This window comes from Stylophora pistillata, chromosome 13 (genome assembly GCF_964205215.1).
Source record: "Stylophora pistillata chromosome 13, jaStyPist1.2, whole genome shotgun sequence".
In the NCBI taxonomy this organism is placed as follows: domain Eukaryota; kingdom Metazoa; phylum Cnidaria; class Anthozoa; order Scleractinia; family Pocilloporidae; genus Stylophora; species Stylophora pistillata.
In genome coordinates this window covers 14,023,604-14,095,692 of record NC_142531.1, presented here as the reverse complement: position 1 = coordinate 14,095,692, position 72,089 = coordinate 14,023,604, and the positions used below count along the sequence as shown (strand labels likewise).

Here is a 72,089-nt window from a genome sequence, read left to right as displayed (position 1 = left end):
GTTTATACCCCCCTATAAACAAGAACCTATTTAGACTAAAAAAATTAAAATAGGTTCTTATTTTCTAAAATCATATAGTACATTACAGGTACACTGAAATTATTTACTGTAATCATAATCGAAGAAAAACCAGATTGCCATAGCTGTAAAACATGATTTTCTTAAGAAAATGAGTGCAAAATATGTAGTTACAAAATATAGGGCAATTACCAACTTATTATGTAGGTGTGTTTTTCTCCAAGAATAAGAACCTGTTTTAAGAACCTAAATAGCCTAAAATTTTGTTAAGTACCATTTATATAAGAACCTGTTTAGGCTAACTCCTAAAAATGTAGGTTCTTACTTGCGGGTTTTTACTGTAACCCAATCAAAAAAGTTGAGGGATGTGTAGTGTATGCGGTTGTTTCTCGTAAGCATGCGCACGTGTGCGCACTATTTATTCCATGTGCTTTTAAAATAAAAACCGAATACATGACAGTGGAGACGAGGATAAAGTCGTATGAGACCGTCGAAAATATGACTGCTATCGGGAAGATAGAAAGTTTTGATGAAACACAGAGAAATGGGAAACCTATGTAGAACGGGTGGAACAGTTTTTCTTACCAAACAACATCGATGAAGACCACCAAGCGCAAACCTTGTTAAGCTTGATGGGCAGTAAAACGTACACATTGTTGAGAGATCTTCTTACACCAGATAAACCAGCTACGAAGAGCTTCCAGGAGATCGTCACGACTCTTCAGCAACACTTAAGTCCTAAACCATTAGAAATAGCGGAGCGTTTTCGTTGCTACAAACGGATTCAGCGTGAAGGAGAAACTGTCCTGACCTATGTAGCAGACCGGAAGAAATTAGCAACCCACTGCAACTTTGGGGCCAACCTTAACGAAGCTTTACGAGATAAACTGGTTTGTGGCCTTAGAAATGTGCAGATACAAAAACGGTTGCTTTCAGAAGCCAAACTCAAATATTCCAAGGCTTTGGAAATAGCGATAGCAATGGAAACGGCTATTCGCGATGCCGCGGAATTACAAAGTGAGCTTCAATCAGAACCTCGCGTTGACAAGATCTCAGATAACCACACACAAGCGCCATCGCCGAACCCCACCACTAACGTTTGCTATCGATGTGGGGAGACTCGCACGCAACGCACAATTGCAGATTCAAGGACCAAACATGTTATCATTGTGGGAAGGTGGGACATATTTCAAGAGCTTGTCACTCGAAACAACAAGGTAAGCCAAAACAACCACCGAAACCACCGCTTAACACTCAAGTCCATTCTTTTGAGTACAGTGAGAGCGATGAATTTGAAGATGTATTAGGAAGCATACAGATACACAATGTAAGCAAACCGAGCAGTACTGTAATCTGGATCGATCTGAAAGTGGAAGGTAAACCACTGAAAATGGAACTGGACACAGGCTCAGCTGTGTCGATTATTCCACATAATTTGTACAGGGAGAAATTTCACGACAAGCCCTTGCAAGAAACTAAATTAATGTTGAAACCTATACTGGAGAGAACATTTTCCCAGCTGGAGTGCTTAAGGTAAATGTTGAGTACAAAGACCAGCAACCATTACTGTTGGATCTGTATTTGGTTAAGAACAAGGGCCCTGTGTTGATGGGAAGGGATTGGCTTCACAAGGTACGCCTAAATTGGTATGCTATTAAGTCATCGAAAGCTTCACAAACCCTATCAACTACTAAGGAGCAGCTGCAAACCATGCTAGACAAATACTCTGATGTTTTTGAAGACAAACTTGGAACGTTCAAATCAGCTAAAGCAAAGCTAACCCTTAAAGAAGATAACCAAGCCCATTTCTGCAAAGCTCGTGCTGTGCCCTACGCCTTAAGGCCTAAAGTTGAAGAAGAGCTAAGAAGACTTCAGAATGAAGGAATTCTCACGAAAGTTGAGTGGAGCGAGTGGGCAACACCCATTGTACCCGTCCCAAAGAAAGATGGATCAGTCAGGCTTTGTGGTGATTACAAGGGCACGGTAAACCCAAAGCTACAGGCTGAACAATATCCCTTAACCCGCATCGAAGATATTTTAGCAAAGCTTGTTGGTGGACAGAAATTCTCAAAGATTGATCTTCGCCAGGCATACCACCAACTAGAGATGGAAGAACATTCCAGAAAATACCTCACCATCAACACACACATGGGGTTGTTCCAGTACAATAGACTAGTGTTCGGCATCACTTCAGCACCTGCTATCTGGCAACGCACCATTGATCAAGTGCTGGAAGGGACATCTGGCACAAGCTGTATACTTGATGACATGATTATCACTGGAAAGAGTGATGAAGAACACCTGGCTAACTTAGAAGAAGTCCTACGACGGCTACAGTTTCATGGTTTGAGAGCTAACAAAGCCAAATGTGAGTTTTTCAAGGAGAAGATAACTTATTGTGGACATGATATTGATAAGGATGGCCTTCACAAGTCTACAGCAAAAGTGGAAGCGGTTTTGGAAGCACCACGCCCAAACGACGTAGCTGAAGTAAAATTATTTTCGGGCTAATCAACTACTACCATAGCTTCTTACCTAACCTGTCGACAACCGTCCACCCCTTGACTCAACTCTTGGGAAAGGACCATCAATGGAAGTGGACAGAGCAATGCGAGGCAGCATTCCACAAGGTGAAAGAAATGATCACTTCATAGCAAGTTCTAACACATTATGATCCCAGTCTGCCACTTAGACTTGCTTGTGATGCATCCCCCGTAGGCATTGGAGCAGTGCTTTCTCACGTAATTAACGATGGTACCGAGCGACCTATAGCTTTTGCTTCAAGGACACTGACAGAAACTGAGCAAAAGTATGCGCAGATTGACAAGGAAGCTTTGTCAATAATCTGGGGTGTCAAGAAGTTTCACATGTATCTGTTTGGCCGTCCTTTCACTCTATACACAGATCATCAGCCATTAACTTCAATCTTTCATCCGCGGAAGAGCATCCCCGTGGTCACCGCAGCACGTCTTCAACGTTATGCCTTGTTCCTGGCAGGCTATGACTACTCCATTCAATACAAGAACACTAAGGTTCACAGCAATGCAAATGGTCTTTCCCGCCTACCACTGGTAACGGAAGCCAAAGATGAAGAAGTGGTTGACCCAGTGGGTGTATTTAATTTGATGCAGTTTTAGCCTTTGCCAGTCACAGTGGACAACGTTAGACGAGAGACACAAAGAGATCCTGTCTTGGCCCAAGTGCATGCAATGACCAGGAAGGGATGGCCAAACAACCATGACCCTGTACTCAACCCCTATTTTGTTCACAAAGATGAGATCACGTTACAATCAGGCTGTTTGATGTGGGGAATAAGAGTAATAATACCCCCAAAACTACGCCCTCAAGTTCTCAAGGAACTTCATCAGGGACATATGGGAGTCGTGAAGATGAAGGCCCTGGCCCGAAGCTACACCTGATGGCCTGGAATCGATAAAGAAATTGAACTGTCTGCTAAGTCCTGCCCAGGTTGCCAACTAGTACAGAGGGAGCCCAGTACAGTGCCAGTGCACCCATGGGAATGGCCTTCGTTGCCCTGGAAACGAATTCATATCGATTTTGCAGGTCCCTTCCTTAACAGCATGTTTTTAGTAGTAGTGGATGCACATTCACGTTGGCTAGAGATAGAGAAAATGAACACTACAACTTCAGCGAAAACCATTGAAACCCTTCAGAAGTTGTTTGCAAGATATGGCGTACCAGCCCAGTTAGTGAGTGATAATGGGCCTCAGTTCACATCAGAAGAGTTCCAGCAATTCCTTAAGAGAAACGGCATCAAACACATCACCTCAGCATCTTATCAACCTGCCACCAACGGCCTAGCAGAATGTGCTGTCCAGAGTTTCAAGAATGCCATGAAGAAGTGAAACTGAAGTGACATCTTTGAACATTAAGTTGGCGAGATTTTTGCTAACTTATAGAATCACCCCCCACTCAACCACCGGAGAGTCACCGTCCCAGTTGTTTTTGGGAAGAAGATTACGCACTCGACTGGACTTGTTAAAACCAGATCTCTTCATCCAGGTAAACAACCGTCAGATAGACCAGTCTGTTGCCAAGAGTGGTTCTGTAACAAGGCATTTTGCCATTGGTCAGAGGGTGTTAGGACGAAATTACGCTGGAAAGTCAAAGTGGGTACCCGGGTTGTCCGTGCACGATTGGGACCCCTGTCTTATGAAGTGGAGATTGGGCCTAACCTAGTTTGGCGTCGACACACGGATCAACTCCGAGACTCCAATGTTCCTGTTACAGACAGACACCCGCCAGTTTCATACCCCTTGCCTTTTCCACTCCCAGCCACGACCACTGATCACCCAGTGGCTGAACTACCTGAACAGACAGAAGTTGTCTCGAGGGAGACAGACTGCCTGTCACCCAAATGCATTCCAGTGGCTGAATCGTTCGCTAGCCGCTCACCGAGCCAGATTTAACATGTTCCTGTGAAACGATACCCTTCGAGAGTGCGGCAATCCCCAGTTCGGATAGATCTGTGAACATTGAACTGCCCTTTTTTGGGGGGGGGAGTTTTAGACTGGATTTTTACTGATAGCATGTTGCGTTGAACTTTTGGAAACTTTTAAATTCTTAAGGACCTTAGGGGACAAGAGACTGGCTTACAGGGGAGGTGTTGTAGTGTATGCGGTTGGTTCTCGTAAGCATGCGCACGTGTGCGCATTATCTATTCCATGTGCTTTTAAAATAAAAACCGAATACATGAAAGGATGTCAACATGAAGATTTTTTTTCACAAGTAGTCAAACTGCAGACAGTGAGAAAAATGTTGTAAATTAGCCAAATTTTCACTTCATTGACCAATTTGAAAAATAATTACCATTTTATTTTTAATAATAATAGTAAGTAATAATAATGATAATGATGATGACGCTGATAACAATAATGATAATGATGATAACATATTATTTCTATGGATTGGTGGCACGTTACAACCTATTGACAAGAGCCTGGTTCAAAAAATCCACGCCCTTGCTGGTGAAGGGTCAAAACATTTGAAGAAATGAAAAGGCACTTGCGACACTATGTCAGGAATGATCTTTTTGCTGGTCAGAATCCCCCACCAGTCACAAACAGACGCTATCATCCCAAGGATGTGGATATCAGGAACCACATGTATAAGGAAACTGTATATGAACTTCATATATTCATTGTATCTGTTAAACAGATGCTATCCAAGGCTGACCAGGAAAATCTTGAGAAAATTAAGGGGTGGAAACAAGAGAATCCTGAGTATCTCTTTTTCTTTAGACCTTACTCCCTATCCCCTCTGGAAGCTTTGCCTGGCAAAGATAGCAGTGTTAAAGCTCATATCACTCAAAACCTCCTATTTTTGCATCAAACCGGTTGGCAGAGGCATTTGATGAGCAGATATGGAAATGAAATCATGCTTCTGGATGCTACATACAAGACCATGAGATATGAGCTTCCGTTGTTCTTCCTTGTTGTTAAAACCATTGTTAACTATACAGTGGTTGGGGCTTTTATAGCCCAAAAGAAACAACAGCTGCAATAGAGGGAGCACTGAAAATATTCTGTGCCTGGACTTCCAAGCGGAAACCCAAGTGCTTTATGACAGACACTGAGTCTACGTTTGAAGGTTTGTACAATGTTTATGCAATAAATTTTTAAAACATAGAATTATGCACATGCACAATGCAAGAATGATTTTGACCCCCTTCCCTCTGTACTTCAAAAAAGCTGTGGTGTCGGTCTGCCATCAAAGCTGTAATAAGAAAATCTCGAACAACAAAGCTCAATTTTTTATTTTATCTCTAGATACAACAACTTAGATCTGTGATTTCCATCGTGAGCAATGTTGAGAAAGATGGCTCCGTAAAGCAGATAATGGCTTAAACCATCAAAGGGAGGTTCTCTCCTTGCTTCGTAATGTGGCGAGGTCTCGAACAGAAGACATCCATCACACAAATCTCAAGTCCTCCAAATCTAGTGAGTTGTGGATGTCAAATCCTCAACTGGTTTGAGAAAACATGGTTGCCAGAAGCCAGGGTACAGTTAAAACTATTGAAAAAAAGTAAAATAATTATAACAAAGGAAAACTGACAATGTAATCAACACTTATTATTTATTACTTTTGGTGATGCAAAAAGTGTTATCAAAAATGATGTAAAAAAACCTTATTTTCTTTGAGAATCTGAGATGTTTATTGCAAACTACACAATTGCGGTTCTTGGTTGTTATATGCATACACTCAGAAATACTTTATTGAGCCCCAATGGGCTTTAAATTACAAAAAAGATTAAGCGAAGGTGTAGTCTGATCATCAGATTAAGAACTGATGTTTTAAAAAAGTAAACCGATGGGGAAACATGTGTGACATTTTAACAAACTACCTTTTTTAAGGAATGAGTAAAAATTAGTACACTTAGCTTCTTTGTTATAAGATGTCAGAATTTAGGTGTTGTTGAAGCACGCATAAAATTGTCAGAAAATGAAGGTGAAGGCAATTTTTTAGGTTTAGTTTCATATGATGAGACTTCTGATCAATTCTAATACTAATTCTGTTTGTGTGATTCCATGCCTTTCGTGTACATTGTTGACACTGTACCTGAAACAAGATCTTCTATGGTGTTTTAATATGAATTATATTCTTAGTTGATTGTTAGTTGGAAAAATACTTAACAATTTAATTTTTCTCCAAAAACACAAACTATTCATTGACTTTTATGCCAATGCAACATGGCAATTCAAAACTAAATTTTGGATAGCTGTGTTCAGTTCATTTTAAAATTTGAATCAGTCTGGTACCTTAATTTGTTGTTAAATACACAGAACGACGTTTAGACGACTGCATTTCTCTCACTTAAAAACGTGAGTCACCGAATTCCGTAGAAAGGAAAGATGTAGAAAATAAATCACTTACCGTCATTAAAATAATTACCGACGCAATACTAGTAATAGCTACTAGTTATAAAGCGATCTCTCTGATTTTCCACAACCGTCTAGCCTGCAGTGCCGGCGTATTTGGGTGATGCTATATCGAAGGCGCTCGTCGAGGGTAAGAGTAAACGGTAGGTTTGGTCAGCGGGGAAATTATGAAACCCGCGAATATTTGCGAAAGCCCGCGAAAGGATGACATTTAAAACTGAAAACAGTCTTTCAGTGAGACACTAAAATGCGTAATCATGGCGGCGACTATTCAATCGTCTTTAAACAAATCGGAGATTGAGTTCCTTGAGGAAAACCTTGAAAATTGTTCTGTTAAAAACCAGTACTTTTTAGGTTATTTCTATGGGAAAAGAGACGAGTTGGAGGATATGCTCGAGAGGTTTCTCCTTTTAAGTTCCACATGCTTTGTAAAGAAGGCATTGCACTCAAAGGAGTTAAATCACAAGAGGTTTTCGAGTAATTTTATTTAGCAATAATTTCAATAAAATCCTCTACAATACAAAATATTAACAGCGTAAAGAACGATCCAAAATAACTCCCTTTCGGCTCACACCTACTCCTTTTTTTTTTTTGTCAAAGCGTCTGGAAAACTATAAATAACGGAGTCAAATCTGAACAGATTCAAAGTCTAATAATCTGATAAGTAACAGCATATCTAAAACTATACAGAAAAGAGAAAGGTGAATGGCAAATCTAGAACCCTAATTCTAGATTTTAGTTAATTTTACAAAATCGTTGCAGATTAGTGACGTAATTGATATTGTAGAAGATTCTTCCTAGTGTGGGACTGACTAAAGACTAGGCTAGGCTGTGTACAACTCCTGAAAATCTTGTTCGTTATTTTACGAATCATTTGATGTTTCAGTGTTGACAAGTTTTTCGTATTACATTACTAAAAAAATTGACTTAACGCTCCAAGGAGAATCTCTCTCAAACTTTACTTTTTAAGAGATGAAGCTACCGTCTAAAATTCAAACGTTACTGTTAGGTTTATTAGCGCATTGACAACCTTGTAAATTAGCTCAAACACACTGAAAACATTTGTATCAGTTTTTTATATCTTTACACTTTGTTCAGTGCGATCTTACACATTTCGGGTTTGAACTTTTCGTTGGGAATAAGTGGTACAGCTTACATGACATATTTTATATTTAACCGCTGTACTATAAATTTGTGTGTTCGACCCTCGACGAGCGCCTTCGATATGGTTGGGTTTCAGGTGACGTCACAAGCTTTGCTGAAGTTAGTGTCCGCCATGTTGGTGTCCCTCGGGTGTCAAATTTATGAATAATTAGTCGATTTCTATAGTGAAGCCCTCTCTCTTATCGCCGTATTATTTCACCAACTACATGAATATCCAGGAAGAAAAAAGCGATAAAAGTATCTGGCATTCATCTTAAGGTATCCCAGTGCTCTCTGAGTATGCCCAAAGCTTAGAGAGTTGGAAGGAAAGATGTTTGCAAAAGATCTCGGTCATTGGGGTTGACCCTGCAAGCATACCAGCCGAGAAGTTCAGTCCAAAATGCTTGCCTCCTGTGGAAGCGTCGGACTTGCTGAGTTACCTCGTTCTTGAGACCAGCTTCTACACCAAGAAGCAGGTTCAAGAGTCTAGAGGCGTTTAATCAAATGGTGTTGGTATTTGTAACCTCAGTTGTAGGCAAAGTAATCGCCGGCAAGTATGCCGTGAGAGCACGAGTTTGGCATTCACAGCATATGAATGATCCTTTAGTGAACATTTGGGTCATTTCCGAAAACGATGGGACTACTTTGTCAGTCCATTGCTTGGGATGCAAAGCTGGACTGGCTGAGTCATGTTCACATATCGCGAGTGTTTTATTTATGTTAGAGGCAACTACTAGAATTCATGGCAAGGTCGCTGGGTGTCACGAAAACTCAGACACCGAAAACTCAGGTCCCTCGAGGTGTTCTCCAAGCTTCCGAAGTGCTCCATAATTCGATAGTGCATAATTCGATAGTGCATAAAGCATGAACCAATTTTTTTATAATATAACCGGTGGAATAATGCAACAAATCCGACGCGAAAGACAAACAACAATATCAAGAGTGATTCTTCAGTGAGGCGAATCGTGACGGCGCTGATGCCGAGTCTTCTTTCGCGTTGTTTTTCTCTTTCTGCCTCATTTAAGAACTCTAGCCCAAGGGTCGCAAAATTGTCTTCGTTTTGGGACTGGTGGGCCGAGTCTCTGTTTGTATCCATTATTATCGCGAAATATTTAAGAATTTTAACAGAGCGACAACAAGGATCTGTGCGACGAAGTACAAAAAGGTAAACAAACGTCCCTTTCGGCTCGTCAAAATCACGCCACATTTTAATACTTTGGTGTTGGAGCGAGCGCATTTGATCCCGTTAACTGTGAATGAAAAGTTCAAAATTAACGGGAAAAATGGAGCAAATCTAAGCTAAATGAAGTCTTGTGTCACTCTAAAATGTTTTAATACTCAACCATTGGACGATTTTGCGAAACGTGCAACTTGCGGCCTTGCTTTTGCTGCTTCAGTTGGATGAAGACCCAAAAGGTCAAAATACACGAGGGATTACCAGGAGTGATCATAAGTCGAGTTTATCTCTTGAATTTTCGAGGAGTCTGAGTTTTCGGGGTGTGAGTTTTCGTGACACCCCAAGCTTACTTGCACTCAGGTAAAATGCTCATGGATTTTGCCGACATAGGTCAATGAAGTGCCGTATGCGAGGGCTAAAGACATCGATTTCTCATCGGCTAAGAAGCTCAAAGAAAAGCTCGACCAAAAAATCGAGGATCTACAACAGCCGCAAGCCTCGAACAATACAACAACTTCTAGTTCCTCCTGTTCTTCCCCTTGATTTATGATGACCTTAGGTATAGCGCATTAGATCATATATATAATGAATTTTGCGCTATAGAAATAATAAAATTATTAAATTATTATACGAAAAAATCCTTAGTCTTTATGCTTTCCACTTTTGCTCGAACAGCCAACAATAACGCATAAAACCATCCCTTCTTTCTCACATGAACTCTTCATTAGATACGGTTTGTTTACGCTCGAGGGACACCAAGATGGCGGATAGTAACCGTTGCTAAGGTATTGGTCACGTGGGTGAAACCCAAGGATAGCATCACCCCGGCGTATTTTGGGCGCACGAGTGCACATTTTCGTATTAGGCCGCCATCTTAGATTTGGTAACTGTGTAGGATTGAGGCGAGGAAATATTTGCCGAGGGAGTAGGTGTTAAGTGGAAAAATGGGCAACGGGGGAGAGGGAGGGGAAGGAAAATACCCTTCCCCTCCCTCTCCCCCGTTGCCCATTTTTCCACTTAACACGTACTCCCTCGGCAAATATTTCCTCGCCTCAATCCTACACAGTTACCAAATCTAAGATGGCGGCCTAATACGAAAATGTGCACTCGTGCGCCCAAAATACGCCGGCACTGCAGGCTAACAACCGTCCGCCATTTTTACTTTACTTTTTCCGAAGTTCGAAGGAAGTCGCATCGGAACGGGGTGTATGACGTCACGTCATTCTGAAATATGGAGATGAGTGCTAACCGCATTGCTATTTCACTGTTCCGCTTGGAGACACACGGTTAAACAATACTCACGTGCAAGGAGTTAAGATGTAACTTATTAACTTTTACTATTTTCATTATCCAATTATGGGTCGTAGCCGTTCCTGTATTTAGTCGCTTGTGCTCACCACTAAGATATTAGGAGGTAAAAGAAGGTATTAAAAATAACATTTTTCTCGGATATTTCAAAGTAAAACAACTCCATACGATAATTAACACACCTACGTTGATACTGGCCATAATAATAAGAATATTAAAACAATATCCAGGCAAAAACAGGCAGTACAGACAATAATGGAGCTTAAATCGCGCAAAGCGTAAATCGCACGATTTACTAGTATGCCGAACCCAGTCTTCCTCCTAACATGTTTCTTGCCGGAATATTCATGATATCAGCGAATTCATGGTCAGATAACATTTCAGTATTATAGTGAATTTAGGCCTGAGAACGTGTTGGTGCAACGGTACAAATACTCGCTAAATACGGGTAAAGACTTGTTTTATCTAAAAGTGCCCTTGGACGTGAGGTGCCTGGGAATGAAATCAAATCACTGGACTATAATTAGAGCCGAACTACCGACGATTTACGACTCCGAACGTTCCCTGTTCTTGCTGCATGCTGTGGACAAATTTTAAGTCTACTTCCTGTGTCTTTTGAGTCAAGAGATAACATCTGGCTTAGTAAACATCACATCCAGCATAGTTCTGTCGCTTAAGGTTTATTTTCGCCGGTAATAAAAAAAAAGAAATCAAAGTCACTAAAAACCTCAAGGGCGGTTTCAGCTATGGAAACGAGTGGCTGCACGACGGATTTGCTTTGTTTCCATAGCTCAAACCGCCCTTGTGCCCTTCCAAAATCGGTTTCCGGTTCCGGTATTGAAAAAATGTTTCGCGTTCTTTTTCAAATTCACCAGAAAAGAATAATCTGATATCTTAGTTTCTTTAGTGGAGTATATTTGGGCAGTGGCAAGCGATGCAGATGTTGCATCTTATTTATCGGAAATTTTCGATTTACGTTTATCCAGCAAGTCCGGCTACGTTTACCAATCTTGCAAGATCGACGAAATTGTCAAAGAATGTGAGTTGTGTACCAACTCATCGTTCACTCCTTGGGTGGTGGATGACAACTTTGGGAGTATCGGTAAGTCTGACGGTGCAAATAAGCCAAACTCTGTGTTATTCTCTCATCTATTTACCATAAAAGGGGATCAACTAAATCCTCAGTTGGTCTAGTTCTATAAAGGCACTGGGGGAAGGAACAGCACAATACATCTGTTACCAACTGCCCGTTAGCCAGCGGATTCTATCAAAATAGAACTTAGTCCCCCACAGTCTAGAGACAAAAACATGTGCTCGTCTGACCCGCCATCTTGTTGTGTTATTGCGTAGTTTTCGGATCGCTAATTAAAACCTTTGCTGTTCTCGCTCTTTGTCCAAGATTTATTTTGTTCGGATAACCTTCGCCACATTATTTTGGTCCTTCGAGCCGGATATTTCACCGGAAATACTGTCCTAAACGAGCGAGATGGCCGAATCAAATTGTTCGCTGTGGGATAAACAACCAGGCCCCGACTGGTTTCCTGAGGATTACTTGCTTGAAGTTGGAAGAACAAAAACCCCGAGATTATTTGCCAAGCCTGAGTCGCTCCCTCTCTGAGGACTTTCGGGATAACATGGCTGGAACAAGGGATAATACGGCTCACGAAGAAACCCGGAAAATCCGAGGAACTCGACGTGGAAAGAAAGCACACGTAACGAGGTTAGTCAATCAGATTAACCTTCACATTAGCAAACACCTAAGCAAAGAAACACTCACTTCATTGAAGTTAAACCTTGAGAAAGCTGTTTCCCAATTAGAGAATATTAATCAAGCCTTGTTTGAGCTTAATCCCGATGACGATGAACCAGAGTATTGGATGGAGGCTGCCCTTGCCTCTGTTTATGATTGCTTTGACAATATTGAGATGTATTATGCCGAAAGAGCTATGTTGGAGGTCAAACTCGTGAAAGAAGTGGAAGAAATGTCAGTACCAGAACCCTTGAAATCTTCAAAAGAGAATGTTGACAAATTACTTAGCCATGAGAACTCCAAGAGCGATGGCCCAGTAGTTCAAACCTCAGTTGTTCAGATCTTGCCACCGCCTGCGCATCAGCTAATTGAAATTGGAACAAGTCCTGTAAAGCAGCTACCCATAACCACTGTTGAAAATAAAGCACATTATACAACCAGTATAAGCAATCCAACCACTGTGCCAGTTACAAGTTGTACCACACCCAAAGTTCCTCTTACTCATCCTGGTACAGTTACAACTGTTACCGACTCAATTTCCAGTCCTGTAACATGTTACAAGCTCCCATTTAACCCAAATCAAATTAGCACACCAGCTACCCCAAGCCCCCCTTGGAGAGGCTGGACTGTACCCAACAAAGTTGTGTCACCAAGACCCAGTTTACCAGGAACATCATTACAGCCACACCCAAGATGGGGTCTGATACCTGACTTCCCAGGACCCCCTCCAGATACTTGGATAGATCAACTTGACGAGTATGGCGTCATCTCTCAGCCTCAGCTAGCAGCACATCACCACTGTAGCTTTTCTGCCATGGAACGTTCACTCCCCAAATTTGACCTGGGAAAATTTGATGGCTCACCGCTTGCCTGGCCTTCGTGGATTGGAAGATTCAAAAGCATTGTGCATGATCAGCCCTTTCTCAATGACAGCCAGCGTTTAGCGTATATTCAGAACACTCTAACTGGTGCTGCAGAGTCAGAAATCCAGTTCCTTGGAGAAGATGGCGTAGACTACATATTGGCTCTTAGAATGCTTAAAGCAAGATTCGCTGACTCTGGAAAGATTGTGCGTACAGCCATCACTGCTCTTATGCACACGCCATCGCCACGCCCTCAAGATCATACTGGTCTTACGAAGCTGTAACAAGCACTGAGGTCAACTGTCGTCACCCTTCACAGACAGAGATTCATTGCCGATCTCTTGAGTGAGACAAATTTGAACATTGCTGTTCAAAAGCTCCCTGAGCTTTTGGAATCAAAGTGGGCGATGGAAGTTTAGAAACATGAAAGTCAGGGAAGGCCTAACTTGTTTCACCTTGTCCGATGGCTCTCAGAACATGTTAGAGCAAAACAACACCTGGTGTACGAGAAACCAGCAAAATGTCTGTCACCTAACAGGCGTAAATTCTCAAAACAGTATCCACCCATGAATTCTTCTACACTGTACATCAAGAGCGACTCACAGCCAAAGGGAGAAGAACCCACGTATAAAGAACTGAAGTCACCAGCCTGCCTATGCTGTAATCAAGCTAACCCACTTTACGGATGTAACGAATTTAAAAGAAAGCCTGTACCTGAGCGCTATGAGCAGGCCAAGACTTTCAAAGTGTGCTTCAATTGTCTCAAGCAGGGACATCAACTTGATAAATGCTCGAACAAAACTCATTGCCAAGTTTCCAACTGTAAGAGACATCATCACAGTCTGCTACACTATGAACGTGCAACACCCCAGCCACCGCTTATTCAAGACCCACAAGCTCAGCCCCCGCTGTCCCCCGGCAACGTCCTGCCGTATGTGGCAACCACCAATTCCCTCGCAGCTAGCGAGAGTGGTTTACTTCCAAGTTGTCCCGGTCCAAATACAAGGTGAAAACGGGGTGGCCATGATCGAAACGTTTGCCATTCTGGATGACGGCAGCTCAGACACCTTGATAAGAAAAGACATTGCCGACGAGCTGAATCTCGAGGGACCAGAGCGACTACTTTGCCAGGGAAACATTGAAAACAATGGAACTCCGCAGTGCTCTTGAGTAGTGAATCTTCTTGTGACGCCGACGGGGAAACAAGCTGTAAACATGCCTGTTCACATCCATCCTGTGTGGACAGTCCCCAGATTAAATGTCCCACCACAGAAACTTGTAAAGGAAAACGTTAGAGGAACCTGGAAACACCTTGAAGATCTAGACATCCCTGCTGTGTCTTCTGATCAGATAGGCCTACTTATTGGAGTACAAGTTACAGAAGCCATGATTCAACATGAACACAGACGTGGTCCAAAGGGCCAACCATACGCTGTGCGAACTGACTTTGGATGAACGATTGCTGGTTTAGCGGGAGGTGTTCCTTCCCCCAGAATAAGCTTAGGCTTTGTTGGACACTGTGTTACCTCAGATACCACCTTGAATGAAGAAGTTGAAAACTGGTGGAAGATAGAGTCATTTGGCACCAAGTTCAATTGTGACATTTCAAGATCTACAGAGGACGAAAGAGCCCTCAAGCATTTAGAAGAAGCTACCAACTTTCGATCTGACCTTGGCCACTATGAAACTGGTCTCCTGTGGAAGGATAAAGAAGTCATGCTCCCGAACAATCGTCCCCTAGCAGAAAAAAGACATCAATCTGGAGCGAAGCTTGGATAAAGACAGTGAAAGAGCCAAAGCTTACTACCACACAGTTGAGACCTACATTGCCAAGGGCTATGCCAAAAAGTTATCTCCCACCGTGATTGCTGCCAAGGAACCCAAGAATACTTGGTACCTGCCGCATCATGCTGTGACAAATCCCAATAAGCCGGGAAAGGTTCGCGTAGTGTTTGACGCTGCAGCCTCATACAAGGGAACCTCGTTGAATGATCAATTGGTGACAGGTCCCGACCTGCTGAACCCTCTCGTAGGTGTTATCATGAGGTTCCGACTACATGCTGTTGCCATGATCGCGGACATTGAAGCAATTTTCTTTCAGGTACGAGTTATCAAGAAAGACCAGCCATCACTAAGATTCCTTTGGAGAGGTCCGAATAGAGATCATCCCCCAGACGTCTACCAAATGCAAGCCATGATCTTTGGTGCAAAGTCAAGTCCAACCTCTGCATATTATTGTTTGAAGAGAACCGCCATTGATAACCAGAACACTAGCAGTGAAGAAGCTACCAGTACAGTCCTAAGAAATTTCTACATGGATGACCTCTTGAAGTCCTTGCCCTCTGAGGCCGAGACAGCTCAGCTTGCCCTCCAGCTTATTGAGCTTTTGTCAAGGGGTGGCTTTCGATTGACCAAGTTCATGAGCAATAGCCGATATGTATTAGCTCAGCTAACTCCCAAAGACATCCTCAGCAGCCCTGGGAGCTCACAGCCATTTGGTTTGGATCTGGACAGCCTTACAGTTGAGAGAGCCTTGGGAATGCTGTGGAATGTGGAACGGGACAGTCTCGAAATTAAAGCAGTCCCTAAACAGTTAGCCCCAATCAAGCGAGGCATTCTAAAGCAGATATCAACCATCTTCGATCCCCTTGGATTGGTTGCACCATTTGTACTCCGGGTTAAGTTGATTCTGCAAGAGCTGTGGAGACTCAGGTTTGATTGGGACAAACCCATATCAGGCCCACGTCTAGATGCCTGGGAAGCCTGGAAGGCAGAACTACCTCTCCTCGCGACCTTGTCAGTTCCTAGATGTTACCTTATCGACCAACCAAGTACCCAGTATGTCGGTGCACAAATCCACGTCTTTGCTGATGCCTCAGAAGTTGCCTTTGGTGCCGCTACCTATTGGAGACTTAAAACATCGAATCATTCCTATCATTGCTCCTTCATCTTCGGAAAGACAAGGCTCTCTCCGATTAAACCCCTGACGACCCCTCGATTGGAACTTCAAGCTGCTGTAATGGCGGTGAGAATGAGTCAGACCATCCAGAAAGAGCTAGATGTGATACCCAGCCAAATTACTTACTGGACAGATTCCACCACAGTCCTGTCCTACATCAAGAGTCAAGGAACCAGATTCCATACCTTCGTCTCCAACCGAGTTGCTGAAATAAAGGAAGTGTCTGACCCTGAAACCTGGCGACATGTCCCTGGACGCCTCAATGTCGCAGATGATTGTTCAAGAGGTCTTTCAGCTCAAGACCTTATCCAAGGCAGCTAGTGGATTGACGGTCCAAACCTCCTCTCACAAGGTGAGGACTGCTGGCGAAACCAGTCATTTTGTCAACCGCCAACTGACGAGGATCCTGAAGTTAAAAGTGAAGCCTGGCTTGGTCTTACTTCTGAAGTCCACCACGAGTTTCTGGATCCAAAGAAGACCTCTTCGTGGACCCATTTATTGCGAGTTACCTCCTGGGTATTTCGGTTTGTGTCACGCTGTCGTCACAAGAATGAATACATGAAAGTAGCTAAGGGCCCCTTGTCTGTAGAAGAGCTCATGAGTTCTGAAGAATTCTGGATTAAGAAGGCCCAAGCTCAAGCTTATTTAGATGACCTGACTCGGTTAGCCGCAGGAAAGGAGGTACATTGCAGCAGTGACCTTAGATCCCTGTACCCTTACACAGATGAGAAGGGTATCTTACGCGTCGGAGGCCGACTGAAACACGCTGCAATTCCGTATCAAGCCAAACATCCTGCTATCCTTCCCAAGAAGCATGACAAAGGTGGACTGCACTTAAATTTTAAAGGTAATGAGCAGTTTTATAATAATTTTAAATCGCACCTAGAATGAGATAATGTGCTGTCCGTCAATGCCGTGCGGGATCAATTAAACAACCAAACGGCCGAAAAATCTGTCTCAATATTGCCTCCTTTGCGGGGTTTTAAATGGCATCACTCAATATTAATCAATTAATTACTCATATAGACGAATTAAGAATCATATTAGCAAACAATGATATCGATATTGTTTCCATAAATGAAACGAAACTGAACGAGAGTATTCCAGATCAAGAAGTTCATATTCCAGGATACGAAATAGTTCGCCGCGATAGACTAACAAAATGCGGCGGAGGGGTATGCTTCTATGTAAAAACTTCAATCAACTTTACAGTACGAAATGACCTACACATGGATACACTAGAAAATCTTTGCTTGGAAATCCATAAGCCAAATTCAAAATCTTTTGTGATTGTTGGTCCAAAACGTGCCAGTGAGATAAGTTGTGATAGTGGTAGCTATCAAAGATATCTTACCGCAACAGATAAACGGTTTAAGCTCCAACCCACCAATCCAACTAAAGTATTTTCACTTTTAAATAAACTAGACAAGTCAAAGGCAACAGGCCTTGACAAAATATTTGCTAGGCTTATCAGGGAATGTGCTGATCTCATTTGTGTGCCGATATGTGATATTTTCAATCAATCTATTAGCCAAGGGACGTTCCCAGACGACTGGAAATATGCAAGGATTACCCCTCTTTATAAACAAGGTGACCGCGGTGATGCTAACAATTACCGCCCAATATCAGTGATTCCAATAATGGCGAAGGTGTTTGAAAGGATAGTTTATGAACAGTCATATGCCTATTTGGAAGAGCACGATATTTTATGTCAAAACCAATCAGGGTTTCGTGCTAATCATTCAACTGTAACAGCTTTGTTGGAAGCGACAGATTCTTGGGCATATAATATTGATAACGAGAAAATCAATGGAGTCATTTTTCTAGATTTGAAAAAAGCTTTTGACACTGTTGATCATCAGATCCTTCTATCGAAACTAAACTATTATGGTATACATGGAAAATCTTTCAGATGGTTTCAGTCATATTTGGAAAACCGAACATAAAAATGCTCTGTCAACGGGTCGCTATCCAGTAGCTACTCGTTGACTTGCGGCTTCCCTCAAGGGACCATTCTCGGTCCATTATTGTTCTTATTATATATCAACGATCTTCCAAATTGCTTATCAAATTGTAAACCGAGAATGTATGCCGATGACACGCACCTCACATATGCGGGAAGCAATCTTGAGAACGTTCAGTTTTGTCTAAATGAAGACCTAGAAAACGTCTTCAACTGGCTACAAGCGAACAAACTCACGTTGAACATGACTAAAACCGAATTCATGCTAATAGGGTCGAGGCAGAGACTGAATACTCTCACAGCTTCACCAACAATTAGAATGAACAATACTCAAGTGAGCCAGGTTTCAGCTACAAAATTGCTTGGTGTAATAACCTTACATCTCATCTACCAAGCTTTAGTAAAACCTCACTTTGATTACTGTGACATTGTTTGGGGTAGCTGTGGGAAAACGCTACGAGACAAACTGCAGAAATTGCAGAATAGAGCAGCCCGTGTGTTGACATTCTCAGATGTCTGCACGGGCTAGCTCCAAGGTATCTATATTCAAAGTTTACGGGGCGTGACTCTGCTTATGACCTCAGGGACTCTGAAAATAAGCTTAATGTTCCACTAGTTTACCACGCGATATAAGGAACACAGAGTCTCTGGGGTTATTTAAACGTAAGATCAATGACATTTTTAAAGTCTAACGCACGGCATTCACGGAAAACAGCTTTAGTGTTATAGTATGTAGTTTTAATTTTAAATATCTTAGCGTATGTGATATGTATTTTTATAGGCTGATGAATTGATCGTGTCTAAATAAAGATTACAACGACATTGTTCCCTTGATCTTGTTACACCTGCATCAAAGAATGAGTCACTCTGGTGTAAAGCACATCCTTGCTGAGTTGCAGCAACAGTATTGGATCCCCAAGGTGAGATCTGCTCTCAGAAAAATAGCCAAGTCGTGCCATGTTTGCAGAAAACACAACGCCAAACCAGATCCACCGCTCATGGCAAGCCTGCCCCAAAGCAGACTTCAAGCTTTCACCCCACCCTTTTACAACACTGGTGGGGATTATTTTGGCCCGTTGTTAATCAAAGAGAGAAGATCAACAGTGAATCGCTATGGTTGCCTGTTCACCTGCCTGGTGACAAGGGCAGTACACTTAGAAATTGCACACTCACTCGAGACAGACAGCTTTATCATGGCGCTGAGAAGAATGATGGCTAGAAGAGGAAAACCGAGAAACATCTACAGTGACAACGGGATCAATTTTGTTGGAGCTGAACGAGAACTTAAGGAGTGCCTTGATGGAATGGACCAGGCCAAGATCTCAGATACTCTGTCACGCGACAGAATCCAGTGGTTCCTCAACCCTCCTTCAGCTCCTCATTTCGGGGGAGTCTGGGAGAGACTCGTTAAATCAGCAAAGAAAGCTCTAAAGATCACCCTCAATGGGCAACTGGTGAATGATGAAACCTTGCTCACATTAACGGCAGAAGTTGAGAGTCTGCTCAACAGCCGACCGCTAACTCACGTCAGCGTTGATCCTCAGGACCTTGAAGCAATCACTCCTAACCATTTCCTTATCGGAAGGAACAGTCCAAACGTACCTCCCGATGTCTTTGATGAGAGAGATTTGAATTCCAAAAAGCGGTGGAGACAAGCACAGACGGTAACCGACCATTTCTGGAGAAGATGGCTACGCGAGTACGTGCCCGCACTTACTGAGCGGAGGAAGTGGAGAACCAGACCTCAAAATCATGCCCAAATGGGAGACTTGGTACTAGTGGTTGAGGACAATTTACCCCGTGGTCGATGGAATCTTGGCCGAATCGTCAAAACATTCCCAGGAGATGATGGCCTCATTCGCACTGTCGAAGTTCAGACGAAACAAGGGACATTCAAACGGCTAGTCGCCAAGCTTTGCCTCCTTGAGGAGGCCGAACGTAATGTATAGACTCGAGTCAGGGGTGGCTATGTTGCCAACTGCCCGTTAGCCAGCGGATTCTATCAAAATAGAACTTAGTCCCCCACAGTCTAGAGACCAAAACATGTGCTCGTCTGACCCGCCATCTTGTTGAGTTATTGCGTAGTTTTCGGATCGCTAATTAAAACCTTTGCTGTTCTCGCTCGTTGTCCAAGTTTTATTTTGTTCGGATAACCTTCGCCACAACATCACCAATCAATCTGTTATGTTTAAATTTTCTATTAGCAAAAGAAGATATATTTTAAGATGACGTATATAAGAACGATCCTTCGCAGTAAAGCACTATTTGAGCAATAGTGGAAATCAGACCTGAAAAAAATTTCAGGCCTGTACGGGATTCGAACCACTGACCTCTGCGATACTAGTGCAGCGCTCTACCAATTGAGCTAACAAGCCAACTGGGAGCAGGCCATCAAATTAATTCGATATAAACCCGTAGATGATAAATCGAACAACAACAAACATATGAAACATATGAGTGAACTGCGGTTATGAGACGTATATAAGAACGATCCTTCGCAGTAAAGCACTATTTGAGCAATAGTGGAAATCAGACCTGAAAAAAAAAAAAAAAAAAATTTCAGGCCTGTACGGGATTCGAACCGTACAGGCCTGAAATTTTTTTCAGGTCTGATTTCCACTATTGCTCAAATAGTGCTTTACTTCGAAGGATCGTTCTTATATACGTCTCATAACCGCAGTTCACTCATATGTTTCATATGTTTGTTGTTGTTCGATTTATCATCTACGGGTTTATATCGAATTAATTTGATGGCCTGCTCCCAGTTGGCTTGTTAGCTCAATTGGTAGAGCGCTGCACTAGTATCGCAGAGGTCAGTGGTTCGAATCCCGTACAGGCCTGAAATTTTTTTCAGGTCTGATTTCCACTATTGCTCAAATAGTGCTTTACTGCGAAGGATCGTTCTTATATACGTCTCATAACCGCAGTTCACTCATATGTTTCATATGTTTGTTGTTGTTCGATTTTAAGATGAATTGCTAGTTTTTAGATTACAATTTAAGCGCCCACCCTTCCCCTCCTCCATGCTTCTCCCCTCTGTATTACTCCCCTTCATATAAACCCCCCATCAATGAGGCCTGAAATTCCATAAGCCCCAGTGGGCTTAACAGACCTTGTATAGTATATGTTTCAACAAACTCTCTAATATGAACTTTACAAGACTGGGGTAGAATTCACATTATGAGTGATAAGAATACCCAGTGACAAAATCACCTCTTTGCAGACACAAAATTGTAGTTCTGTGTTAGACCCATCAGCTACAACACACAAAGTCATGTGGCAAGACCAAAAATTGAAATTTGATGGCATACCGTATTTTGTTTTGGGGCAAAAAAGTTTTGACTGTCCAAATGGAAAAGACAGGAAAAAAGCTTGGAAACAAAAGATAAAAGAAATGAAACTGCAGGCATGGGTTACTCTGTAATCATTAATCATGATAAAATTTCCCACAAATTTTTCCATTTTTGGGGGGGGGAGGAGGGGGTGATAAACAACACCCATCTTCCTTTTAGCAGAAATAAAACAATAAGTAATAATTGACAAGTAAATAGTATGTGAATACTTTATTCAAGTGTCATTTGTTCTTGTTCTAATTCATACGTCATTGGTTGTAAGTTGTACTTGTGCAAAGAACACTAAAATCCAAAAAGGAATACTTAAAAATAATTTAAAACACTTACTATGTGATACTAGGAGTAAACAAGTTGAAAAAGACAAGAACTGGTGTTAATATATCAATACATCTCCTTAAGTAGAAAATTCAGAGCAGAGTGGAACTCCTCAAAGTGCTACTGGAAATTTATTCTATAGAGGGTTTGGTATGTCAAAGTTCTGTTCTTTACCTCTTCTATGGTCTCGTTGGAGGATATTTAAACAATGGAGTGTTTCTGTCGAGGAACTATCAGCTGATAGTTGCCCCGCAAAAATTTGATCTTCTTAAAACAAATATGGCAGATTTAAGAACATCAAATTTCCAAGGGGCAACTATCAGACTGTTAGTTCCGAGACATAACACTCTATTGTGTTGTTTACCACTGAATTTTCTGCCGTGCGCCAGAGCAATCATATCCCCTCCCCTACTCCTCCTACTGGTGACGCCCACGTGCAATGTCACCACTGCAATGACTGGTGGCACCATAAGTGTGTTAACATACCACCCTGGGCTGTAGAATCTAACAAGTCTTGGAAATGCGAGACCTGCAATAAAATAAAGCTTTGAAAATGGAAGCTGAACATTCCACTTCTATTTAAGTCAAGTCTCCCGGTCACTATAGAACTACTCTAATTTGACTTTCAAAAACTTTTAAATAGGCTTCCTGAGAGAGTGTTCAGTCAGTAAAGAAATGATAGGCAAAAGTGATGCAGTTAGTGACAAAGTATATTTTTGCAGCTTGGACTTCAAGATTTCCGATGAGAAACAGACTCGCGCAAAATCTTTTAGAATCCAGAATAAACTAGCGGTAGCCACAACTTTTTGAGAGATAACTGTTATGTAATACAAGATATTTTAATATTGGTAGACGTAGCCTAGCCAGACTTGCTGAATAAACGTACATCAAAAATTTCCGATAAATAATATGCAACATCTGCATCACTTGCCATGGCCCAAATATACTCCACTAAAGAAACTAAGATATCAGATTATTCTTTTCTATCAAAGTTAGTCCCCTCTACTAACTATGATGGAAACAAGTCTAAATACGACAGGGATGAAAAACGTCTGCGCATGTGTGGCGTTAGCATGTTGACGTTGTCGTTGGCGAGCTGTTCGATCGTCTGATCAGCGAAATGTTGGCGCACTTTAGACTTTGTATTCGTGGATATATTTTGCCTTTTAAACTGGAATGTAAGGACGCCATTTGAAAATGACTTCTGTAAACTGAACTCGTCGACATGTTGAACGTATTATTTTTGGGAAATGTTTATTTGTTTGCTCAAGAGCCAACAACTTTCAGTACTTGGTAAGGAAACACTTTGCAAGCTTAATTTCTTTGAGTATAATTTACCTCCATTTTAGATGATAAGCTAAGATTCAAATTGATAGAAGGTAAATGATACCATGCTTTGGTAATAAATGTAAATCTCGAAGAAAAAGTGGAACTTATATTTTCATCAAGGCGAAGCGAAAGCACACCCATCCTACTCGGTGTTACATGAACAAATCAAAAACGCTGCAAAATATCGTGTTACCCCATGCATAACGCTCTCACAGGACTTAACATTCGTTAGTCCTAAGAGTGTATTGGAAATTAGTTATTTCTATATGGTATGAGAGGAGCTCCTATGAATGCTGCCACTCAGCAAAAGCCACATGAAACCCATCATTCTCATGGATGTGCTATCAAAAAGAAAAACTCCTGGGAAAGTTGGAATAAGTACAATGGTGTTGGAACTCAAATGAAAACAGAAGCCGGAATTGCTTCAGGATTAAGGCTGACAGGGGGTTTAGCACCAATAGTGGTATGGTTGGTGATATTGTTCAGTGCTTTAGGGCCTTGCAGAGGTTGTAGCACACCAAAGGTTTGAGAAGGTTTGTGTGATTGAATCATAGATCCTGTTGCCTAGTAAGATTCCTTGAACAATTATCTGGTACATCCACGCCTAACTCAGTGGAGAAATATCCACATTGGATGAATAAAACAATTTGCTAAACAAAAGGGCAATAAGTGTACATGAGTTGCTTCTCGTTCTGCCAAGAACTGTTAGCTGTAAAATAGTGCTCAGAAAGAACCAGAAAGTGACATTACCATGTTGATGTGGTTGGATATTGAATTTTTTTTTCTTTTTTTAAGAAAGAAAGACTTTTTGTAAAAAAAAAAATGAAATAGATTTATCTAGCAACCTTTGTGGCATTACATGGTTAGAGCACTGGATTGTGTTATGCGGGAGGTCAAGGGTTCGAGCCCTAGCCAGACCAATACTCATGGTTTTGCTGGACTCCTCTGGCCGCTGGAGACAGTATCCAAGAGAAGTCACAAATTTGATGTTAACGTGTTTAATAATCGCAAGATTCACAAGGTCTTCGCACAATCACGGTCAATCTAACTCTCTGTTCAATAGATTCGAATTAACAACTTAAAAGGGGTGGGCAGGCTCCCAATAATAAGCACGTGCTTCCGTTGTCACGGGTTACATAATTACGTAATATGTGCCCCAGTTCCCGACATGGTCTTAAAAATAACTGAGGAGAATTTGCTTCCTTTCCATAATATCAAGAAATGGATAGACATTCTAGTCTTCTCAGATAACGACGAATAAACTGTAGGCCCCGTCTCCTGCAGGGTTCGGGGTAGGAGACATTAATTTCCCATGCACGAGATTACTTTGTGGTGGATGTCCTCCCCCTGGGGTGGGATGGGTGGGTTGCTGTCTTACGTTTCATACATGAGTCTCTGGCTTGGGCAATCTGGGTAACCATGCCTTACATATAGACAATCTACTTGATTGATTGATTGGTTGTGTAAAAGTTAATGAAATCCCAAAGGAAAGGGTTCCTAAATCTCCACAAAAATAGTGGGCTAACAAGGGGTAAAGAAGCGTGAGGGTGGCAAGTGTTGAAAGTGTGAAACGATGAAAATAAAATGTTAGTTGTTCAATAGAGAATTTGCACCGAGGGACCTACAAACTGCAACGCAGTTATGTCAGTCATACGGCAGCATTAAAATAAAAACTATCAGTAGATCATTGGGTACTAGCATTGAAGGTCCACACTTTCACACTTTTACTTTATTTTCTTATATATCTACAAGGTATTCCTTTGACCTGTGGATAGTGGGTCAAATTTTTCTTAACTTAATACAATTACACTGGAAATAAAATGAAAATGAAGAAATACATCATAAAAAGACAAAAAGGTTCACAAGAAAAGAAAAAAACGAAAATGAAAGATTTTCATTGTAAAGGAATCTTTAGTCTATAGAAAATTAGAAAGCCCTTTTTGCTTGTTTGTTTTTTTTTTTTTTAAGATTTCTTTGACAAATTTGTTTATTCATTATTTTCATATTCAATTTGCAAGGCAGCCACTTCAAGGCAGTACAAAAATTTATAATATTAATAATATGGAAGGTTAGAATGAAATAAGATGAGATAGTCATAATCAGAGGAAAAGGAATGAGGGAGATGAGTAACATGTTGGTTAGTATTAAAGCTAGGTGGTAAAAGGAATAGAAGAGGTTAGGTATAGGGAGCCAAAAAAAGTTTTTTTGAGTTAAAAAATATTTTTATTGATAAGACGGGAGGTGGGAGTTAAGGATGGGTTGGTCTGATTTGGTTTTGATTGACAATTGTTTTACTGGTATCTGTCTTGAATTTGAATAGTGATAATAACAGACACAAAAGTTAAATTCCAAAATAATTTAATGTTATGAAAACTTAACTAAGCTATTTTGACAATACAGTAAATAATGGAACTATTGCAAGATATTAATGAGAGAAAAATTCCCTCTCTCCAATATAATGGTGGAAGTTTACCTATGTAAAATTAATAGTAATTCGTTTTGTAATAATAGATATTTAACTTTGGTTAAAAAATAAATGGCTTCTTTTTTCGTAATTTTTCCAATCCTAAAGAGCCACTTTCCTTGATTTAAATCAAAACAAAACCAAATGTATGATTTTGAGTCAACATAGTTCACAACGAAATCCGCCTGTTATCGCCATACCTCAGTCTCCTTCGGTACTTTGTTAAAATTTTATTTCACCGGGGTCACACCACGAGCTCCCTGAATGATATCTCGCTTTCTTTCTTCCCTTTATGTCCAAAATTTCGAAAAGGCTTACAGGAATTCAGTTTAATTAATTAGAATGTCGGTCGGAAAACGGCGATGAGCAGCGAGTATCTTGCTTTTCGATCGTTCTACGATGATGTAAAGTAAACAAACTGGAGTTTCTTCAGTCAAGTTCACAGCTCTTTCCAAACCAAGTGGCAGGGGCTTAGAAGTGCCGTAAAAAGCTTCTTTACCGACGAACCAACATTTTGCATGAACGGACGAAAAAGTGATCAGAAAAAGCCAACACGACACTGTAAACGTTGCCGCAAATTGAGCCAGTTCGCAACCGTATTTAAACTTTGCACAAAAGACCGTTTTTCGGCGCGAGAACAATTTTTGTACAATTTGTACACCCTCTCAATTTTTTTAAATTCTTTTCTTCTTTTGAAAAAGGAGAATTAAAACCTTATCTTTTTCACGGCTTCCTTATTTTTTCAACTTTTGTAACACCTGTTCATTTCCCACAAAATTTATTGATACATATGATGCACGATCCTCGCAGTAGAGAGCCCTATTTATGCAATAGCGAAAATCAGACCTAAAAAAAAAGACCAGGCCTGTACGGGACTCGAACCACTGACCTCTGCGATACTAGTGCAGCGCTCTACCAATTGAGCTAACAAGCCAACTGGGAGCAGGCCGTTAAGTTGATTCGTAATAAACCCGTGAAAGTGATAAATGAGATACCATGAATATATGAAGTTCATCTATTTTGAACTGCGGTATTAGATACGTATGATGCACGATCCTCGCAGTAGATAGCGCTATTTATGCAATAGCGAAAATCAGACCTGAAAAAAAAAAAAATCAGGCCTATACGGGACTCGAACCACTGACCTCTGTGATACTAGTGCAGCGCTCTACAAGCCAACTGGGAGCAGGCCGTTAAGTTGATTCGTAATAAACCCGTGAAATTGATTAATGAGACACAATGAATATAAAAAGCTTTATGTATGAATATATGAAGCTTGTTAGCTCAATTGGTAGAGCGCTGCTCTAGTATCGCAGAGGTCAGTGGTTCGAGTCCCGTATAGGCCTGATTTTTTTTTTTTTTTTTCAGGTCTGATTTTCGCTATTGCATAAATAGCGCTATCTACTGCGAGGATCGTGCATCATACGTATCTAATACCGCAATTCAAAATAGATGAACTTCATATATTCATTGTATCTCATTTATCACTTTCACGGGTTTATTAAGAATCAACTTAACGGCCTGCTCCTAGTTGGCTTGTTAGCTCAATTGGTAGAGCGCTGCACTAGTATTGCAGAGGTCAGTGGTTCGAGTCCCGTACAGGCCTGATTTTTTTTCAGGTCTGATTTTCGCTATTGCATAAATAGCGCTATCTACTGCGGGGATCGTGCATCATACGTATCTAATACCGCAGTTCAAAATATATGAACTTCATATATTCATTGTATCTCATTTATCAGTTTCACGGGTTTATTAAGAATCAACTTAACGGCCTGCACCCAGTTGGCTTGTTAGCTCAATGTGTAGAGCGCTGTAGGTCAGTGGTTCGAGTTCCGTACAGGCCTGATTTTTTTTTTTTTTTTTTTTTTCAGGTCTGATTTTCGCTATTGCATAAATAGCGCTATCTACTGCGAGGATCGTGCATCATACGTATCTAATACCGCAGTTCAAAATATATGAACTTCATATATTCATTGTATCTCAAAATTTATTGAGTTTACATAAGCGTGCGTTTGAGCCCGCGTTATGTACCGCGGGTTTCTGGCGCACGCGCAAAGGTTTTTAGCCCTCGCACCGACCTGTGATTGGAAGTTAAAAATAGCATTAGTCACGCTGTTGAGCTCGAGACTTGTAGATCACGTAGGCAGCATTAAAAATCTTTCCGTTTTTCAAATCATATAAACACAAACTTATATTATCGCTGGAAGAGAAATTTTCCGGTCAAATCTACTTCGATAAAGGGGTAAATTTATGGCGTGGATTTGCCACGTACCGTTTGTTATTCATGGTCGAAAGTTCACTAAAACAGCAATAATATTTGTTTTCGCTTCAGTATCGAGCAGTTTTCGTTCGCTGATTGACTCGCCGTGTAAATTGTTCTATTTGCAAACGTTTCGCTCTTGGTGCAATTCCTTTCTTTAACGCAAGTCTTAAATACAGGAATTGCACTGGCCTGATTGATCAACTTTAAGTGGTGAAAACGCCGAACGCGATAATCTTTCTTCCTTCAGTCCAAAGCCTTTGATCTTCACTAGCGAACTTATTTTTCTCACAGCTCCCGTTCTGAACGCGCTTTCGACCCGGTGCTTTTCCTGCCTTTAACTAATAAATTCAGGAAAGAATTCTTAATTTTGGTGCCGATTACATGATTTAATTAATGAGATACCGCTGTTTAGAAGAAACCTTGCACATTCACTCAAAATAACAAAAGCAGGTAAGACTAAAACTGGAATGTCTTTAATTTAATTTTGTTATTAATTTAACATGTGGATGATATTCTCTCATTGTAATTTATTACAAGACTTGAAAGTTATCTAAATTGTGGTCTCAAGATGAAATAGATAACTTTGAAGTCTTGTAATAAATTACAATGAGAGAATATCATCCACGTGTTAAATTAATAACAAAATTAAATTAAAGACATTCCAGTCTTAGTCTTACCTACTTTTGTTATTTTGAGTGAAATTTCCTAAATGCTTCATGTTATACCTTCAATCTTACAGGGTTAGTGGAGATTCTAGGTGTTGTACGTTTTAAATTTAAGCAAAATTGTTTTCCAAGGAAAGTTTGAACCTATAAACTGGATTCTGGAGGGAGTGGGGAGTGGTGGGCAAAGGGTACACACAGAAGAAAGGGTATTGGCACGATGCAAATGCTACACTGATTTATTACCTGTAACATTGTCATGCCATGCAGGCTCCAAAGTAGAACTTATTCGATAACATGCCAACATTAAAAAATATTTCACTGTGAGTGTGTGATTATCTGGAACTAATGTGTGGGGCATGTGTGTGTGTGTGTGTATGTTACGGCGATAGATTTTCAGACTGAATCGGAGTCATCAATAAACTACGTCCAGTACATAAATATGGTAACTTTAATGATCCAATACACAAAAACTGAAACGAAGGATACAATGACCGACTAACCTTAACTGCCTTATTATGAAAATAAATAGGAGTCATTGACCGATTATAAACAACATGAAACTACAAACTATTTTGAGGCGACAAACAATCAACGAGCCTAATAACAACGAAAACGATAACAACAACTACTACGTACCTCTATCCCGAATCTGGGTGAACAAAGTTAAAGGTAGCAGAAATCTTACAAAATAACTTAGTGCTAACATAATGCTCGAGCACCGCTCGCACCGACCATGCTTTTTTCTACACTTGACTGCGCACGCACAGTGACGTCACACGTAACGCAATAGTAACGCTCACAGTGTGTGTGTATTTGTGTTTGTGTGTGTGACTCACTCACCGACCCACTATCACTACCGAAACAAACGACACCGCAACCCCTACGACTACAGCAACCATACCGTACATAAAAGGCATGTCTGAAAACATCTCGCGCATCTTACTACCCTTCAATATCCGCGTCGCCCACAAACCAATCACAACACTACGTCAGTTACTAACCAACGTTAAAGACAAAGACGAACCGAGGAACAGACAGGGAACGATTTATAAGATCAATTGTTCCGACTGCCAAGCCTCCTACATCGGTGAGACTGGCAGAAACCTCACAACAAGACTGACTGAACACAGACGGGCGACGAGGAAAGGTGATGTCAGACATTGCTGAACACCATCGACTTACCAACCACAACATTGACTGGGACTCTGCGCAATGCCTAACCTATAGCACTGACTATTTTCAACGACTGACTCTGGAAAGCTGGTTTACTAACTTAGAACAGACTCCCCTAAACAGATGTCAACAACTACCCGCTCCATACAAACGATTCATTCACGACATAAACATCACAAACGACCAAAAAAGAACGACCTAACTTTACCGACAGATCGAAACAGACCAATCACGACCGACTTACGTCACTTGAGTCTTACAGCCAATAACATCACGGCAAAACCAACCGATCATTTCACACGAACTGGAATAAGAACATTCTACTGACAACAATCATTCACTTGACTCTGATGAAGACTTCCGCACAGGTTGTCGAAACGTTAGTCACTACCACCGACAACAGTCCTTCTCAGGACTACACTCACTCGGACGATCAGACTACACCTTCACTTGTGTGTGAGTGTTAAAGGGAGGGGGGGGGGTTGGAAATAATTCCCTCTCTTTCTTCCTGTGGTGCATGCATACAGGCCAGGGACCTATTTCAGGATGTTGAATTGTATTTGCCTTTGTTTATGGAATGTGGAATTTTCTAGTGAATGTCATTTGCCCACGTGCACAAAATCTTTTTCTTACAGTGTCATGAATATTCATTCTGTAAATTTTAACCCTCATTAAAATTCACAATTGTTCACAAATGATTCTTACCTCAATTTGACTGTTTGCCATTATGTGAGCGAGCGGGAACACTGGAGAAGCAAGACTTAGCTTTAAAACTTTGGGCTCGAAAGCACTAATAGTTGGACGATTTTCCCGCGAAAATTTCGAAAAAAGGGAATGTGCAAGGTTTCTAAACAGCGGTATCTCATTAATTAAATCATGTAATCGACACCAAAGTTAAGTAGTCTTTCCAGTGCAATTCCTGAATTTAATAGTTGAAAGCGTTAAAGGTAGGAAAAGCACCGGGTCAAAAGCGCGTTCAGAACGGGACCTCTGGGAAAAATAACTTCGCTAGAGAAGATCAAAGGCTTTGGACTGAAGGAAGAAAGATTATCGCGTTCGGCGTTTCCATTTTTCACCGCTTAAAGTTGACCAAATCGGGCCAGTATAATTCCTGTATTTAAGACTTGCGTTAAAGAAAGGAATTGCACCAAGAGCGAAACTTTTGCAAAGAGAACATATTACACAGCGAGTCAATGAACGAGCGAAAACTGCTCGATACTGAAGCGAAAACAAATATTATTGCCGTTTCAGTGGTGAACTTTCGACCATGAATAACGAACGGTAGGTGGCAATTCCACGCCATAAATTTACCCCTTTACCGAAGTAGATTTGACCCGAAAATTTCTCTTCCAGCGATAATATAAAAGTTTGTGTTTATTTGATTTGAAAAACGGAAAGATTTTTAATGCTATCATAACTTTCGACCACAAATGCCTACGTGATCTACAAGTCTCTTGAGCTCAACTGCGTGACTAATGCTATTTTTAACTTCCAATCACAGGTCAGTGCAATTCCTGTATTTAGCTGCAAGTCGAGTACTTTCGCTCGTCGAGGACTTAGAAAGTGCCACTAACCCAATGTAGCGTTGCAGTTGTGTCTTCCGTTGCAGTTATGTCCTCACAACTAATAAGCAATAGAATGCGGTTTTATTTCTTCTTATCAAAAGGCGTTGTGAACATGTCTCTTGCTTGTCACTTCCCAGGGATGCAACGCAAAATTGTGAGAAGATCGTTAAGATTTCTACGCTCGAAGGTTAAGAATTTCACGGGATATCCTTGTTTCATGAGCTATCCTTGGTGTCGTTTGGGACACTTCGGATTGGTGAAAGATTAAGATTCTGGTTGCGTTTTTAAGTGCGAATTATTGGCGAAATTTTCTTCAATATGTTGGAAAGCTTAGGAAGACCACAGGGAGCCCAGACAAGCGACGTGCCTGGTTGTTTATTCGAAATATTAAGGAATGTATGGGAGAATATTGAAGAGTCTTATTATCGTAAACTTGTATCATGAAATGTCTGAGTTAAAGCTCAAAATAAATGTAAACCTACCTCACTAGCTGTGTATTGTCGTTTCCGTGGCTCTAAATGGCGAATTTGAGTGATTTGCGTCGTCTTCTCAGTCGACGCAAAACCCACCGTTTACAGACTTTTTCAACTATGTGTTTGAAATATTGAAATGAAATAAATGCTAATTCATGCACAATTGAATACCTAATTCAGTACAGACTATTGCCTATTATTAGCAATTATTGCTCCTATGTGTTAGCAAGAACTTGGTCTTGTTGGCCTTCATTGTGATCCTTTGGTGATCCATTTATTAGTGGAGACACTCTCTGCTCACAAAGCCGTCGTGTCAGGTTTCCGTTACGCGACATAAACCTCACACCAGGCTAGTCAGTAGATGAATCGCCGGCGTGAATATGCCCCTGACTCCCCTCCCACATGAGGCATAAAGAAAATACCAATCTTTTCACCCTTACTTAATTTCATACGTACATACCGGCATGGATGAGAACCAGCAGCAAAGCAAAGTAAACAAAAGTGCCAATGAGGTGGTAAGCTCCATTGTAAACATTTTCTTGGCAAATTATGCACTAGTTATAAAAAGGTATATGTTGTGATTAATTTTTGTCCTTGGTGTAAGCATAATTTTCCTTTGGTTTTGTTAATGATATGAATGAAATGCATTTTGTGTAAAGAAAGATAAAATTTAGCTCCTAGAGTGGAAGTTATGATGAGACGATGTGTCACCATCAATTTGGCCTCTATTAAAAGTAAAAGAATTAAAAGGATGAAACTGAACCACAGCATACCTATACTAAACCCTCATTTTAATTGTATCAATATATTATTTTTCTAGTGTTCACCCAATAGATTCAATCCACCGACAGACAAAGATGGCACCTATATTTAACCATTACTTTTAGGCTAAGGCACACGTAGAAAGCAATATTTCACAGACAACAACATATGCAAGGTTTAAGTCTTTCAGACCTTTACTGCTTGTTTTTATGAGTGGTTCCAGGATTTTCTTGCACAAAGAATTCTGGTTGAGTGTAGCAGTCACCATATTTTTCGGGATGATGGTTTCACAGTAACTGTTGTATGAAGTAATGTATCCTTCTCCAATATTAATTTTGCGAACTTGTCACTGACAAAGAGCTAGTTCATGATTAGACACTGATCATTTCATTGATTGCCATGCTCTACATTATCACTGAAGTATTACCGTATTTATCTGTGTATAACTCGACCCTTTATGACGGAAAAATTAGCCCAAAAAATCACCCTCGTCTTATACACGGATCATAGATAAAGACCTGACCCAAGCAATCCAAGAAATTAGCATAACAATTGCCTGAATTATTAGGAAATTAGGAAAACCAGGTTCACAAAACCAGTTCTAATTGTGTTCAAGTTTTGTCAGTTTTCAGTGCGTTCTTCATCGACGAAAAAGTTTGAAATAATAAATTTTATGTGGCTTAAATAAACAGAAACGTAGTGGGGTTGATTTCTATTGTTTTCTTCTGATCTGTAGAGCAGAAAATTTCCCTTACAGCTTCGCTGCTGTTTTCGGGGCTGAATTCTCATTTTCATCAAATGATTACAGTAACTTAGTGACCTGGCAAATGCTGATTTCTCGCACGGTCTTGTTTGCTACGTGCGTGGACCAACTATGTTATTCTGTAGTTTCCACGATGGTGGTGTTTTCATCAAGCGATCCCTCGAAGCTCTTCAGTGTTCCTTGAGTCTACTAAATCTCCTTTCAAAAGGTTATTTAAATGCATGAATATTTCATTTTCAAAACGATCTACAAAAGATGGTAAATGACTTCTCCAGTAAATCGAAGTGCTTCGTGGGGATGTAAACAAGTGCTACTAAACTTCACAGCACATGCAGGTTACATTTTGCTCTGCAGTTTTTTTTTAATTCACCGTGTTTTCAATACATTCTCGGAAATAAGAGATCAGCCATATGGGAAATTTCTGTCGGTCTGAATTTTTCTTTACTAGAAATTATGAGATCTGATTTTCAACCTTGAAAATGGGGGCTAACTGACACATGGATAAATACGGTAATTAACTCCTTCGCCATCAGTTATCGCATTAAAGATTCTTTGTTAGAAATCACAGCACCATACCCCAAAATCTAATGTTGTCCTCGGCACAATTTCATTTTTTGAGCAAGCCAAAGCTAAAAATCAATCAAGGGCCACACAGACATCATCACAGAGACAACATTGCTGTGTATAATGTTCATGTAGTCAGATATGTAAAAGCTACTCTATTCGTTAATTCAATGTCAATACTCTCCCTCATAATAGCTATAATTTTAGCCAACCTGGGAAATATGAGGTGCCATTACCGCCAAAATTATATTCTTAAAATTATTCAGCCTCTTTTTCATTAACCACTTACTTTTACGAATTAAGCATACTTGTCACAATATTATTTAGCCCATTTCAAAAATTATTCAGCCTTATTTTCATTAACCACCTACTTTTACGAATTAACCATACTTGACACAATATTATTCAGCCCATTTTGAAAATTATTCAGCCTTTTTTTCATGGGGCTTGTTTGAAATTATATCCCAACATAACTTGCGGGATTATAAATATATCCCAGAGTTCTTTTCACGCCCTTTTCGTTGCAATATGGCCGACAGTAGAGGTATCGCGGATGTTGCACGTTTGCTCTCCCAAGCTGCTACCAATTTGATAAGTCTAGCACCACAATCATCACAAGAGCTTTGAGCAACTAATACTACTTCTGATCTACCTCAGGCTGAGTTGAAACAAGCGTTTTCTCCGTTCTAAAAAGTTCAAAACGCGCCATCGGTACCAGTTGCCTTACGTGATACTGAAAATATAAAATGGCGGATGTACATGGTGGTGATGCCCCGACTTTCAGAGAAGTTTTACAAAATAAGTTAATAACTACAAGTGATTTGATTCAGAATCAACCAAATGGTTTGGACAATAAGTATGTGATCGAGATGGTGGAAGACTTGTTAAAGAATGTGGTGACACTGGATTCAGTTGAAAGAGTCTCAGAGACTGTTTATCGTTGTCTCTTTGAAGCACACGATATCTTATTGCAAAACACCAACAGTGTTCATTAAGTGGCAAGCACTTCAGTTGCATACAATGGCGGTATTGGTCGGTCCTGTTATGACATTCCCAAATACCAACTTGAGTTTCTGTTGGAATGTAATTTTAAGGTTGAAGACATCAGTAACATGTTTGGGGTGTCAAAGAGAACTATCGAGCGACGTATGACAGGGTTCCACATCTGTAAAAAGGATAAATTTTCTTCTTTAACAGATGAAGAACTTGATAGAGTAGTAGAAGAAATTAAGAGGCCGTGACTGTAAATATCGAGAATTGCTGGCCAGGCTAAAAAAATCGAAAATTCTGATAATTTGCCTGGAAAACTCCTTTAGGGAGATACATTCAAAAAAAATATTTCAAAGTCTGAAAAGTAAAATGTGTCCGAGGAAATGGGGAAAAACGAAAATTCGGGTTTTTACCTAATTAATTATGCAAAAAATACAGTAAAATTGAGCAACTTTAGCGTGCTAGTACTAAAGGAGGTTGTTTCGTAAGAAATCGGGAGTGTTTTTCACTTCAAAGTATAATTAATGTGACTTTTATGTGTGGCATTTTAAGGAGCTTTGGTTGATTTTAAAATTTACATGATTTTTTAACTGTGCCGTCAAATGCTTGTTGCAAAAAGCGAAAAATCGACCAGCTTTAAACCTTCAAAACGTGTCTTGGTATGTGTGGCATCATGTCAAACTACATGCTGGCACAAAGTTTGGTCCTTATACTAAAATAATATGTAATAAAAAATTTGGGTAATTCAGAAACGTACCGGCAAAACATAAAGCTTTGCGACACACTGTGGCCAGAGGTCACGAATTTGCATGATGCAAATCAGTTGTAGAAATCGTACCGCCTAACGGTTCTGGTGTAGGAAGGGCTCTTTTGACGGCTTCAGCATAAAATGTACACGAATAATGACCAGTATTTAATAGCGTTTAATTCTTTTTCAAGCCAATGAGGTTTTTGTTTTTTATCTCGTTACTGTCTTGAGGAAAAGCAAAATGTTTCAATTACGTGACAATTGTGACGTTGGATCAAAGGTGAAGTTGCCGAGTAAAGCGGACACGATCCTTTATTTCGTCAAAACTCCATTCTAAAGCATCCAGTCCTATATATCTCGTTTTAAATTATTTGTATAAACTCTTTAATGAGTCTTTATCGAACAACATCTCGCCGGCCTGATCCTGTTTGACCTCAGGCTGACTGCCAAGTGCAGTTCGAAGGGGACTTTTTCATTTCCGGTTTGCGCCTTTAAGACGGGGACCACGGAGCTATGGGGTTGAGTGGGCCCCACCAAGAACAATTTATTATTATCATTATTATTTATTTTAATCTTTGTAATTAAAAAAAAGCTGACAAATTTTTCCTAGGACTGAAACGCGGTTCCGGTGATTTCAGAAGCTCTAGATTTCAAAAATTGCGGGGGAGCATATCCCAGGACACCCTCCCTATCTAGCAGTCTTTCTGAACCAAGAAAGGCGTACTAAGAAACAGACAAGAGGAGGCTCTCCTCGGAGGGGAGGCCCCAGGACCCTCATTGATAAGTTGGTGTCAATGAGCTCACACTACGCGTGAACTAAAATAGCTCCTCCGATCTAAAATATGCTCCATGGCCCCCATTTTATATCAACGTTCATATAAAACTCAATTTTTTTGATGCAGCCTTTTGCCATTTGCCTGTTAAACTGCACTGCATGAGCAGCATTTAACAAGGTCTTCGAGCAGAGCGATTTAAGATGTCTTTTTTCTCTGATCAACCCCAGGTTACATTTTAATTTAACTGCTCAAAAATAGACTCCTTAGCATATTTGACAAATTCCATAGCAACCAGATCTTCCTCAGTTACAGCTTGTGCGCAGAGGGCTGTCTGCTGTTTCAATTTTGGTGCCATTCTGGAAAAAATGAAGCTAATTGTTGAGTCGCCAAAAACTCGGAAACACTGAACAAGCGCTTCCCTTTCGATCCCTTTGCTCTTCTCATTTCTGTTGCAACCATTTCCCCGTCGACCTTTTTGCCACTTTCTTGTTTGATGGTAAATCTAACAGTCAGATATTCTCGTTGCTTTTCGTTAAACTGGTAAGCTTTCTTAACTTGTTTGAAAGCGAAGCCTTCAGTGGTACGAGGACAGGTTTCAGGAGGTAGAGGAATAGTTGGTACGGAACTTGAACCTTCCTTGAGCCTTGCGGCATATTTAACCTTCACTTTATCAAGAAATGTCTCCCTTTCAACCGTCTTTGTGCAAGTTCCGAACGCGAGATGCTTTTCCAGAGAAGAATGCCTTTGGAAACTACGCGTGCCGCCCTCTTTTGGACGTGGAAACACTTGAACATCGCCTTTCGCTTCACGGCCAGTAGGCTTCACTTAGTAGGCTCTTTAAGTTTTCTCCTTGGGGCGATCTCTTTAAATTCGCCGAGGGAATATTTTGGTAATGGCGTTCTGTGAAAAATAATAACATGAAAGATGATTAACGACATGATCAAACACACCTAAAAATTGTCCAGAGAGAGATTTGATGCGTTTCCCACGGCGAAAATAGCGTTAGGTGCAGCTTGTGCACTGCTACCTAAATGAAGTAAAAGTTTCTTTTTCCAGTATAGCGTTCGAAATAAGAAAAACTTGAAATAATTTTATAACAAAAACTGGCGCCAGGTTTGATGTTTTCAAGTGACCTTGATATCAAGCTTTCCCTCGCTGAATTTTTCAGTCTCAAAACTAAAGAGAGATCATGCTACATTATAGCTAGAAAATGGAAAGAGAATTTAACGTAAAGTTTACCATTTGTTCCTTCCAAAGAGATGCATTTGCCGGGGCCTTTATCAAATGTCTGCCACACCCTCATTCCACCAGGATAAAATCTGAAGTTGTTCAGTAAACTGATGTCATTAATCTTCTTTTGCTTGGGGGAACAGTTTCGCGTTCCCCGAGACTGTCTAACACTACACGAATCCCAGAACCTGCCCCACAAGCCACCCCCCCCCCCCGAATAAGAGAAGCAGAGCTACAGAATGAGATCGTTTTCTTTTTATGCTCTGTGAAAAACCTCGCGCGTGTTTACCTTTAAGAAAAAGACCGTGATTGCATCATAGAGAATTATCGCCCAGACTGCAACACGGTCTAATTGTTACCGTGACATAAGTCCTTTTTATCAAGTTTTGTGACAGAAATGTGGCTCCTTTTCCTAAAAAGATAAGAATAAATAGCATAAAAATAGTTGGGCTGTTATCTTAGGTGAAAAACTACACAGCAGAAGCTTGCGGTGTTGCGTGACTTTGTTTACTCGCACAACATTTTTCAAGATATGCAAGATATTTCAAAAGAAATATCAAATGTCTGCCACACCCTCATTCCACCAGGATAAAATCTGAAGTTGTTCAGTAAACTGATGTCATTAATCTTCTTTTGCTTGGGGGAACAGTTTCGCGTTCCCCGAGACTGTCTAACACTAGTCACTACACGAATCCCAGAACCTGCCCCACAAGCCACCCCCCCCGAATAAGAGAAGCAGAGCTACAGAATGAGATCGTTTTCTTTTTATGCTCTGTGAAAAACCTCGCGCGTGTTTACCTTTAAGAAAAAGACCGTGATTACATCATAGAGAATTATCGCCCAGACTGCAACACGGTCTAATTGTTACCGTGACATAAGTCCTTTTTATCAATTTTTGTGACAGAAATGTGGCTCCTTTTCCTAAAAAGATAAGAATAAATAGCATAAAAATAGTTGGGCTGTTATCTTAGGTGAAAAACTACACAGCAGAAGCTTGCGGTGTTGCGTGACTTTGTTTACTCGCACAACATTTTTCAAGATATGCAAGATATTTCAAAAGAAGTATTATCGCAGTTGCAGAAAACGTAGCTATTCAACTAAGAATAATGTCGATAATAAACACCTAGTCAACAAAAATGGTGAAATATACAGCGGCCCTTATCTATAGTTAGGTGTAGGTAGTGCTGTTGAAATAGCGAGTCAACAATAACAAAGTCTTGTGCAATTTAAATTGACAGAAAATTTTGTATCTACACATCAATTTACAGCCCTCTTCTGCAATGTCTATGGATTTTTTATTGTATAATTTCATGTCATTTCCATATCAAATAGTTGTTTTAACCATCTTTGACTATCTTGTTTACTTCGTAGCTCTCAATTACGATTTCTAGAACTGATTTGTATCATGCAAATTCATGACCTTGGCCACATTGCGTCGTAACTCTTGTATTTTTCCGGCACTTTTCTGAATTACCCAAATCTTTTATTGCGTTCGACGTCAGGAGAACGCTTCGTAATCTTTGGGGATCCTGTGGTCGATGGGATACCTGTGCATGCCAGGCGTGAAGATTCGAGATTTTTGGTTACTTGGACGGGCGATGTTCAAAATCTGCGCCATTTTGAATAATTATTAAGCGCGCGCACGAATTTTAAGCCCAATAGCCGGCCAAAGAAATTGCGGGCTCACCTGGTGGACATGCGCACACAACTATTTTTATGCGCAAGCAACTATACCTCGTGCGAGTGCGCACGCAACTATACCTCGTGCGAGTGCAAGCTGCTCGTGCGTCCGTGTCGCCTCCGTGGATATCTTTGGATTGTTCGGTAAGTTCATTTATTTTTCTCAAACTTCATGCGATGTTTCTTAAAAAGTTCATCGCTTCAACTTGTCAAAGCCTTACCAGGAAACTTTTTAGTACTCCTCCAAGAGCATGTAGAAAGCCCGATGTCGGCGTTGTCCGAACTACAACAAACCGAAGACCTTCGCTGCTCTCCTGCTTTGAATTGATGTCCTCGAATTTGCCGAACAACAAAGCAAATCAACCGATAACTCTGACACAAAGTTGTCTCAAAGCAAATCTACCAAGCCATTGTGCTTTGACACAAAGTTGTCTCAAAGCAAATCTACCAAGCCATTGTGCTTTGACCCATAGCGGTCACAAATACAAACCAAACAAACCGAGTCATTGTACTCGGTGGCCATTGCGCCAAATGACCCGTTGTGGTCACAAAGCAAATAAACCGAGTCATTCTGCTCGATGGCCATTGCGCCAAATGAAAAGTGACAAAAGTCAAATGGTTACCGGGCTGATAAGTGGTGATTGTAGTTCACAAGATCATGATAAGGCTTTGACAAGTTATTCTTCTGAGAAAATTGAAAATCATAGTGTAACTATTTCTGAAAATGTTGAAGTTCGTAAGAAAAGAGTGAATTGTCAGAGGAAAAGGGACAGGGAACCATCTCACGTTCCTGTTAAAATAATTCTAAAGGCACTAAGTAATACGAAGTCTAGGAATAGAATCAAGTCTTTTGTAAGACAACATCTTCCAGACAGTTCTTTTATCACTAATTTATGTAGAAATTACAACACCTGGAAATTCTGGTATACCAATGATCATTATTATAGTAAATTTGTTTTTTACATGAACATACAGAAAAGAAAATTTACAACAACAGATAACTATTCTACATGTAACTGTAGACAAACACATATCCGTGTGGCAGATTTAATGAATTCTGGTGGAAAAAGCTTTCCTCAAACTCATAATGATAATTCAAAATTAAATGGAGGTATGTCTCCTGAGAATGCTGTTAGTCATGATTTACCATGGGATTGTTTAACTGAAAGGCTTCGTCTCATAGGACTTATACCACATGATGTAGGTGGATTTGGAGATTGTTTCTTTAAATCAGTTTCACACCAACTGTATAGGACTGCTGACTTGCATCGTGAAATTCGTATGGCTGGAATTGGCCATTTACAGAGTTACCCAGAATTGTATATTGAAAGCATTTCTAATGATCACTGGAATAACTATATTCAACAAATGTCAAAACAAGGCACATGGTGTGATAACATCATAATGCAAGCTGTGGCCAATGCATACAACTGTGTCATTCATATCACACAGTCTAATATAAATTCACCTGAAAGTACAATCTTAACTCCTGTTGCTGATCAGGATGGACGAAAGACAATATTTATTGGATATATTAACGAGTTGCATTATGTTTCAACATTGACTGACAAAAACAGTAGATATAAAAACAAACTCACATGCATAAAGAGAAAATTATCAGAAACCAATGAAAACAGACATGGTAGACTTCTTAAGCACAGAAATTACATGAAAAGAGTCAAATATACAGAAACAGCTAATGAAAGGGCAAGCAGACTTGAAGATAAGAGAGGCACTTATAGAAAAACAATGTCTGAAGAAACTGCTGAAAAGCGAAAAGAGAGACTTAAAACTAAGAGAGACACTTATAGAAAAAGAGTGTCTGAAGAAACTGTTGAAAAGCAAAAAGAGAGACTAAAAAGTTACAAAGACTCTTATAGAAAAAGAACGTCTGAAGAAAATGTTGAAAAGCGAAAAGAGAGACTTGCAAATAGGAGAGCCAGTTATAAAAGGTCTCAAACAATTTCTGCAGGACAAAAAGAGAGCTGTGCTGGTCCAGTTCACGAACAAAAACATGCACAAAATAACATGAACGATTTTCATAAGTCCAATCAGTATTCAGTTTGCCAATGCACTGTCTGTTTTGAAGCATGGCCATTGAAATCCAGTCCAAGGAAGGTTGATCACTACCAGTGTCAGAGGTGCATACGAGATAAACAACAACCAAAAAAGTTTTCTAAGGAAAATGACATGGTGCCATCATTAGTACCTTTACAACTGCAGGGGCTAACCCAAGTAGAAGAAATGCTTATTGCACGTGCACTTCCTGTTATGCGAGTTTACATAAAACCTGGTGGACAAAGGGGCTATTCAGGCCACTGTATCAATTTGCCTCAGGATATAGCTGAACTAGCACATTCTCTGCCTAGATACCCAAAAGATCTATCTGTTATTGTTGTTAAGATGAAAGGTAAAGAGAACAGTTTTAAAGATGTGACAGTGCGAAGGCAAAATGTAGCTGATGCACTACAATGGCTTGTTAATAATAACTCACACTACAAGGACATAACCATCAATCAAAATTCTTTAAATTCTTTACCAGAACATGGTGTTCCACATGGTCTTCTCTCGGTTGAAACAGAGAATATAGATTTGGATGCCACATGTGAACCTGACTTAGGTCCTCAAAATGAAGATGACATTGTTTATAATGAGGGTACTGAAATGAGTAGTTTTCTGCCTATTCCAGAGTGTCAGCAGCAAGAAATAGAAGCTGTGCGCCAACAATTGTCTAATGATTCTAATCACTTGCCCTGGCCAACAGTTGGCAGTGAACCATTAAACGAGTATGTAACTCCCTATTTAGCAACAATGGCTTTCCCAACATTATTTCCAGATGGTAAGGGTGATCCTACTAACCCATCATTACGCCGAGATATACCACTCGGAGAAAGAGTAAAGCACCTTTTAAAGTTTGGAGAAAACAAGAATGACAAATGGGTATATCGCTTTGCTACTCACCCCAGATTTGGTTACTGGGCATTGAATATGATACAAAGAAAACGTATTCTGCAACAGACAGGCATGTTCCTAAAACAAAACCCAGGAGAAGCTCATTTGACTGCTGAGGAGCTGCGGCAAATGGCAACTAGCAATAACACAAGTATGTTTATATCTAAGATATCACGCTATCTTAGTAACATTACTGGTTCTAATGCTTATTGGCACAAAGCTAAAGAAGATTTAAAAGCAATAATAGCCCATGCTGGAGCTCCAACATTCTTTTTCACATTCTCCTCTGCTGATATGCATTGGCCTGAACTTCATGCAATTTTTGGCAACTCAGTCAGTATTAATTCAACTGAGAACAAACGGCAGAATGTCATTAACAATCCTCATATTACAGACTGGTTCTTTACACAGCGTTTAGAAAGTTTTATTAAATACTGGTTATACAATTCACTAGATGCTGAGTGGCACTGGTACAGATTTGAATATCAAGCTAGAGGTAGTATACATTGTCATGGTGTAGCAAAGCTGAAAAATGATCCAGGTTTATGTAAACTCTCAGAAACAGCTCTAAAAGGCTATTTGGCTGAAATGTCCACTAATACAGCTGAGCAAGTCAATATACTAGAACTCAATCAACAGATAGTGGATGGGAAAAAGGCTTCTCAGGTAGTTTGTCAGTATGTAGATTGGTTATTGTCTACATATAATCCAGATCCACCAGATAATGGCACATGGGTGAAGCCCTCTATTCATCCTTGTCAAAAGCGTCACAAGGACCTTGTAAGTTTACAAGACTCTGAACAAGATTATGTTGATTTGTTGAATACTGTACAAAGGCACACTCGCTGTAGTACAAACTATTGTCTTAGAAAGAAACAAAACGAAACAGAACTGAAATGTAGATTTAAGTTTCCATTTCAACCTTGTGTTAATACAAAACTAGAGTTTGAGCCCATTCATACAAAAGATCGAAGCACTCAATACAAAGCAAAGATCATAACAAAGAGGAATGATAGCAGACTCAATAATCACCAACGACTTCAGCTTCAAGGCTGGAGGGCAAACTGTGATATTCAAGTAATCATTGATTATCATGCATGTGTTGAATACCTTGCAAAATATGCTTCAAAAGGTGAACCAAAGTCACCTGTAATGAAACTTGCATTTAATTCTATTGTCCGTAATTGCAACAACAATAGCAACCCTACAAAATTGATAAAAAAAGTGATAATGAAATCACTTGGCCAACGTGACTTCTCTGCACAAGAGACTATGCATCATCTCATGTCACTGAAACTTGTCAGCTCATCATTTAATGTGGTACCTATTAGTCTAAATGGTTCACGTAGAATCAAAACTATAACAAATGATGGAGATACTGTAACCAATGACTCATTGCTTGATACTTACGCTAAAAGGGAAAAATATATTCAAACCATCCCAGATATAATGGCTCTTAATTTCATTCATTTTGCAACAAAATACAAACTTGTCAACAACAAACTAACAGTTCAGCCTCATAACATGATTCCCAGAGTTTTTCCAGTATTTTCTTCCAATTCAAAAGGTCCAAATTTTGGACTTTATTGCAAATATCAGTTACTTAAGCACAAACCTTGGCATACTACACAAGACAATGCCTGGGATTGTCAGGAAGGCACTGATGAAATATACATCACAAAATGGAAGGAATTTCTACAAACACCATATGCTGAAGAGCATGTTCCTGACTGGTATGAAAAACTACAAAGTGTACAGAATAACACAGAAGAGGAACCAAATATAGAGCACTCTTCAGAAGAGCTTCCACAGCGTGAAGAGTGGATGGATTTAGCAGATCTCATACCTGGGTATTTTGTTAACCAAGATAATATAACACAACAAACCTCTCAGCCTGATTATGACTGGCAAAATGACAAGATTAAGTATGCAAATCACTTAATACAGGAAATGCCATCCTGGGTAAAAACTAAGAAAGATACTTTGGATTCTACCTTTGGTTTGCAACAACAAAATATTGATGTTAATACATTCAGTGACATGCAAAGACATGCCTACAATATGGTGAAAGCACATTCTGAACAAGCCTGCCCTAAAGATCCATTGCTTCTTATTATACTTGGAGTTGCCGGTACAGGGAAAAGTTACCTCATTAATGCCATCCGAAACCTGCTCCAACACTCTTGTGCAGTGACTGCCACAACTGGCAAAGCTTCATTTAACATAAACGGATGTACAATCCATTCACTATTAAAATTGCCTGTTGGCCCAAGACATAACAAAGAATTAACAGGACAAGGGCTTGTCACATTACAAACCAAGCTGAAAGATATCAGTTATATCCTAATTGATGAATACTCTATGCTAGGACAAACATTGTTTGGCTGGATTGATAGACGCTGCCGACAAGCAACAGGCAAAAATGACAAAGTATTTGGTGGTAAATCCATGATATTAGTTGGTGACCCAGCTCAATTGCCTCCAGTGGCAGATAAGCCATTATATCATTCGAGACCCTCCAGTTCTACAGGTGAACAAGGCTATTTAGCTTATCACATGTTTGGCAATGTTGTAAAACTGTCAGTAAACCAGAGGGTTCAAGGCTTAAATCAACAGCAAGCTCAGTTTAGAGATTTACTCATACGCCTTCGCACAGGAGATTCTAATGAGCAAGATTGGAAACTTCTTTTGGCAAGACAGCCTTCCATAGCATTGAACGTGAATGAGTTTCAAGATGCCACTAGGCTCTATTTCAGCAATGAAGAAGTTGCTAATTATAACTTTGAAAAGTTATCAGAACTTCATCAGCCAATAGCCTGCATCACTGCACGTCACTCTAGTGATATAGCTAAGAAAGCAAGTTCAGATGACATGTCAGGTTTACAACCGACCATTTTCCTTGCAAAAGGTGCACATGTAATGCTTACCATGAACCTATGGATAGATGTTGGACTTTGTAACGGTGCAACTGGAACGGTTGAAGATTTCATTTATGCAAACAACCAGCAACCACCAGACTTGCCTGTCGCTGTCATAGTAAAATTTAATGAGTATAGAGGTCCATCTATCAGTGATAGCATTCCACGATGTGTGCCTATATGCCCAATAACAATAACCTCACAGACACTAGATGGTTTACATGAGAGACAACAGTTGCCTCTCAAACTTGCTTGGGCAATCACAATACACAAGAGCCAAGGGTTAACACTGCCAAAAGCATGGATTGACATTGGTCAGACTGAAACTACTGCAGGCATTTCATATGTAGCTATAAGCAGAGTGAAAACACTTTCATCTTGTATTATTGAACCAATGACTTTTGAAAGACTTAAGAGTCTTAAGAAATCCACTAATTTAAAATATAGACTTGAAGAAGAAAGCAGGCTATATAATCTAGCAAATATAAATTGATCCCAAGTTGAGTGATGCGAACAAAGTCACTCACAACAGTACAGCACCCAAAATTGATTAATTAGAATAAATTGATTATACGGCCTTCAACACATGCATACATAAATGATTTTTTTTATGGTTATAAATAGTTCACTTTCCAACTACATTTAAAGCAAAGTTCCATGTAATGTTTCAGAGTGTTGTATTAACTAGGGTTTAAACGTATTTTAAACACCCTCCTAAAACATCTGTATACATCCTTATTTTTTTTTTTTTTTTCAACAGACAAGACAGAGATCTAATATGGCTTCAGGTATGTATCTCCCGGTCATACTTAAATATTATGGTTATACGTTCCTTTCTTCTATTAAACTAATGCTTCTTGTTTTAAAATCATTTTATAACCTTACCTGCTCTATATGCTCTCATTAATAAAACATGTTATTTTGAACATCTAGGTATTAGATGTACACTGTTTCCTATCACTTTTGTCACCCTTTAATGTTCTCATGTAGTTATATGATACAATTTATTTTTCCCACACCTCTTGCATGTTGATGGCAAACTTTGGCCAAAATATCCCTGTTTTGTACTAAAAATAATCTTAATTACAGTAATTAATGAGTGGTGAACTGCTCCTGTTTTGCTAAATTTTAACACTTCCCCTTCTATTAAGCCCTTCCTTTCTATTTAGCCCCCCCCCCCCCCCCCCCAATGCGCCTTAAAACAATAAGCCCCCTGTGGGCTTAATAGAGGATTTACAGTACATGAAACAAGGAGACTAATATTTACACATATGTTTTTTTCAAATAACACAAGCTACCTTATGCAGTAATCCCATCCATGCCAAATTTATTACATTAATCTAAATATCTTTTTACCTCCTCCTACAGAAAAACAAGACATAACTTGCTTTGTGCATAATGTCTCACCAGTAAAAAAATCTGGACCAACAAACTACTTTAACTGCCACCTTCAGACAGAGAAAGATCTCATTGGCAGTGTATGCTTTGCAACTGAAAAGAAGGAAACTCTTGATGCAATGGCCACACAAAGATCACCGGTTAAAATTTCAAATTTTAACATCAGCAATAAGTATGGACGAAGTGATGTAGTAATAAACAGGAACACAACCATCACTTCAACAACAGCTGATTTTCCTTACAAAGCACAAGATGATGTCACATCAATTGCATCCTTGTCAAAAGTAGCACCACAACAGCTAGTGTCAATAAAAGGAAAGATATCACATCTAAGTGCGACCAAAACTATAGTCATCCAAGATTCTCCTGTCAAAAAACAGGAAGGCTATATAGTTGATCCATCTGGTTACATAAAAGTTATTTTCTGGGGTGAGCATGTTGACAGCGTCACACCACAGTCCACCTATTTCTTCAACAACTTGAGAATGAAAGTATCTCAGAATCAAAGATACTTGAACACACCAAAACAAGATAATTTATACACCATCAAGGACGCTGAACCCTTCAAACAAACATTACCTGAAGTCAATGACATCTCAACAACAACAGAAACCATTGGAGAAATACTAGGAATAAGCAGTGTCACCAAATACAACTGTTGTTGTTCATGTTCAAAAAAAGTTACAATCAAGGGAAAAATTGCAGTCTGCGATAACTGCAAAGTAACACAAAAGGCAACCAGCTGCAGTGTAAAGTGGACACTCAAGATCCATATCCAAAACTCCAAACAACCACTGCAGAAGCTTCAGCTACAGGTTTATCAAGAAGCAGTGTCAAAGTTGTTTTCAATTTGTCACTTAATTGCAAATGAAACAACAGAGGAGGAAATCACAGAGGCTGTCTTAAACCTAGACACAGTTAAAGTATGCTTTGACACGCAAACGCGAAAACTTGTGGACATTGAAAAAATTGCCATTTAACATGTTTTGTTGCATTTTCCTTTGTAACAAACCAATCTCTAGTAACTATTTAAGTTACTAATAATTCATGCTATGAGATACAAACACTAAAACTTTTAGATATCACAAAAACTTTTATAGCACTTCATTTTTGAATTTCATATTAAACTTTCTTGAAACTATTCCATTTACTATTATTCATGTTACTGTTAGAAAAATTAGTCTCGCTCATTTAGTATCTAAACTACATTGTAAATGAGTAGATTCTCATGTTTTAATTATTGCATTTTACCTTGTGACTAATCGAGTTAGTATCATCCAGGGCCCAGTTGTTCAAAAGACGATTACTGCTAACCCACGATTAAAGCTTAATCAAAGATTTAATCTCTTTTGTTTAAAAAGATTTCAAAAGCTAATTATAAGCTGCACATGAAGTCAAATCGAAAAATAAAACTAAAGAGCAAGAATCCTTAAGAAAATCTCTTTTGGTTATTAATTTAACTGGAATAAAATTTGACGCTAACCCTGGGTTTGCTTAATCGCGCTTTGAACAACCCGGCCCTGGTTACTGTTAAGATAAGAAAAATAGTTAAACAATGCTGACACACAAACACGAAATATTTAGACATGGAAAAAAATCTAAGTTTCATAGCATTTTGAACTTCATCACAGCTTCATGTTCCAGTTGTTGTTATAAAATTTAGTCTATCTCTTTCAGTTTTTCAAGATACTAAGTAGATTGACATGTTTTTTTACATTTTCTCTTGCAACTAACCAATCCCATGCAACTATTCAAGTTACTATTCATGTTACTATTAAAATTTTTTTGTTAAACTATGGTATGACATGCAAACACCAGAACTTTTAAACATTGCAAAAAGTTTCATAGCATTACCAACTTCATAACTTTCTTGAAACTATTCAATTTACTATTATTCATGTTACCGTTACAAAAATTAGTCTCACTCATTTAGTATCTGAACTACATTGTAAATGAGTAGATTGACATGTTCTAATTACTGCATTTTACCTTGTGACTAATCGAGTTAGTATCATCCAGGTTACTGTTAAGTTAAGAAAAATTGTTAAACAATGCTATGACACACAGACACGAAACGTTTAGACATGGAAAAATCTAATTTTCATAGCATTTTGAACTTCATCATAGCCTCATGTTGTTGTTATAAAATCTACTCTATCATTTTCAGTTTTTCAAGATACTGAGTAGACTAACATGTTTTGTTACATTTTCCCTTGCAACTAACCAATCCCTTGTAACTATTCAAGTTACTATCATTCATGTTACTGTTACAAAAGTTAGTCTCCCACAATCAGTATCTAAACTACATTGTAACTAAGTAGATAAACATCTTTGGTTACATATTTGGGTTTCACTATTAAAGTTGCTATTGTTCATGTTGCTCTTTAAATACTTCGTCTTTCTCATTTAATCTCTCAACTAATTTCCTCCTCTGTTTTTGTATGATTTTAGCTAAATTCATTGAACTTCTAACGCACTTATTAATCTTTGATTACTACTAGTTTCATATTATTTTAGTATAAGGACCAAACTTTGTGCCAGCATGCATTTCGACATGATTTCTCACATACCAAGACGCGTTTTGAAGCCTTGAAGTTGCTCGAATTTTCGCTTTTGCAACAAGTGTTTGAGAGTACTTTGTTAAAAAAATCTTGTAATTTTTAAAATTAAACCAAAGCTCCTAAAAGTGCCATAAATGAAAATCGAATGAATTATATTTTCAAGTAAAAACATCCCCGATTTCTTACGAAACATCCTCCTTCAGTACTAGCACGCTAAAGTTGCTCAATTTTACTGCATTTTTTGCATAATTAATAAGGTAAAAACCCGAATTTTCGTTTTTCCCCATTTTCTCGGAAACATTTGATTTTTCAGACTTTGAAATATTTTTTTCTAATATATCTCCCTAAAAGGGTTTTCCAGGAAAATTATCAGAATTTTCGATTTTTCAGCTTGGCCAGCGATTCTCGATATTTACAGTCATGGGCTCTTAAAGAAACGCATCAAATTGTGGGTCTAAAATACTAGTTGGATACTTACGTTCAAGGAAAATATATGTACAAAGGTACCGTGTAAGAGATTCTCTTAATCGCATAGACCCAATAGGAGTGATAGCTCGGAAATATAGGTGTGTGCATCGTCATGCGTACAATGTTACCCGACCGTTAGGTCTGTGGCACTTGGATGGCAATCACAAACTGATCAAGTGGCGTTTTGTTGTTCATGGATGTGTAGATAGATACTCACGCCTCCCTGTTTTTCTGGCATGCAACACAAACAACAGATCTGAAACGGTACTGCAGCTTTTTATTAAAGCTGTAGAAGAGTGGGGCCTACCATCACGAATAAGAACTGACAAGGGGGGAGAAAATGTTTGCACTGTCAAGTACATGCTTACTCATCCACTTCATGGACCAGACAGAGGCTCTGCTATTACAGGAAGAAGCATTCACAATCAAAGGATTGAACGATTGTGGGTTGATGTATACAATGGGGTGTTTTGTTATTATTACAACCTCTTTACTAGATTGGAGGAATGCCAAACATTAGATCCTGATGACGATTTAGACATTTTGAGTCTACACTTAGCTTTTCTTCAAAAGACAAATGCATCACTGAAATGTTGGAAAGAAGGATGGATAAGGCACCCTTTGCGGACTGAGCACAATACAAGTCCTTTGCAGTTATGGGTTCAAGGAATGAATAGAAATCATGGCCAAGTTCCCCAACAGGATGATGTTCAGAACATTGATAAGTATGGAATAGACTGGGATGGTCCTGTTGGTGATAAGAGCATGGACAGTTCAAGGGTAGAAGTACCAGAAACAGGATTCAACCTAAGTGATAATCAACTTCTTGAGTTGCAGAATAGAATTAACCAACTGGCAAGTTCGTGCGAAGATGGTATACAACATTACTATATGTTTCAATTAGAGATGCATTGAGTGAGATTTGTAGTCACTGAATTGTATCACTCAGTATATACAATAAATCCTCTATTAAGTCCCCATCTCTTATAAATCTGGCTGCTTGGAGCAAGGCATTTATTAAGTCAACAAAGAGGGAAATGCTCAGGTCAATTGCAGGTTTTAAGTTACATGTAGGGCTCTTGGGGAGGATATGTAGTAGGGAGTTTCTCTCACCTTGCCTCAGCCACTGTTCTTTTTTTATCTTGAGCTAAAGATGGCCAGGCAAAATATGCTGTAAGTTGAACTTTCATATTTTTATTAACCCATTAATAGCCGCAGCTTTTGTGAAAAACTGTGTTTTGAAGCTAGTCGAGCAGATCTTGGGTCACCGTTGTGGTTTTAAAAGCTCAAACTTACTACAAACCCATTCACAGCTTGTACACTGGACGGCCTTTCGATCCAAATGCAAAATGGCGGCCTAAAAATCTCGGGTAGGTGCAGAAAGCAAAAATTCGAGATTTTGGGTTAAAAAGTAATGCCCACTTACGACTTTTACTTTTCTCTCTTTCTCCTGCCCTTTTTTTCCCCTTTCCTTGCCTGAAGTTTCCCCTCACTTGCTGGAAATTTAGTAGGCTTCATTTTAGTGTAGAGATTTTTTAGGAAACTACTCATTATTTTCAAACCACATGCTCAGTAGGTGGGTAATGAAACAAGATTTTCGTGCAGATTTTCAGATCAAAGTTACATGGTTTCTTGGCTATTTCTCCAATCTGCACTCGATTACGCTCATTCTGGTATCGTTTGTATTTTCAACCTGTTTAAGTACGTGCTCAAAGTCGTGCTCCAGGGTTAACAGTGAGGACGTCAATAGGTTAACATGTACATTTACTTTGATTAACATTTTTTCAATCAGCAAAACTATAACGACTACACTGTAGCTTCTCATAAGTTAACTGAACTTGCCAGGTGATACTCAACTTCAAATAATTTGGGATCAACAATGAATTGTTTAAATCAATAATCCAAAACTCGAAATAAAGAATACCTTATTGTTATTTTGAGCTCTGATAAAATTATAATTCATTCAGAGCTTGAAATGTGAATAATGTGGATTACTTGTTCAAATAATTCGCTAACAACGAATAATGAAATGATTATGAAAACAGTGAACTCAATAATCGGCTCTTGGAGTACAGTTGAGGCGATTTGACTGCAAAGAAAGATCAACAGTGTAAAAGCTAATTTTATAATACAGCTCAATCTAACAACAACTTCAAAATGTTGATATTGTAAACTTCAATAGATACGAAATTGATACAACAATGGTAAAGGTTCCATTACCACCAACTCAGACGATATCTATCTCCCACACATCTGAGTTCAATATTGCCACGAACTCTTGTTGCAGTTCACAGAAGCTGCTATAAGTACTGGGCATTTCCATAGTGAAACTACATGTGTGGGCAACTGGCCGACGCTGTAACCCCTCTTGATTTGTAAATGAGATTGTTATGATATCTGTTACCAAAGCATCAGAAGCTGTGGTGTATCTCACGAAAGTGGCTCGTTTTGTTCCATCTAAACCTCGAACAAACCTCTTCAAGTGACCCAAAGTCTCTGATTCAGCAGCTGTTACTGGGGCAGCTGTGACAAGTGAAATTACCTTTGAACTTGTAGGTATGATAGAATCATACAACACCAAAAAGGAAGATACATCCATGAGATAAATCTTCAAAGAAGAAACTATTTCCTTCCAGCAATCTGCTGCATGTTGCGGTTTCATGATATTCTCTTTGTGAGCGATCTCTGTAACCACTTCTCTGATATTGTCGTTTGTGACTCGTCTCTTACAGTCAAATGTGGAAAGTGTTAACTACTCGGTTCTGTAAAAACAAAGCTCTTTATTCGCGCACACACTAATCCAAATAATAGAAATGTAGAGCCAAAATTCACGTGTTTTTATACCTGCTAGCATTTTGCATATATTATGGTCACACTACAATGTACACTAATTATCGACAATTCTATTTTGATAAAACGTAAATGGCGGCGTGAATTGCTGATCATGTAACATCTCCCCTCTAATAAAAAAAAACTTAGGCCTTAACTGAAAACATTGAAACTCATTAAATTGTGAAACATATGTGTGAACTGCGGTTATGAGACGTATATGAGCACGATCCTTCGCAGTAAAGCACTATTTGAGCAATAGTGAAAATCAGACCTGAAAAAAATTTCAGGCCTGTACGGGATTCGAACCACTGACCTCTGCGATACTAGTGCAGCGCTCTTACCAATTGAGCTAACAAGCCAACTGAGAGCAGGTCACCAAATTAATTCGACATAAACCCGTAGATGATAAATCAAACAACAACAAACATATGAAACATATGTGTGAACTGCGGTTATGAGACGTATATGAGCACGATCCTTCGCAGTAAAGCACTATTTGAGCAATAGTGAAAATCAGACCTGAAAAAAATCCCGTACAGGCCTGAAATTTTTTTCAGGTCTGATTTTCACTATTGCTCAAATAGTGCTTTACTGCGAAGGATCGTGCTCATATACGTCTCATAACCGCAGTTCACACATATGTTTCATATGTTTGTTGTTGTTTGATTTATCATCTACGGGTTTATGTCGAATTAGTTTGGTGACCTGCTCTCCGTTGGCTTGTTAGCTCAATTGGTAAGAGCGCTGCACTAGTATCGCAGAGGTCAGTGGTTCGAATCCCGTACAGGCCTGAAATTTTTTTCAGGTCTGATTTTCACTATTGCTCAAATAGTGCTTTACTGCGAAGGATCGTGCTCATATACGTCTCATAACCGCAGTTCACACATATGTTTCATATGTTTGTTGTTGTTTGATTTATCATCTACGGGTTTATGTCGAATTAGTTTGGTGACCTGCTCTCAGTTGGCTTGTTAGCTCAATTGGTAAGAGCGCTGCACTAGTATCGCAGAGGTCAGTGGTTCGAATCCCGTACAGGCCTGAAATTTTTTTCAGGTCTGATTTTCACTATTGCTCAAATAGTGCTTTACTGCGAAGGATCGTGCTCATATACGTCATTAAATTGTCTCTATAAGTCTTTTAGGTCTTGTAATCACACGTCTTGGTCGTTCACTGCTACTATTATCGCCACGCTTCATACTATCGGCAGGAACGGGAGTAATCTCTTGTGCTCGACGAATGAAGCGACGATTCCACACTAACTGGGCTCCCTTAGTGGTTAGTAGACACTCTACGATCTCGGTTGAGACGTTACTGGCGTTTTGGTAACGGTTGCTGGAGTCCACTGGTTATATTGAGGGTGAACCTGTACGTACACTCTCTCGATTTTGTGGCAATCAAGGTAGATCCCTTGCAGTTTTGTTGTAGTGTTCGCACACTTTGTTCTTGTCTTTCACCATTTGCTCTCGGACAACCTGGTAACGAGGATTCCAGATAGGGAATTTGGTTGGAAGTAATGCTCCGTATTTTCGTCCAATCAATAGCTCTGCAGGTGACGGTACGCTGGTAGTAAGGGGTGTGGGTCTATAGACCAACATAGCTAAGTTTGGATCATGTACTGCGGCTGCACATTTTTTCATGTACTCCTTGACCGTCTGCGCCATACGTTCGATAAAACCATTGCGGGTAACCAGGGCTAGACGTGATGTGGTAAAAGCGGTATTGGTTTGCAAAGGCTGCAAATTCCTTCGATGAGAACGGGGGACCGTTGTCTGTCATAACGGTTTGAGGTACTCCATAGTCGCTAAACACTTGCTTCAAAATCTCGGTGGTAGTGTTCGCATTGGTGCTGCGTACCTTCCGGATCACGGGAAACCTACTGTAGTAGTGTCTGAAGTCTCTAACTCTCGTAGAATCGGCGGGGATTTCCTCTGTGAGCATGGGAACTGGGATGAAATCTCCCTCGTCTTCTCCTTCTTTAGGTGTTGGCTGAGGAGATACTCTGGACAGTGCGTCAGCTACGACATTATCCTTCTCTTTCAGGTATTCAATGTTTACGTCATACTGAGATAGTCTCAGCAATAGCCTCTGAAGGTGTGGTGAGTTACACACTATGGATTTCTTCCACACACTGACCAATGGGTTGTGATCTGTTTGCACTGTCGCTGTGTATCCATACACATAATGATGAAATATTTCAAAAGCAAAAACAACACTGAGCAGCTCTCCTTCAATGTTAGAGTAAGATTGTTCCGTCTCAGTGAGGGCTCTTGATGCGTAGATCACAGGCTTATCATCTTGGAGCAGAACTGCTCCTAATCCTTTCTTGGATGCGTCTGACTGAATAGTGCTAGCTTTAGACTGATTAAAGTATGCCAATACTGGTGCACTTGTAATCTCTTTCTTGATAGCCTCAAATGCTGTTTGTTGTGAGCTTTCCCAGGTAAAGAGAGTGTCCTTCTTACAGAGGGTTATGAGCGGTGCTGTTAAATCTGCCAGTGCTGGACTGAACCGGTTTAGGTAGTTTACCAGTCCTAGGAAGCTTTGCAGATCTTGAATGTTGTCTGGTGGTTTCATCTCTGTGATGGCTTGCACTTTTTTGGGGTCCATCTTGTACCCGGCTGGGGTAAGATTTCCTCCGAGGAATGTACAATCTTGAGACTTGAACACAATCTGTTTGCATTGAAAGTGAGATTGTTAACTCTCGCTGTTTCTGGCAGGGTGATGACTGCAACGTTATGGGTAGCTTCTTCGTTGCCGTGGCAAAGGATATCGTCAACGATTCCAACGCTATTGGGGACACTTTTCAGTACTCTGTCGATTCTTTTTTGAAAGACATCTCCTGATACCTCTGGCCCAAAGGGTAGGCGTAACCATCGGTACTTGCCCCAGGGTGTATTGAAAGTTGTCAGGTAACTGCTTTCCTTGTCAAGAGAAACATGCCAATATCCCAATTTCGCGTCGAGCAAGCTGAAATACTTCGAATTTGCTAGTTCCGGTAGGATGTCATCGACTGTTCTGCTGTACCACTGACTTCTCTTTATTGCTCGGTTGAGATCTTTTGGATCAAGACATAGCCCTAAGGAACCATCTGGTTTCTTAACTGGAACAATCGAGTTAATCCACTCAGTGTGCTCCCTTACTTCTTTAATGACTCCAAGCTGTGTCAATCTCTCCAATTCTGCTTTATAGGGGGGTTTTAGGCTGACTGCAACTTGGCGCGGTGGGTGTTGAACGGGGTTATAGCCTTCCTTTAACTGGATACGATAAGGTCCACCTGGTAAAGTTCCTATGCCTTGAAACGCATCGCCGTATTCCTGCAGTAAGTAATCCTTAGTGGTGGGCAATGAGTGTGTCTTTCCATTAAGGGTTATCTTCTTTTTAGTGCCGCTTTGGATCACTGGTACCACTGGATCAGTGCATTTATGAACTCTTGGAATTACTGGACCATTAGTAGTTTTCGCGGGCTCTTCCACGATTGTTTTGACAGACCTATCTGTTTTAGCTTGGACACCAGGTTTCTGGATTTCAGGGAAATTGACGTATTCCATGATTAACGCTTGCTTTTTGCCTAGGATCATATGACCTTTGCTGTCTGCGACTTCGCACAAAACTCTGAATATCTTGTTACCATGGTAAAGGTACACAATGCAGGAACCAAGGTTTTCCACCGGACTGTCATTGTAGCCCTTGAGATTCACGGTTGGTTTGCCCAACTTCAAGTCGTTTCCGAAGAGTGCTTTAGCCTTGTACAACGGCAGTATGTTACAAATTGCTTCGGTATCAACCTCGCAGTCAATCTGAAAGAGTTTTGATGAAAATTCTTGGCTGAGCCATAGCGGACGGATGTGAGGTTCTGATTTTGGATGATTGAGACTTTCTACTGTTACTGTCTTGAGGTGATGAATAGGCGCGTTGAAGTAAACTGGCTCGTATTCATTCATTACGCAGTCCGTGCACTCGGAAGCTGTTGTAGACTGGACTTGTAACTCATTGACACGTGCGTCTTTACTCTTTGATTTGCACACGGAACCGTAATGCCCTTCCTTCCCACACTTGAAGCACTTTGCCTTCTTTGCGGGACACTCACTTTTGGGATGTGACGGTTTCGCTCCACAATAGAAACAAGTCTCCCTCTTTGATCTTCCCTGTTTCTGATCACTGGAAGCTGGTCTTTATTGCTGCTGTCTGTTCCGGTTGGCTCTTGATTGCCTGTTTCCTTGGAGTTTATGAACTTCCATTTGTAGTGGTTCGCCTTTGAATTCCGGTCGCATATAACCAACTTGGTGTGTAATGGCGTCCCGATTCTGAGCGATTTCTATTGCCTCTTCTAACGTCAATTCGGAATCTTTTTCAATGCATTTATAATATGCCTCTTTGGAGCGTAGTTTAATAACTATTGTATCCCGAAGTAGTCGGTCGCGGGCTTCTGGAGGATATTCACACTGCTCGCACAGAATAGTGGCTTTGTCAATGTACTCTGCAAGGCTAAGATCACCTTGCTCCAGGCGGCGGAAGTTTGATGCGCCTGCGAGTGCTTTGGATTTCGGCATTGTCCACTCCACGGACATTTTAAACAGCACGCTTGGTTCTCCCTTCTCTTCCGTGGTGAGATTCAGTGACTTAATGTGTGTTCTTCCAGCTTTTCCTGCCCAAATGAGAACATAATTTGCTTTCACAGCTTTGCTCTTCGAAGCTAGCGGACCATTCAAAAGAATTTCGCATTCCTCAACCCAATCCAAGCACTTTCGGTAACATTCGGGGCCCGGCGTAAGGTTTCCTTTCGGCGCTGGTAAATGCTCCAATTCAGCCATTGTAGATTGAGAGAGTTGATGTTTCGAAAAGCTGGCGGTGATCGCTGTCGACGTTAGTCTTGGCTGGGTTTGTTAAATCCTGACACCATGTTAACTACTCGGTTCTGTAAAAACAAAGTTCTTTATTCGCGCACACACTAATCCAAGTAATAAAAATGTAGAGCCAAAATTCACGTGTGTTTATACCTGCTAGAATTTGTATATATTATGGTCACACTACAATGTACACTAATTATCAACGATTCTATTTTGATAAAACGTAAATGGCGGCGTGAATTGCTGATTATGCAACAGAAAGAAATTCAAGTAGCTGATCATCATTGGGCTGAATACTCTGGTTTAAACATTTACCTATAACATCAGCCTCAGACCTTGATACATAATTCTGAAATTAACATCACATCAGTCACACTCTTCTCCCAAAAGACAAGCAACTAAAAAGGACTTACTAATCTTCACAGGGAAATATTGACAATCTTTATATCCCTTAACTATGATTCTAGCAACTGCTTCAAACTTGTTTCTGTTGAAGTCATGACGGATATATGGGACTCTTTCAATCTCACCTAGCATATGAGATTCATAACAATCTTTCCACAAAAGTGAAAATATTTCCCGTAATGGTCCAGTCCCTGCCCCAGATTCTTCATTACCTTGCTGATTAATAATAATTACAGATAAAGTGCATTTTAAGATTGACTCATCAGAAAATATATCTAGGATATCTTGCCTGACTAATGATCTATGAACCCTTATTATTTTAATAGGTTGTTCCGTTACAGGCACTTCGTTGTTGCCTGTGCCATTCATCAGACTGTCGTCATCTCCATCAGCCATCACGACATCTTCCACCTCTTGTTCAGCAACCTATTGCAGATAGACTTAGGCCCTGTTTACATGGGAAGAGGGTGCCCCTAGGGGATAGGGTTACCCTACTTGGTAGGGTTGAAGATACCGAGCGTTTACATGGTAATTTGAAACCCTAGGGGCGAGGGCTGACACTATAGCCAGGTCACCACCCAGCAAGGAAAACAACAAAATGACGGCGGGAGATAAAGTTTTGGCGGTTAATTCGATTCTTACGGCACTCGCTTCTTTAGTTCCTTCTTTTCAACTTTGTGCTTTGTTGTTGATATCTCTAATGCCTGAAAGACAGCGTTTACAACTGGCTAGCCAGCACATTTCAGCCCAATATAACATTGCTATGAATGACTGGACATAGCTCTACCCCTAGGGATAGCCCTAGGTTTTGCGTTTACATGGGCTAATGGCGGCAAAACTCGTCCCTACACAGTAGGGTCACCCTACCTTTCAGGTAGGGTAACCCTACCCCTAGGGTCATCCTACCTCACATGTAAACACGCAGTATAATTACAATAGAGAGGGGTCACCTTACTAGCTAGGGTAACCCTACTATGTAGGGGCACCCTCACTCATGTAAACAGGCCCTTAGAGTCTACTGTTATTTATGTAGAGAAAAACTGAGGTAAACACTAGCTGACATGCAGTGTACACTACACAAAGCTAAACCAAAACAAAAACAGACAAAATCAGAATTCGAACATTTCATGGTGGTTTGAAACGAGGTTTGCTCAAGTGCGACTGAGCCCCAATAGTGGAGTATTGATGAAAAAACCTCTGGTATGGTTGAGGATTTGAAATTTGGAAAATGTTAAATTCCCAGGGGGGCCATGGGCGCTGCAGGATTTGACTCATATGTAATTAACATAGCGATGACAACTGACTTAATTGTAACTGAAAATAAGCTTAATAAATTGCACTCCTGCATGATATTCCACAGTCCAATTTATCCGCAAAAAGCAACCAAGGAGATAGAGCCATCCCAACTGTTTATGAACACACAAGGTATTACCATCATAATTAAAAACTATGTTACACAATGAAAATGGTTACCTCACTTTCTTCACTAATCACTTGTTTGTCACCCTGATCAATCTGTTCTTTGGGAGGTTCCTCAACAACCTTTTTTCCAGGAATGTTGTCTTGGTCACCAGATACACCTGGTTGTGCATCAAAAGGAACACAAACACCTAAGTGCTGCCGGAGTTCATTTATCGGGAGAAATTTGTAGCATTGCTGACAAAACTCATCAGGAACGGACATTTTAGCTGGGATGACAACATCGTCAATATCCAGGTTTGACTGTATCGGACGAATATATATCCGTCCTTGGCCAAGAAACTGTTTCAAATATTCCATAGTGTACCTATTTGGGCGAGGAGCTTTTGCTTTTAGACGGCAAGAACTTGGTTCAGCGTGCAAGAGTTCATAACCACCAGCTTCATACAACTTTTAAAAAGTTGCCTGAACTATCTCATGGAGATCTCCTGCACTAGAGTTTTCTGGAAGAAAACCTTTTTTTCTCCAAGGCTTGCTGTTAGCAATTCCCTCTTCTCATCAGTACTCGGCACTTCATCTTGTGCAGTGCATGCCAAACAAAAGAATTTTGCCATTAGGTCTTTGATTTTTTTCTTCCTCCCTTTTGCGGCCCTTGTGACGGTGAAATGTTTTGCTTGACTTGATGTTCCACGTGCAGTTGTCTTGCTTACAACTGGTGATGGCGCGTTGTGAACTTTTTGGTACGGAGAAAACGCTCGTTTCAACTCAGCTTGAGCTCGATCAGAAGTAGTATTAGTTGCTCGAAGCTCTTATGATGACTGTGGTGCTAGACTTATCAAATTGGTAGCAGCTTGGGAGAGCAAACGCGCAACATCCGCGATCCCTCTACTGTTGGCCATATTGCAACGAAAAGGATGCAAGTTATGTTGGGATATAATTTAAAACAGGCCCCATGAAAAAAAGGCTGCATAATTTTCAAAATGGGCTGAATAATACTTTGTCAAGTATGGTTCATTTGTAAAAGTAGGTGGTTAATGAAAATAAGGCTGAATAATTTTTGAAATGGACTAAATAATATTGTGACAAGTATCGTTAATTCGTGAAAGTAAGTGGTTAATGAAAAAAAGGCTGAGTAATTTTAAAAATATAATTTTGGCGGTAATGGCATCCCATGGGGAAATAGCAACCAAAAAAGGACCCTTTTGGACATCCAAACTTTTAAATTTCAAGGGGAAGGTTCCCCAGATTTTGCCATCCAAGTGGGAATAAATGGCTGCCACACTGTCATTTTGGTCTCTCCATACTGCTCAAATGTTGTCCCTCCTTTCCACAATCTTACCAAAGCCTCCATATGTGTAGTAATAAAAACATTGAAGTGAAGAGTGCTATCTCAGCAAGAGATGATGATCATGTACACTTTTAATTGAGTCATCCTAGCAGATGTTTGGCAAGGTATTGCATTCTTTGCTCAAAATCTAGTTTACATAGACCTGGGAAAAAAGAATGGGGTGTAACAGTCATTCAGGTCAGTTAATTGCTCCAAGCTCTAACTTTATACCACTGCTCATTTGGTTATCTTTCTTGCCAATACTCTCTCTGGTTATTTGGGTTTTCTTGGAAGCTCTTGCCATTGATATGTGTTTACAAATTAAAAGCAAAGAGAAGTGAAGTAACAGGATGGTATCAAAGACAGTGGTATACAGTAATTTTGTTTTTGAAGGGGGGTGTTTTTTTTAATTTTGAATCAGAGTTTTAGCCTAAGTATGTCTAAGTTTTTACACGTGTTGTTTAGTCTTACGATTTCTTACTTTATGAAGTAACTAAAGGTAAAAGTTTTTGAATTTGTTTTTTTATTACATTGAGTCTGTAAATGGAAAGTAAACACAAAATGGTGGTAAGGAACAAATTGCTTGCACTATAAATTATTAAAAGTAGTCTGCACTCTCCATATTTGTTATTTTTAATTGACATGCTTTGCACAGGTGTTGTGTAATTAGTGTGAATAGTGAATAAGACTGTGCAGCCAATCGGCTCGTGCTGCAGCATCCCATATTCAAAAGAAGACCCTTCGGGTCATTTCACGCCTTATTGGATCCTGACACGTCCTTAAAAGAAAAGTTGTTTGAGGTATATTTTTATCATAAACATTTATGAAGCTTTCTTCTGATATATAGTTTGCTAAGATTTTAGTGAAACTACTGTAGTGTGAAAACAGATCTTTTTCCCGAAGGACACCCACGAAAGTGGGAAGTAACCTAAAGCTTGTCGCATGCAATTAAGTCGTATCATATAAATCGGCCCTAAAAACGAAAAATTTACGTTACTTTTATATATTGAAGTGAATACTTTGATACACAGTGGCTTTAGCCTCCGCATATCCTCTTATGTTTTCTCTGAATACCTGGGAGCAGAGCAAATTGGTAACCACCCATATTCTCTCGTTCTCTTTAAAATAGGATTGTTGATCAATTTTACCATGGCTCAAGATGGAGGACCACGTGGTGAGATAAACTAATTTCTTCTCTACCAGCATCTTGAGAGGTTCCTCATACTTTCAGAATAGAACAGAATTTGGCTAACCTAACAACTCAACAGGAAATCGTCTCTTCTAAATTGAATGTTCTAAAGGAGTTCTTGAAATTGCTTTGAGGTTTATCGCCTATCATGAAATAAACCAGTGGACAAGGCTGTTATGAATTACACACAACTTCAGATGAGGGTGTCTGGCATAGTGAAGTACTGGCGCATTTCATCCCTGAGAAGCAATCAAACTACTGTTTTCTCACTTATAACATTACTTAAGAATTAATAATCAGTGACTTAGATGTCAGGCATATCAAAGAATATTGGCACAGAAAGAGGTACTCTCTTTAATGGTTCATGTGCACATTCTAGGGTTAACGTTATTTTATTACACGACTCGGGCAGTCAGAGGGCCAATAACTAAAATCAACCGATCAAAATGCTCTATTGCCGGTCAATATTCTCTCAGTATTAGACCGGGCACTGTCCCGAATGGTCCGAATGATACCGCACTTGTGTTCCTTTGAACTTCAGTCGTATGATAAATCTCTTATTAGCTAAGCTTGCTCGGGACCGTACCGGAAGAATATCAGCCCTCGGTCTTTTTTGTACGGACCTCACTGCGCTCGGTCCGTACTGTCAAGACCTCAGGCCGATATTCTCCCAGTACGGCCCTCGCGCTTGGTCAATAAGATATATGTATCTCTAGTATGAACATTGGTGGTGATATTTTTTACAAAGGCCATCACTGGACGGCCATGTTTACGGATTTTGAAGAAAGGATTAAACCACAGAGGCTCAGGGCTAAACAGCTTTGTAAAATGTCGTATATTGATATTACTAAGTGATACATTTCTTATGTTTTGAAGAGCATGTGATTAACATGGACTGCCTGGAACAAGAAATAGTTATGGAAGAGCAACTGGAAAGAGGAAGAGAGGAACAAAGAAAAAGGCAAACGAAAAGAGAGAAACAAAGAAGGGGAGAAGATCATTTTTCCGACACATACCTATACTTAAGTTATCCCTTTTAAAATTCTCAACCTATTTATCTATGTCACTCAGTAATTCCTCTTTTATTTCGAATAGGGGAAATCATGATCTCTAGGAAAACTACTCTATCAGGGATATAAATTTTATGTATGTTGTTTCTTTTTTTATTTTTAAGTGAGCTTAATGATCTTGTTTATATTAGGACAGCCATATTAGTACGTCAATATGATCGGAAGACATTATATATTTGGAAGAGAAACTTAAAACTTGTCCTTTACTTACATAGATTTTTCTTTTGTTAAGCCCTACTAAGTGACTCTTGATATCATATTAAGTTTTCTTTTGGTTCCACAAGTAAACAGGCAGCACGTTGGAATGAGACGACAGTAGTTCATCCTAAGTCACCAAGGGCTTCTTTTGCAATCAACACTTCAATTATTCTGTTACAATGTTTTATCTGGCGGTGAATAGTACCCGTGGGCCTCTACGTAGACGTTCACTTTGCTTGTCAAGCAAAGATAAATCAATAGGTTGCCGTCAATATATGCACATGCATCTGTGTATACAGCGACTTCTGGGAAAATTTCTCATTGCCTGAAGACATTTTTAACGCAAAATTGACTTAAATTCCAAGGGTGTGAATAATATGCAGACGCTTTTCAACAATCAGAACATCACAGTGGTGAAACATGTCAAATAGTACCTCGCTGAACGGGCCCGCTGATTGGTTCGCTGAAATGACGGTTTATTCTGACGTAAGGGTTAAAAATATCGAAAGATATCTGCTCTTAGCTCATGTTGCCTCTTTTATTGCTTAGAGAGACTGTCGTTTGCTTGTGTTTATTTGTATTCTATTTCCTCTCTGTTCTGATTAATAGCGATATATTCGCGGCACGTCACGTAGTCATACTTCAAATGTGCCAACCTATAGGTTTATTGGTTGTGCAGAGGCTCATCGTCTCTTTAACAACTCTAACTTTGTCTAATTGAACTTTCTCAAATATATGAATATAACTTACTAGCACAACGGAAGTACGAAAAATGTAATGCGAACACTGCAGCAAGTGCAGCAGACCAAGTATAGCAGGCGTGGCAAGTGTAGAAGGAGTAGCAAGTGTAGCAGGCGTACCAAGTGTAGCAGGCGTACCAAGTGTAGTGGGCGTAGGAAGTGTAGCAGGTGTAGGAAGTGTAGTAAGTGTAGCAGGCGTAGCAAGTGTAAGCAGGCGTGGCAAATCTAGGAAGTGTACCAGGCTAGCAAGTGTAGGAAGTGTGGCAGGCGTAGCAAGTGTAGCAGGCGTAGCTATTATCAGTAGAGGGGAGGAGCGATGAGTGGCCGAGCTAGAGGAGACCTGTAAATCAAAGATACGGAAGCAACCGTTTAGTGTGTCAACTATAATAAAAGAAGTGTCATAGTGTGGATATGCTGAATATGAGATCCACCACGGTAGACTGGCAGGAAATTCAAGATAGAGACTCTGTCGCCATGCGAGTCATCTTTACGAGGTTACAAATTAAAGCAATTATGAAGCCACAATATGGAGGGACATTCTTCTGCTCCCCTCATTGGCACATTGACTAGAGAATGCATCTAGCTCTGACGTCGCGTTTTTTGTGCGTTTTGTACCTCAGCTACACCGACTCCTGGAGAAAACTACTCTCCTGTACGTGCATGAAAAGCATAAACTATAATTTTCTTCTACTCTAAGCCGGAATGTAAAGTATTGATACAGATGAGTAGGTCTGCAAGTAGAGCAGAAAGATTGTTACTTTTGTAATTTTTGTAATTTTACTTTTTTGGGTTCGATAGCTGTAGCAATCCTAAAATAACATCTCTGTCTTCTTTTTTTTCAAATAAACTTCAAAACCAAAACCTTGTGTTTTAAAGAGGAAATCAAAGGTTTTCTTTATAGCGGCCAAAAAAGGGTATGGAGGGCAAATTTTAAATTCCAGTTACGAACTGAAAGCTACCGCTCTATCCTTGCTATCATGCATTTTCCGTCAAAGATCAAGGTTACACGAGTTTTGTTTGTTCCCCTTAAGTGAGCCATACAACCCCCCCCCTAAATGATGGACTAACAGGGCTCATAATCTTCGTTGTCCTCGTCCGGCCTTCTTTCGGACAGTGAAGATTTTCGTGTGCGGCCGGTCATACGGTAGTTTTTACTAGTGACAATAATCGTGCGACCAATCCAATTGCCAGTAGCTTTTACCAAAAACTATTTGTCGAATTATGATGTAGCAAATCTCAGTCCATTTATAATATTTGTACATTTTTCTTTTTTAGTGTTTTTCTTTATTGAAAATTTGATATAAATTTTACATTTTTGGTACCTGTCTGCTGCGTCAAATAATTCGATTAGTTTTAGAAAGACTAACGTTTGAAATAAATTAAGATTGGGGGTCTCCCATTGAAATCAAAATAACAGGAGTCCCAACAACCTCCTCAGAGACTTACATAATGGCTGTACCACTACTGAGTGCCAACCAGATTTAATTATCAATAACTACTCATCATCAATATCATAGAGTGGATTTAAAAGATCAAATCTTAATCATTTATTATGCTGTTGCAATAAATTACATTTTAATGTATATTGTTGTATTGTTGCTGATCTTACTTATCCCACCCCCCTTGAATCTGCCGCTCCTATTGCCTATTACCGACTGCAACGGTTCTCAAAAAAAATTTATACAAACGCTCCACAAATGCCCAGAGAGGAGGAATACTTATTGCTTGGAATTGACTGAGCCAGTTACATCATGAAAAAAATTTTTCCTGTCATTCCATGATTCATCTTTTCATTGTTTTCCAACGTAACACTTTCTACCGTGTCAAAAGCCCCCTACTCTAAGATCACTCTTGCTAAAAAGAAATATTTTCCAGTCAGCCACACAAACAAACAAACGTCGCTCGCCCACGGCCTTCTGCAGGTTTCACTGGCTTCTGACGTTCTTTATCCATCACTAAGAAGCACCTTAACATGTTTAAAGGGCAATTATTTAAAGAAAACAGCTACTTTACTTCTAAGTGCGGCAGTTTTAATCCAATGTTATGGTGTTTGAAATTTCAAAACTCGAGTCACTTGGCAACAGGAGATTGAAAGGCTAACATGCTTTAGCTTGAGTAAGCGAGTTTCATTCTAATGTCATGGAAATTTAAAATTCCTAAGTGCAGTTTTTAAAGAACCAAAAACACTAGGTGACACGCACGGTATTATAAAATCACTTGAGCACCAAGTTAAAATTAAAAGGTTAAATGCTTTAGCTTGAGTAAGCGAGTTTTATTATAATGCTACGGTGTTTAACTCTGAAGTGCGATTTTTAACGCAGCAGAAACACTAGGTGGCACGCCCGTGATTCTGTGATTTCTACACCACAGTATTATAAAATCACTTGCGCACCAAGTTACAATTTAAAGGTTAAATGCTTTAGCTTGAGTAAGCGAATTTTATTATAATGGTACGGTGTTTAACTCCGGAGTACTATTTTTAAAGCAGCAAAAACACTAGGTGGCGCGGCCGTGATTCTGTGAGTTTCACACCACGATCAGTTATAAAATCACTTGCGCATGTAGCGGTGAAATCCGTAACAGAGTAACCACAGCACACGGTTAACGGGTCCTCCAGACGTTTATTTAGTCACGAGCGCGGGAAAGCTCCGCAACTCCTTCAAAAACACTTTTTTAAAACATACACTTCTCCTACCACGAGTAGTCTATCTCTGAAGGGGATCCAATTACGAGAAAATACAATCGTACCCTAATTGCGTGACCCCCGTGAGCAACGCACGACGCGGTACATCTCTTCTACACATTCCCCCCGCTAGAGAAACGTCGTCCCGACGTTTGTCGGGAGACCGAACAAAACCTAATAACAAGAAAAGACAAAAAAAAAAAACAAACAGACCAAATTCTCAGTTCTGACTTAGTTAATAACGTCTTAGGAATTCAGCGAAGTCTGGAGAACGTTCTGCAACAGTTCCTGGGTTGAGAGTTCGTAAGGGACAGCAGAACAGAAACCTTCTGAGACCTCACGGGGTTGCATATCAGCCGTGGTGGTGGCTTGCTTGCTCGTCCTGCCCGTGTCACATAAGGTGGGTCCTGCTCGGGTTCAGCTGCTGCTAACTCCGGGCCGCTTTCAAAATGAGTGACCTCCGTTGGTCGCTCGTCAGAGCCAGTGATCTTTGGCAAATCAGGTTGCAGTCGCAATAGGGTGTGAGTGTGCCGGCTGTGAGCCAGTCTGTGTTGGATTCTCCATACCGCTACCGCCACCGCCAGCGTATCAACACTACCGCTACCGCCAGCGTATCAACACAGGTTGGCAGAAAGGTTGGTGCTTCCGGATTAAGTGGCTGGGGAGTGTTGATAAGGGCTATTTCTGGGTACAGCCCGTCGTCCGTATCTTCCTCTACAATTATTTCAAGGTCACCACGCGAATTGTCCGGGGGATTCTTAAACTGCCGAGGCCGCTTTGGCCTCACAGGTCGAGGACCTGCGCTTGGTGCGGAAGGTGGACCTCTGAAAGGTAATAAAAGGTTGCGGTGGAGGACACGCTCTTTACTGTCCTTGTCTTGGACCTTGTAAACTGGAAATCCGGAGATACACTCCACCTGACTTCTTTTTCTACGACTTTCCGATAAGCATGACTCAAGCGATCCCGAAGATTTGTAACGTAAGCGGGGTACGATTTGGATCCAGAGCTCACAGGATTCACACCCAAAGCGAAATCGATTGGAAGGCGTGGCTCTCTTCCAAACATTAACGCGAAAGGTGAAAATCCAGTTGTAGAATGCTTCATACAGTTGTAGGTATAAACCAACGGTGAGAGGTACTCGGGCCATCTTGACTTGTTGTCTTTGTCAAGGGTTCCCAACATACTAAGAAGGGTTTTGTTAAATCGTTCAGTCTGTCCATTTCCCTGTGGGTGATATGGGCTGGTCCGCGATTTAAGTATGCCAGCAAACTAAAACAAACTCTTGATGGCCTTTCCCTCAAAATCACGACCCTGGTCGGAGTGCAAACGTTGGGGCATTCCGTAGTTGATGAAAATTCTCTCTCTCAGGAGCTTGGCGACTGTTGTAGCTTTCTGGTTAAGGGGGGGGGGGGGGGAATGCCCACGAGAATTTAGTGAAGCTGTCGGTGGCGACCAGGATGTTCTCAAACCCGTCTTTTCCTTTCTCTAGCGAAAGAAAGTCCACGGCAAGCAGTTCCATTGGTTCCTTAGCAATGAACGATTTCATGGGTGCTCTAGGAGGATCTGGGGCTTACGCCGTATACACCTGTCGCAGTGAGCTACGTACTTCTCTGTGTGAGTTGCCATGAATGGCCAGTAGAAGCGAGAGCGAACAAGGTCTAAGGGGCGGTCTCTCCCAGGGTGGCCAACTTCATCATGTAGACCCCTCAGCGCTTGACTGCGAAACTCGGGTGGTAGAATTAATTGAAATGTTTAGTGCCCATCTGTGAGGCGGCGGCGCAGCAACACATTGTTCCTAATGACAAGGCGATCCCACTCCTTAATCAATTGTACAACCTCTGCATTCGCTCTCTTCAACTCTGACCTGTAGGGGGTTTGCCACTTCCTCAGCACCTGAGCAAGAGTCGGATCATTCTTTTGGAGTTCGGCACAGTTGTAAACCGAGTTCAAATTCCAGGGTTCTGGGGGAATCGGATCTGCTGGTAGGTCACTATCCACTGCCTCTGGGCTAGCAACCACAACTTCAACAGCTGGCGAGCCGACTGGTTCTTCCCCCATAGTGTCTACCGAATAGGCCTGGCAGATGGCTTGAAAAGACTCGCGCGTGCAGGCTACGCCGTGCCCCGGGAGTGGTTTGAGACGATCCAAGAAAGGTCTCATATATTGCTCGTCCGAAAGGCCGTCTTTTTGGCCCTCGTTACCACTAACAGGGATACGAGACAGTCCATCGGCATCCACATTGGCCTTGCCACAGCGATAGGAGATCTCGAAATAAAAAACGGCTAGTGAAGACAGCCAACGATGGTCAGTTGGGCTCAGTTTAGCAGAGGTCACCAAGTAAGTTAAAGGGTTACTCTCCGTTAACACGTGGAACTTGAGGCCGTACAGGTAGTCTCGAAATTTCTCAGAAACGGCCCACTTCAGTGCAAGGAATTCTCGCCGGTAGGCTGAGTAGTTCTTCTCAGCGGGAGACAGCGTCCTGCTGCCATGGGCTATGACAGTGGGAATTCCTTTCTGAGTTTGGTAGAGAACAGCAGCTAGGCCTGTGCTACTGGCATCAACATGTACTGTGAAAGGTAACTGGAAGTCGGGATAGTCAAGTATAGGAGGTGACGTTAGGCAATCAATAAGGCATTCGAAAGCCTCTTGACAACAATCTGTCCACAGAAAGGGTGGTGTGTTGCGCCGTTTTGGTGGTCGGCCTCCAACCAGACGGTACAGGGGCTCAGCTATCTTGGCAAAGTTCTTCACGAAGGAGCGATAGTATCCTGCGAACCACAGTAATGTCAGCAGTTGCTGTGAGTTCTTCGGTGGATTAAGTCGCCAGTCCTCCAAGACATTAGTCTTCTCCGGATCAGGTTCCACACCGGCTGCACTAACCACATGACCAAGGTAAGTCAGTTTGCGCTGGAAAAGTTTACACTTAGACATTTTAAGCTTCTGACCATAATTTCCCAGGCGTTGTAAGACTTCTTTCAAGCGCTAAAGCATTTCGCTGAAGCTTTTAGCGAATACGATCACGTCATCCAGGTATATAAGGCAGGTCCGGAAATTTAGGTCACCTAGGCAACTCTCCATAAGTCTCTGAAAGGCCCCGGGGCGCTAGTTAGGCTAAATGCCATCCTATTAACTTCGAACAACCCAAAGGGTGTGGTCATGGCTGTCTTAGCCTTGTCCTTAGGTGCAATTTTCACCTGAAGGTAGCCACTCTGTAAGTCTAATAAGCAAAACCATTCAGCACCGCTCAGAGCTTGAAACTTTTCTAAAATGCGAGGAATCGGTTACGAGTCTTTGGCCGTTCTGGCATCAAGCTTCCGAAAGTCCACACACACGCTCAGGGTCTTGTCCTTCTTCTTCACCAATACCACGGGAGATGCGTAAGGGCCCTCTGATTTGGAGATCACAGCAGTGTCCAACAAATCACGGACAGCGTCTCGAAACTCCTCCAACTGCCCAGGAGGAACTCTGCGGTATGACTCCTTAAAGGGCAAGTCCTCTGTTAAATTGATCTCATGGTATACACCATTTGCACAACCAAGGTCCCGGTCACCGCCTGCAAAAACATACCCTCTAACACCCCCTTCACTTCGTTTCTTTGGGCTTCCGTCAGTTCCTCTTCATTAAAATCGATCCCACTCGTGTCCACCCTTGGCCTGGAGTAGACGCTGTCTTTGTCAACACGAGTCTCGTCCCGATCGAACTTGTCGAGGACCGTGGACGCCAGATGTATACTAGCTTGCGCAGTCTTCGGAGGCAGTGTCACTGGTTTGTCTAACATGTTGGTAACTTCCACTGGTACAAAACACCTTTTGCAGCTGGACCCCAAAGTAACCAGCCCTGGTGTCACCGATATATGAGATTCTAGGCCTTCAAAAGGTTCGATAACAGCTTAAGATGGACGTTCTGGAGCTGCAAGTGTCTGACACCACACGACTACCCGCTTATGGGCTCCCACTGTTAATGCTTGGCTCTTTGTGGAAATTTTTTTGTGGCCACTAGCAAGACGCTCTCGCACTCGCATGGATTGATAGGCCCTTTTTCATGAAGGCGGGGTGTGTATCCTTTGCAGAAAACTAGCTCCTCCCAGCTCCTCACAACGGTCTTTGCATTCTCTGACAATGCTCGTGCCAACTACCAGTGGTGCTCGTTGGTTGTACTCGTTGTCTGGTACTACCAAGCTGAGGGCCTGTACACTACTACCCAGACCAGCCTCTTCCTCCGGAAATTCAACTTCAACATCCACATATCCAAGGAATGGTACATCTTGGCCTGCGGCTCCCACCACGCATAACAACGACTCCACCGGGTGTATAACACAGTCACTCAAATGTTTCTTATAAAATTATTCTGATATCGAAGTGATTTGACTTCCAGTGTCCAAAAGTACTAAACATGCTCGACCGTTAACCGCAGCAACACACTCGTTTGCAGCTCCAATCAATGACTTTGGCTCCCACTCAGGGTGTCTCTGGGGCCTGGCCTCCTGTTTGTCCGCCCCTAATAGCCCCGGGTCAGGGACGGGTTGGTGTTTCCCGATGGCGATGTATAGGGAACATTTCTGCAGCCTCGCTGAATGTGTCCGACTTGGCGACACCTGTAGCACGTAGGAGGGCTGTACTGGTCTCCCTGCGAACCTCTACTCTGTTCTCTAAAAGGTTTCAGCTCGGCAGGTGGAGTGGGTTTGGAGGCAAGGGCAGACTCTACCTCCCTGGCCATAGTAGCACAAAATTCGCTCGCCCACTTAGGTGCTTTCCCCTCTTCCGCTGTCGCCTGCTGGTACTTGACGACTCGTTTGGGCATAGGCGATAAATCAACTTCTCGCTCTCCATATCGAGCGGCGGAAATAAGTTCACCGAACGTCTTGCATTCACTATTCTTTTGCCGCGCCTTATCTTAGATTGAAGATTTCAGACCCCCCAAAACAGTAATCTTAGATGTTAAGGTGTAGTCTGATCGTTCGGGTGAGTGTAGTCCTGAGAAGGACTGTTGTCGGTGGTAGTGACTGACGTTACGATCATCAGTAGTCATTCTACTGACAACAATCATTCACTTGACTCTGATGATGACTTCCGCACAGGTTGTCGAAACGTCAGTCACTACCACCGACAACAGTCCTTCTCAGGACTACACTCACCCGGACGATCACACTACACCTTCACATGTTACCCCCGGGTTCAAACCATTTACTGCAGTAATCTTAGATGTTGGTCCAATGCGGTGTCATCAGGAAGTAATTCTGTTCCCTTTTCCTTGGCTTTCCTCAGCTGATTGTCAAGTCGCGACGCGAAGGCGGACACTTCTTTCAATGTTTCATCGCGTAGGCACGGGTGAGAATGTCACCTCCCGTTGCTGCTCCATCTTCGCTGTAAAATTGGTCCCGTAGCTTTAAAATCGAAGAAACGGACGCATCCGAGCCAAAACCGACCATTTTCAATTTAGCCTCACCTTAAACGACGAATTTGTTCCACAATCACTGCTTCCGAATGCCATCCAGCCGAAACGGCACTTTCCACTTCATACCGCCAAATGCGATAGTCCACTCCTTTATGCTTTTGTTCTCCTTCGGAGAACCCGAAGAATGGCGAGAACTGCGGTTTTGACAAATACTGGACAGGTAATGAACTTGTGCCTGCCATTGAGGCCGCCGAGGAGCATAACGAAACAGAATTATCCCCAACAACAACATTCTGGCCGGCGCCATACTTCAGAAAAGCTCCAAAGTTTGTAAATTCGTCTTTCCATTGTATGCGGTCGCTCTTGAACTTCTCGACGTAAATTTTCGACACATCCCCGAATGAGAGTGTTTTTCCTGCTTCCTTGACTAGTTTAACGACGCCGTCCCTCTCGATAGCACATTTCTCGTCGCTTGAAAGTTCCATTTGATTGCAC

General features: G+C 40.7%; 5 protein-coding genes, 1 long non-coding RNA gene and 2 pseudogenes across 7 annotated transcripts; 4 read left to right on the top strand and 4 right to left on the bottom strand.

The window, feature by feature from the left end:
• The first annotated feature begins 650 nt into the window (after positions 1 to 650).
• LOC148717749 (uncharacterized) lies at positions 651 to 1,555 on the top strand. The gene is made up of 2 exons (XM_088742407.1): positions 651 to 1,195; positions 1,297 to 1,555. The coding sequence occupies exons 1-2, from the start codon at positions 651 to 653 to the stop codon at positions 1,553 to 1,555; spliced, it is 804 nt and encodes a 267-aa protein (XP_088598533.1).
• An 11,937-nt stretch (positions 1,556 to 13,492) lies between these two features.
• LOC111328048 (uncharacterized) lies at positions 13,493 to 21,646 on the top strand. 2 transcript variants are annotated; one of them, XR_015994791.1, is made up of 2 exons: positions 13,493 to 16,964; positions 18,862 to 21,646. XR_015994791.1 is itself a non-coding variant. In XM_088743566.1 (2 exons), exon 2 carries the CDS (start codon positions 18,938 to 18,940, stop codon positions 20,027 to 20,029), a length of 1,092 nt encoding a protein of 363 aa, XP_088599692.1. In that variant the 5' UTR covers positions 16,435 to 16,964; positions 18,862 to 18,937; the 3' UTR covers positions 20,030 to 21,646. The 2 variants fall into 2 exon arrangements, 1 of the variants encoding a protein (XP_088599692.1); XM_088743566.1 differs by having other exon boundaries at positions 16,435 to 16,964.
• A 15,071-nt stretch (positions 21,647 to 36,717) lies between these two features.
• Positions 36,718 to 38,369, bottom strand: LOC148717748 (uncharacterized). Its single transcript, XR_015994982.1, has 3 exons — positions 38,312 to 38,369; positions 37,523 to 37,602; positions 36,718 to 37,183 (listed from the first exon to the last, which is right to left on the bottom strand). It is a non-coding gene; the product is annotated as an uncharacterized LOC148717748 (long non-coding RNA).
• A 521-nt stretch (positions 38,370 to 38,890) lies between these two features.
• LOC148717747 (uncharacterized) lies at positions 38,891 to 45,851 on the top strand. The gene has a single exon (XM_088742930.1). It carries the CDS (start codon positions 39,230 to 39,232, stop codon positions 45,554 to 45,556), a length of 6,327 nt encoding a protein of 2,108 aa, XP_088599056.1. The 5' UTR covers positions 38,891 to 39,229; the 3' UTR covers positions 45,557 to 45,851.
• LOC148717746 (uncharacterized) lies at positions 45,577 to 48,850 on the top strand. Its single transcript, XM_088742931.1, has 2 exons — positions 45,577 to 45,851; positions 46,432 to 48,850. The coding sequence occupies exons 1-2, from the start codon at positions 45,842 to 45,844 to the stop codon at positions 47,439 to 47,441; spliced, it is 1,020 nt and encodes a 339-aa protein (XP_088599057.1). The 5' UTR covers positions 45,577 to 45,841; the 3' UTR covers positions 47,442 to 48,850.
• Positions 48,851 to 51,484: 2,634 nt separating this feature from the next.
• Positions 51,485 to 59,353, bottom strand: LOC148717744 (uncharacterized). The gene is given in 5 exon segments (XM_088742406.1): positions 51,485 to 52,242; positions 57,426 to 57,525; positions 57,527 to 57,547; positions 57,549 to 58,000; positions 59,048 to 59,353. Coding segments are annotated over 5 exon segments (1,404 nt in total). The 3' UTR covers positions 51,485 to 51,717.
• On the bottom strand, positions 55,998 to 57,299 carry LOC148717745 (uncharacterized; annotated as a pseudogene).
• A 12,019-nt stretch (positions 59,354 to 71,372) lies between the features above and the next one.
• LOC148717743 (uncharacterized) overlaps positions 71,373 to 72,089 on the bottom strand; it is an 858-nt pseudogene continuing 141 nt past the window's right edge.

Coding starts and splice junctions, on each gene's coding strand:
- LOC148717749 (XM_088742407.1), top strand. CDS start 651: ATGGGCAGTAAAACGTACACATTGTTGAGAGATCTTCTTACACCAGAT. Junction 1,196..1,296: donor CATGTTATCATTGTGGGAAG/GTGGGACATATT, acceptor TTTTGAGTACAG/TGAGAGCGATGAATTTGAAG.
- LOC111328048 (XM_088743566.1), top strand. CDS start 18,938: ATGAGTCACTCTGGTGTAAAGCACATCCTTGCTGAGTTGCAGCAACAG.
- LOC148717747 (XM_088742930.1), top strand. CDS start 39,230: ATGCGCAAGCAACTATACCTCGTGCGAGTGCGCACGCAACTATACCTC.